This window comes from Prionailurus bengalensis, chromosome A2, assembly GCF_016509475.1.
Source record: "Prionailurus bengalensis isolate Pbe53 chromosome A2, Fcat_Pben_1.1_paternal_pri, whole genome shotgun sequence".
NCBI classification, from domain to species: domain Eukaryota; kingdom Metazoa; phylum Chordata; class Mammalia; order Carnivora; family Felidae; genus Prionailurus; species Prionailurus bengalensis.
This window is the reverse complement of record NC_057348.1, coordinates 140,568,916-140,633,206: the sequence shown is the minus strand read 5'-3', so window position 1 is coordinate 140,633,206 and position 64,291 is coordinate 140,568,916. Positions and strand designations below refer to the sequence as shown.

The 64,291-nt window shown below is 38.9% G+C and overlaps 2 protein-coding genes and 1 pseudogene across 2 annotated transcripts; 1 reads left to right on the top strand and 2 right to left on the bottom strand.

The window, feature by feature from the left end:
• Positions 1-13,839: 13,839 nt before the first annotated feature.
• On the bottom strand, positions 13,840-26,298 carry HYAL4 (hyaluronidase 4). Its single transcript, XM_043585860.1, has 3 exons — positions 25,217-26,298; positions 16,053-16,142; positions 13,840-14,457 (listed from the first exon to the last, which is right to left on the bottom strand). The coding sequence occupies exons 1-3, from the start codon at positions 26,168-26,170 to the stop codon at positions 14,047-14,049; spliced, it is 1,455 nt and encodes a 484-aa protein (XP_043441795.1). The 5' UTR covers positions 26,171-26,298; the 3' UTR covers positions 13,840-14,046.
• Positions 26,299-45,076: 18,778 nt separating this feature from the next.
• On the bottom strand, positions 45,077-53,042 carry LOC122486473 (hyaluronidase-4-like). The gene is made up of 4 exons (XM_043585859.1): positions 52,865-53,042; positions 51,228-52,179; positions 47,550-47,639; positions 45,077-45,611 (listed from the first exon to the last, which is right to left on the bottom strand). The coding sequence occupies exons 2-4, from the start codon at positions 52,146-52,148 to the stop codon at positions 45,165-45,167; spliced, it is 1,458 nt and encodes a 485-aa protein (XP_043441794.1). The 5' UTR covers positions 52,149-52,179; positions 52,865-53,042; the 3' UTR covers positions 45,077-45,164.
• Positions 53,043-61,456: 8,414 nt separating this feature from the next.
• Positions 61,457-61,661, top strand: LOC122488879 (annotated as a pseudogene).
• The last annotated feature ends 2,630 nt before the right edge of the window (positions 61,662-64,291 follow it).

The window sequence follows — 64,291 nt, the reverse complement described above, 5'->3', positions numbered from 1 at the left end:
AGGAGGGAAATGGAATATTTTAATTGTCTAGTACAGTATGTTGATATGGATATAGTTCCACTGGCATAATTAATCATTATACTTTGCTATTAGAATCGACCTCACTTGAGAAAAAGGAATTCAAGTCCAATCTAAGTATCCTTAAAGGTACACAGTTAGTTAGACCTCGTTGCAGTTAGACCTCGTTGCAGTCAGACCTCTGACTTCTAAACCACCAGCTTGCTTTGGTTTAGGGAAGTTTAACAGAATGGGTACTCTTTGATTAATATTTTTTGCACAGCTATTGTTTTTTGTTCACTTACTCCAGATGATTAGATAAATGTGGCAATTAGGTTCTATATTTTTACTTCATTTGCTCAGTTTTGAACAGGAAAATGGAAATGCTGTGTTCATAGTTATGAACTTTCCATATCGCAGGACCTAAGAAGTTAGAAGTCCTTTAGACTAAAAGACTGACACTTTCCCTAAATTAGAGGTAAATTTGAACTATTTATGGTGGTCTTTTACTTCCTGGTTAATGTATGTTACCTTCTAATTTTGCCAACAGTGATAAATTTAAGTATATCCTTGTCATGTAACTTTTCAGGAACAGACAGTGGAATGGGCGAATTATGGGCTCATCAGTACCAAGCCTACGCATTTTTGTCATTTAAAGTATGTTGAGGAAACAGAGGACAAAGGGCCAGTGGCTTGAGTCTAGCCTCAGTCTCAAATCTGAGAAGACAGTTAAATAAACACTACATTTTAATTTTCATCCTTTCCTTCCCACCCTCTCCCTTCTTCCCTTCTCTCTCTCAGACACGCTATATTTATTAACACATCTCTTCCTAATAATAACCCTAAGAGGTAGTAGGCACAAGTGTTGTCCCTGTTTTATAGATACTACTCACTTCCCCCTCCTCAGGCAAGCAAATTTCAGTTGAATCCCTTAGATTCTGATTTCAGAACCATATCTACTCTGTTGCCAAAGTCTTGGAGGGCCTTAGCTCAGCAGTTCAAAGGAGGAAGGTAAACCAGTTGCCGTGAGGCCAGGTGGGTTCTTCAGTTCAAGAGATTTGTTTCATCAAAAAGCTACCTGGGGTGATGTGTGAGATGTTTCTGGCTATCTTCAAAGATTTAGAATCAAATTTTAAAGTCTGAAGGAGAGAACTCTAGAAACAGCCCAAAGAGGTGTGGCTTGAACCAAGGTCCCAAACCAGAGGTTTGACTAAAACTAGACTGTGTCCAGAAACCCTCAGTCTCTAGTAGCATTGCTGTCTGTAGTCAAGATAGGGTACCAGCAGAAGGAATAGAATTGTTGCATACCTCAACCCTGGCCCCTTCTATATTCTTACTGATGACAAAACTAGGGAGTCTCCAATATTTTTGTCATAATTTGCCTAAATTGGCTGGCACTTCCAATGCCTCCCCTTCTTCACCCAGAAATAATGTCATGGGTTCCCCATAACTCCTCTGGACCTGCACTCACGGGCTGCCTGCTCTCTCTAGGCTTGGACTATAACCCACTGCTTCTCACTGCTTGATGTGTTCTGATGACTAAAGGATATTCCCCTATGCCCTGGTTTTCACTTCTGGTTTTCACTGTTTTTCACTTCTCTGCTTAGAACATTCTGGTGAACACTGTAATACTCTATCTGCTTTGGTTTCAATTCTGGTTTCTCCTCTGTACTTTATCTTAAATCTTCTCTTGGCTATCATCTCTACAACCTAAGTAAGGCTTTCCACACTGCTGCCAAAGTCTGCCATCCACTTGCTTGCAATTAATTAAGATCTACTTCATGATTCTGATCTTACCTGGCCCACAACCTCAGTTTCTTGCTCCAACTCCTTAGCTAATTTACTTCTTAGATTTTCATGATATAATAGTTTCATAGGCTCCCTTAGTGTCTTCATTATTTGCCCAAGTGAGAATTTTAGACATTGCAGAAGAATATTGAGATGTCCTAGAGTCCCTGGGGCATCTCAAGCTATACCACAGGGGCTGATTACTTAATTTATTGCTTAAACTATTTTATTTTATTTTATTTTATTTTATTTTATTTTATTTTATATTTTAGAGATCTTATTTTTAAGTAATCTCCACACCCAACATGAGGCTCGAACTTAGAACCCCAAGACCAAGAGTCACATGCTCTGCAGACTGAGCATTCAAAAGCCCCAATTCAGGGGCGCCTGGGTGGCTCAGTCGGTTAAGCGTCCGACTTCGGCTCAGGTCACGATCTCGCGGTCCGCGAGTTCGAGCCCCGCGTCCAGCTCTGGGCTGATGGCTCAGAGCCTGGAGCCTGCTTCCGATTCTGTGTTTCCCTCTCTCTCTGCCCCTCCCCCGTTCATGCTGTGTCTCTCTCTGTCTCAAAAATAAATAAACGTTAAAAAAAAAATTTAAAAAAAAAAAAAGCCCCAATTCAACTCTTTTAAATGGAGCATTTATTATATGTGAAGCACGGAATGGAGGACACCATGTAGGACTTAGGGAGGACAAGGGACAAGCTCTTTGGAGTTTGCACTTAGTGTGAGGAGACAATAAGCAAGTAAATAAAGAGACAATTTTAGAGCAATAAATACTGTTTTAATCCATTTGGGTTGCTCTAACAAAATACCACAGTGTAGCTTATGTACAACAACAATTTATTTCTTACGGTTCTTCTCAAGGCAGGAAGTCTAAGATCTAGATGCCAGCATAGTTGGGTGTGGGCTCTCTTCCAGATTGCAGACTTCTCTTTGTATCCTTACATGGTGGAAGAAGGTGAGCAGGCTCTGTGGGGTCTTTTCCCATTAGGGCATTAATAAGGGCATTAATCCCATTCATGAGAACTCATGACCTAATACATGTACCTCCTAATACAAGACCCACCTCCTAATACAATCACACTGGCTATTAGTATTTCAACATATGAATTTTTAAGGGACACAAATATTGAGACTAAAGCAAATGTTATTACAGAATTCAAAAAGAAGAATGAGAAAAATAATCAGGGTTGAAAAGGCAAGGTTTGTCCATTTTCAAGTTAATATATAATGTGGACTCTTAAAGATATTGTATCAGTTAACAGTTAACACTCCCTCCAAAAATTAAGAAGGCTGATTTCTCCATATCCAAGCTAACACTATGTTATTATGCTTTGCAAAGGCTTTGCCAATCTAAGTAATGCAAAAGTGGTATCTCATTGTCACTTGAATCGCTATTTCTTTTATTCTGAAAAACTGAGCCATTTCATAGTTTCTTTGCTGTGATTTTCTGTCTATGTCCTTTTCCCATGTTAGGTTTGGGTTGTTTTGAACTCATTTGCTTAAGTGTCCTTTAAATAGAGCACTTTTTTTAGGAAAGTTCAATTTTATTTATTTTTTATTATTTCAAATCTTTACTTATTTTCAGAGAGAGAGAGAGCATGCATATGCATGCACAAGCACATGTGTGTGTGTGAGAGGGGAGGGGCAGAGAGCAGAAGGGAAAGAGAATCCCAAGCAGGCTCCATGCTGTCAGTGCAGAGCTCAGCACAGGGCTCCATTCCAGGAACTATGAGATCATGATCCCAACCGAAATCAAGAGTCAGACACTTAACAAACTGAGCCACTCCAGGAGTCCCAGTCATGTGTTCTAAATGTGTTCTCAATTTGTATTTTAAACTTGTCTGTGATATTGTTTCCATGTAAAAGGCAAACTTCCTTTTTTTTATGCTTGACTCTAAATATTTGGAGAGTAAAAAGATTTCAGGTCAGGTTCCCTAGAAGCTAACCCAAGATAAGGTTTCTTGTGCAGTGATTTATTAAGGAAGTTTTCTCAGGAAAAGGCACTCAAGAGAATGAAAGAAACAGAAGAAAGGAGATGCAGACAAAAATGGTATCATTTCAATAAGCTCCTGAGGAGGGCAGTATAAGCCTGTTCACACAGAGGATCCAATGAAGGGCTGTGGGAAGCAAAACCACACTGAATGGGAAGGAGTGAGGATGCAAAGCACACTGAATATGGAAGGGGGGATGCACAACAAATTATGTAAGGGACCTTGGGGGATCTGTGTGGCATTGCCAGTGTCTATTAATAATATGTGGGTCAAGGGTCAACGAAAGGAAAGAATAGAGAAGTTTAAACCCAACATTTCAATGTGGAAATCTCTTATTATTTACTTGTGATTAATTATTAAACTAAGCAACACAAGAAATCCACCTAATCAGGACAATTTAGTCCAACCTGACCTAGTCACTAATGATTATTCATGGATAATTTGTTTTCTCCTTTCCCTCACCTCTTCCTGGATTTTCAGAATCAAACCTGATGGTGCCAAAGTTATGGGGAAAGTCAGTTTTCAATAAGTTGAAGGCCTTGGGAGTCTATGAAAAGAGGCAATGGATTGAAAAGAGGATGCTTAACCTTGGTTAAGGAACACAGAATTTAGCCTTGCTAAATTTAGCCTTGCTTTATTAGCATTGTTAATAAAGAACGTCTTTGCTGTATTTCTGGAGCAACTGGAAAATAGCCCCTGATATTGACTCTCATTAGCATCTCACACTATTTCTTCTTGGAAGATATAGGCTCCACTAAGGAAAGGTCTTGCTTTTATCTCTTGTGAAGTAAAATTTTATCTTGTAAGTATCAAGCGGAGAACATTTGAAAGACTCATGACTCTTTTAGTGACAAACACTTCTCTAGGACAGAGTATTACCCAATTTAGAGCTGCTTTCTTCCACCTGCCACTCTCAGGCACGTGCATGTATGTAGATTAGTGGTTCCCTGGGGTTGGAGGGGAGGGATTGGGGAAAAATGAATAGTGACTGCTAATGGGCTTGGGTTTTTTATGGGGTGATAAAAATGCTCTAAAATTTAATGGGGTGATTAATGCACAACTCTGTGACTACAGTAAAGACCATTGACATGGATGCTTTGAATTGATGATAACAAATAACAAATAACAAATTAAATTGATGAATTGTAGGGGCGCCTGGGTGGCTCAGTCAGTTGAGCGTCCGACTTCAGCTCAGGTCACGATCTCGCGGTCCGTGAGTTCGAGCCCCGCGTGGGGCTCTGGGCTGATGGCTCGGAGCCTGGAGCCTGCTTCCGGTTCTGTCTCCCTCTCTCTCTGCCCCTCCCCTGTTCATGCTCTGTCTCTCTCTGTCTCAAAAAAAAAAAAATTGATGAATTGTATAAGATGTGAATTATATCTCAAGTTGAATAATTAAAAAAATCTTTTCAGGGCGCCTGGGTGGCTCAGTCGGTTGGGCATCCGACTTCGGCTCAGGTCATGACCTCATGGTCCGTGAGTTCAAGCCCTGCATCAGGCTCTGTGCTGACAGCTTGGAGCCTGGAGCCTGCTTCAGATTCTGTGTCTCCCTCTCTCTCTGCCCCTCCCTGCTCATGCTCTGTCTCTCTCTGTCTCAAAAATAAAAAAATAAAAAATTTTTTAATTAAAAAAAAAATCTTCTCTTCTCTAGAGGAAAGCAACCCAAATTTTGACACTTAAAATTCTCACAGACTAAAATCAACAAAATATGGATTCATTCTCAAAACTTACCGAACACACAAATAGCAAGCTAATATTACTGAGGTTAGCAAGAATTAAAAAAAAAAAAAAACAGATATAGAATCTCTTAATGTTCAAGGAATTATAACTATCAAATATTAAGTACTAAATAAAGTAAAAATTAAATACTAAAAAGTAAAATTATGGAATCATAAAAATGATTAAGCAAAAAACTATCAAATGATAAACAGGATAAGCAGGAAACAAAAAAAAAAACTAAACAAAACTATAGAACTCCAAAACGAAACATAACATTGTAAAATGGGCCAGATTACTTACAAAGGAAGGCAATTGGATAGAAAGAAGTTTTTTATCCCCCAAAACAATAGAAAACTATGATAAAGATCTACAAAAATCTTGAGGGAAAATAACTATCCATTTATACTTTTATACCCACCAAGACTATCTTTCTACATTAAGAGTAAAATTAAGAAAGTAACAAATTAAAAACCCAGAGAGTTCTCCACCAGTCGACTTTCACTAATGGAACTATAAAAAATGATCCTTGGTAAAAAGGAAAGTAATCCTAGACAGAAGTTTGATATATAAAATAGTAAAATGAGGGAATAAAAGGTCAATATGTAAGTAAACCTAATCAAACTATGTCCATATATAATAAAAATAATAATGATGTTTAATTAGGGAAATTAAAATGAAAAGAACTAAAATACTGGACAGAAATGCCAATTTAACTAGAAGAAGAGAAGGTAAAAAGAAAGGAAAGGAGAAAAGAAAGAAGAAAGAGGGAGAAAGAAGAAGGAAGGAGGGACAGACAGGCATCCCAGCATCATGGCTCTCACAATCCCTAAGAACAATCTATTTTCTGTCTCTACCACTTAGGATGTGAAGCGGAATACCAATTAATGTTTTTGTTTTTTTTAAAGATTACATTACTTTTTCTTCTCTTATTATATATTTTAATGTTTTTCTCACTAGGAATACACATTATAGTTGATTGGGAAGCTTTTTCAGAATATGATGTCAGCTCAAGACTTCTGACTCCACAGGAGGTGGTAGGCCCAGGAATACTTGTTTTGGGATGGCTCCCCAAGTGATTTTAACATGCGTCTCTGGCTAGGAAAAACTGAATTATTATTCTCTGTTTTAACAAACATTTTTCAAGTACCTCCTATGTGCCTGGTCTGAGTTTGGCCTAGAGATACAATGGTGAACAAGATAGTCCCCACTGTTCAGGAAGATTTGGTGAATAGGGGGAAAAGAAAGTGGAATGAAAAAAGTGTCCATTGTACAGGATATAGGAGTGGCATAGACTGTCCGTTATTCTCCAATTTCCTGTTCTCTTTTTTAATAGTAATAGATTTTAAACTAGCCAAATGGCTGTCAGAAATAAGACCACATTTCTGTCTTCCTTGCGGTTAGACGGGGTCAACTGAACAAATTCTGCCAAAGGATATAAACAGGTATTCCCCAGACAGTTTCTGGGAAATATTCTAAAGGAGATTTATTGTGTTTGCTTTATTTCTTCTTTGGATTTTCTTCCGTTGGGCTGCCTGGAATTCAGATGTGATAGCTAGAATATCACCTACCGTCTTAAAATGATCAAGTAGTGAGTCTTATGATTCTTAGCCCCTGTGCTCTTTGTAGAGCAGAGTCTTGCACTATCTGCCTCCAAAGGGCAAAATAAATTAATACTTTTAAAAGGGGGGAAGGGCAGATTTCATATATCCCGGGGGAAATATAGATTATAAGAATACACACAAATTAAAATGAGTAAATGCTCCTAAGTGAGAGTATAGCATGCTCTTATACTTAGGAGTACAAACACATTCCAACATGTAGTACATTTATTTCTACTTTTCCTTGACAAAGGAATTATAAGTTATTTGGGGGTATCAATAAATTTGAATGCATAAAATTACTTCTCTTAGTATCTTAGTAGAACAAAATGGAGTAAGTGGTCTCAATGAAGACCTAAGACTTTTACTTTCCAGACACAAAGAACAGAGTTCTAAGTTTGCATAATAAAAGGGATATTTGAAGTGAAAAATTGATGGTTCCTGGCTCTGCAGAGAAGAACAAAGTATCAAGTTCGTAAATGAATGTTCAGCAACATTAAAAATTTTCCAAGTTCTTAAAATTAACATTAAAGACAAAGGAAGCGGGGCGCCTGGGTGGCGCAGTCGGTTAAGTGTCCGACTTCAGCCAGGTCACGATCTCGCGGTCCGTGAGTTCAAGCCCCGCGTCAGGCTCTGGGCTGATGGCTCAGAGCCTGGAGCCTGCTTCCGATTCTGTGTCTCCCTCTCTCTCTGCCCCTCCCCCGTTCATGTTCTGTCTCTCTCTGTCCCAAAAATAAATAAACGTTGAAAGACAAAGGAAGCAGCAAGTGTTTACATTTAGTTCTCTAGTAGAAACAAAAGGCACAATATTAACATTCACTTTGACACAGTATTTATTTTTCCTGTTATTAAATTTTATTCTATCATTTTAAAATATAATAGAGCTGCCACTCCAAATTTAGAATAATCAAATTTCTAAAAAATATTGATAGATATATATATTACTTTTATTTGAGGTACATGGCTTAATAATTGTTTATTCTGTTTCCCTTTTCTTGATGATATTATCATTTCCTTGAGTTTAGATGGTCAATCACTTATGGCCCTTGTGTTTGTATACCTCAGAGTACAATACCTACTAGACCTTAAGAAACTTTAGATTAGTTTAGCTGTCTCCAGGAAGTCTTCCTAAAATGTGGTTGGAAATACATTTCTAATGTATAAGATCATGAGTTTCCTCCAATGTGATTAGACAGAAGTCAAAATGAAGCCTAAACAAGACAACTGTATTTTAAACGTCTTTTGACATCAGCCTACAGAGAACTTCTTCATTCCCTTTTAAAGCTGAATGTTATCCCATTGTATAAATCTACTATAATTCATTTAACAAGCCCATGTTGATATACATATTGGCTCTTTCTCCTTTTTTTTTTCTTCACAATGTATTTGTTGATAAAACCGGATTATTTGTCCTACAAAGCTCCCTAGGATATGAATTTTGATCTTTATATCCCTGTCATGTTGTTCTGCATTTTCTTTGTTCCTTATGCTTCCTGTGAATTGGTAGAAGCCTGATCAGATTTCTGTTTGATTTCTGGAAGGATTTGTTCTTAGCTAGTGTTATATACTTCAGTTAGGTGGTAGGTAATGTCTGGCTTTATCTCTTTTCATGATATTAGCAGCCATTGATGATCTGTGCCTGAGCCAGTAATTCATTAGGAATCGCAAAATGGTTATATTCTAATTTTACCATGCCTTCTTCATTCGTTGGCTCGAAAAAGAAAATTTCCCTTTTCCACTATTTGGTTGCCCTGAGGTATATAGAGTTCCTATAGGAAATAGCTCAATAGATGGTTGATTCTTTCCTGTTATTTACCAGTTTTCAGAATAATAGGTTGGTTCCTTAACATTCTTCAAAGCAGTCAATGAAGGTTTTTCTTTAATATCACTTTGACCTCATGGATTTAAATACATTTCATGCATTTCAATCCATTGCAGTTATTTCTTTAGTGATTCTTGAATTTTCCCACCTTTGGCAGCGGGAAACTCTTTAAGTTGGCTAGTGAGTATTTATGATACAATTCTAGTGATCCTTGATAGCATCCTTGCTTAATGGTATAACAAGATGTTTCAGATTTTGTACATTTCCTGTCTTAGACCTAGAATCAGACATTCTCCTAAGAGACACTGGTTTCTTTTATAGGTAAATGGCATTTAGATATTTAGACTATGCAAGCTAAGGGTACGTTGCTAGTAGATTGGTTAATTTAACAGTTTTCCTACATGGGGTCAAAAAAAGCATGGATTATCTGAAAACAGAATCAGTATGCTTGTAATTTATGTATCCCCATAAGTTAGTAAAAATAAACTTGGTACAAATAAGTCTTCTGTATTCTGCTGAGATCTGATGAAAAGATAACTACTTTAAATTTCCTTAAAAAGGGTTCAGGCTTCGATACTTCTTTGTGATATTAAGTTAGTCATTTCAATACTCTAAATCATACATAACTCTACTTCAAAATAGAGATAATATTGCCTATCACAGCTTTTATGGGAAGCAATATTGAAAGTACTGGATAATAATAGCTAACATTTGCTAGGGATTTTTTATGTGCCAGGTTTTATGCTAAGTATTTTACCTACTTGATTTCATTAAATCTGTATAAAAAGACAAAAGATACCGTTATTATCTTCCTTTTATAAAAGAGAATATGGCAGATTAGAGAGGCTAAGTACTTTGTTGTTTCCGTAAAGGGAAGTTAGGACAATCTAAAGAAGCTGTGGTCATTAAAGCAGCTCAGGAGGTATATTTCCTTTCCAGAAGTGAGTCAAATTAAACAGAGGACCTAAAACTGGAATATCTGGAGTGTGATTGAACATAATTAGCAATAGTAGCCCAAATTAATTTTTTGAAATGTGTTAAATTCATAATCAAAGCTGAATGAATATATTTGGATTCCATTACAACCAGTTATGGTGAAAGAAAATTAGGCAACTCGAGTTCTGGATTGGGCATTTTTTTGTTTGTTACTGTTTTTTGCTGGGGGTGTGGGAAGTATTCTTTCTTTTTTTTTTTAAGTTTTTAATTTTAATTCCAGTGGAGTTAAAATACAGTGTTATATTAGCTTCAGGTATACAATATAGTGATCCAACAATTTTATACATTATTCAGTGCCCATCGTAATAAGTGTACTCTTTGATGCTTATCACCTATTTCACCCATCCCCTCACCCCCAGATTGGGTTCTTTTACAAACTCTTTGACTTTGCCAAGCGATTTATTCTCTTCAGGCCTGAGGTCTTCACAGTGGAGTTAAACTACAGATTTCAGAGGCTAATGTGCTAGGATTAGAATAGAACACTAATGCTTAAGTATGGCTTTGCAATAACTTACTATTAATGTGCAGAATTAAAAAAAAAACTACAAACATATTGCTTCCACTGGTTCAGATTTCTGAATCATTGATTGATTCATTAATTCTGGGGGGCACCTGGCTGGCTCACTTGGAAGAACATGTGACTCAGACTCAAGGTCATGACTTTGAGCCCCACATGAGGTGTAGGGAGTACTTCAATAAATTTAAGAAAAAAACTCAGAATACTTATTGGACATATACTGTGTGGTAGGCACTGTAGCAAGTAGTGTTCTAGCAAATACTGAACACAATGAAGTTCTCATTTTTCTAGTTTACATTCTAGTAAGGGAAGAAAGAAAGAGACAAATATGTCATATACACTATGTCAGATGGTGATAAATGCTACCAACCAAAAAATAAAAGGAAGTTAATGGTGAAGAGAAGATCCAGCCCTAGTGCCTTCTTTGCTCTTCCTTGAATACACCACACCTGCTATCAAATGTGTACCAGCTGATTCATTTGCCTGAAATACTGTTCCCCCAAATATCCTCATAGCTAACTCTCTCTCATTTACACAGCATCTGCTCAGTGAGGCTCAATACATGAAAAATCCCATCCTTCCCCACTCTGCTCTCTCTTTTATTCCCCATAGATTTCATATCTAATATAAATTTCCTAATGGGGCACACCCGGGTGGCTGAGTCGGCAAGCATCCAACTCTTGATTTCAGCTCAAGTCATGATCTCACAGTTCATGAGTTCAAGCCCACAATGGGCTCTGTGCTGACAGCATGGAGCCGGCTTGAGATTCTCTCTCCCCCCACCCCCACCACTTTCTCTCTCAAAAAAAAAAAAAAAATTTAAAAACTTAAAAAATATTTTAAATTGCTAATTGGTATGTTTAATGTCCATCTAGATGTAAGTTCTAAGAAGACAAAGTTCTTTGTTTTGTTCAAGGATATGTTTCAATAGTACCTGATAAGTAATGCTTAATAAATTAATTAATGTAAAAACTGAATATTAGGTGAATGAATGAATTAGGAGGGTAATCTGGAAAATATTCTCTGATTAGGTGGCTAAGTAGTAAAAGCTTGACATTTAAAACTTAAAACTTGGGGCGCCTGGGTGGCTCAGTCGGTTGAGCGTCCGACTTCAGCTCAGGTCGCGATCTCGCGGTCCGTGAGTTTGAGCCCCGCTTCGGGCTCTGGGCTGATGACTCAGCCTGGAGCCTGCTTCGGATTCTGTGTCTCCCTCTCTCTCTGCCCCTCCCCCGTTCATGCTCTGTCTCTCTCTGTCTCAAAAATAAATAAATGTTAAAAAAAAATTTTTTTTAACTTAAAACTTAAGGCAAATTGTTGATTAAATTTTTCCAGTCAGTTGACAGACTATTCTGTGGCTTTGAAGATGATACTCAAATAATATCGGTGAGGATTATGAAATAGCATGAAAACTACTTACAACGTGGTTAAGTGAAAAGCACAGGATGTAAAATTATGCATATGTCATTATTACAATCATGTAAAAAAAGTCTTTAGAAGAAATGCTAAAAAGAAATATACCAAAAGTTGCCAATATATGTTACAGTGATTATTGGTGACCTCCCTTATTTTTTCTATTTTCCAAATTTTCTATTATGTGATTATATCAACTTTGATTTGGAAAAAATCTTAATTTTTAAGAAGTTAATCTGTGTGGGGCACCTGGGTGGCTTAGTCGATTAAGCGACCGACTTCAGCTCAGGTCATGATCTCATGGTTCATGAGTTTGAGCCCCGTGTCAGGCTCTATGCTGACAATTCAGAGCCTGGAGCCTGCTTTGAGTTCTGTGTCTCCGTCTTTCTCTGCCCCCCCCCCCCCCCCCCCGCTCATGTTCGGTCTCTCTCTCCTTCAAAAATCAATAAACATTTTTAAAAAAAACTAAAAAAAGAAGTTAATCTGTGCAATGATATTTTTAATTCATAGTATTATAAAAGGTTTTTATGTTGTTTTGTTTGTATTTTACATTTAGAAATTCGACCCTAACCATGTCGGTAACTTTGACAAGCTGGACCTGGAATTCAAACAGCACACCTGGGCTGCAAATGTTTCTAGAAAGGGAGAAGAAGTGGAGCAGGAGGCTAAATCAATTCTCATGCCTCCAAAATAGCATCATACCTATCTTGGTTTTACCTTTGGAGGAGATTTTCTCCAGGGGAAGGAAATCCTACCAATTGTACATGCCTCTCAAGAGAACACAGTGCATAAGTGGTTATAAACAGAACGTAACATCAGAAAGAGGAAACTACCCAAGACCCTGTTTTATCATAAATGTTTCCATTACTTTGGTGATCAAGGGAGATACTTGAAGATTAGCAACATCTATTAAGAGCCAAAGTATGCATGGGACATGCTATTCCATTTACTCTGCAGAATAATTCACTGAGGTGAGAATTATATTATCAAATGTCAGCGAGAAAATGGGAAATATAAATAACTTGCCCAGAGTCACACGTCCAGATGGGTAATGAAACCATGATTCAAATTAAGTTCAAATTGACCTTATAACCACACTGCTCAAAACTTATATATGGGGTCAAAATATCAAATATTTATTGGTAGGACCCCTTCCCAATAGCACTTCTAGGTCCCTTAACTGTTTATTAAATATTTCTTTTAGTGATGACTTTTGCTCGCAAAGACACAAACCACCTTTTTATTAGCAAAACATCAATTTCTGGATCTAGAGCAATGTCAGCCTAGGCAAGTGTGGATACTATTCTGAAGCCTTTCACAGTATTTACATTGCCAGGGTCTGTAAGAGAAGGACTCATAGTGGGTGAGAGAAGCACCATATTAGAAGAGACGGCTTTGTAATGAATTGGGAACAGCTCCCCTTGCCTCAATCTCTGCACCCCTATGAGAAGTCACACCAGGACCTGGTTCTGTGCTCAATGAGCTCAGGTGGGGAAGAGAAGCCCGGTGTGAACCTAAGGCTAGAACAGACACTCTGCATTTGGTCCTCTTCAGTAGACTGAGTGACCAGTTCATACCCTGCAGTGTCCTCTTCTGTTGAATCAGATAATTAGTAATCTGTCCTTAATAAATTGCTAGCCAGAGGGGCGCCTGGGTGGCTCAGTCGGTTGAGCGTCCGACTTTGGCTCAGGTCATGAACTCACGTTTCATGAGTTCGAGCCCCGCACTGGGCTCTGTGCTGACAGCTTGGAGCCTGGAGCCTGCTTTGGATTCTGTGTCTCCCTCTCTCTGTGCCCCTCCCCTGCTCACACTCTGTCTCTCTCTTTCTCAAAAATAAAGATTAAAAAAAATTTTTTTAAATAAATTGCTAGCCAGAAAAAACAGTCTTTGAAACCAATAATTAAATATATGTGTGTACACACACACACACACACACACACACACACGTTCATATAAAGACTAAAATATACTAGCTCCGGTTTAAACACAACTTAAACATTCCAGTAATGAAGAAGAGTGCACTGATTTTATTCCTGGATCTGGTTTCTCAGCCAAATCGGAGTCAAATAAAGCAGTATGTTCCTGTTTATGTTAAGTGACATACATAATGTCTACTTACGATACTTCTCAATGGATTTCATAAGAGAAAAAAACTGTCCTAAGTTTCCTCTCTTCTCTAAGTGATTACAGGCCATCCAATTCCCTTTAAACTCAATTATCTCGCAACCAACTGCTTTGATAACCTGCTAAAACCAGCAGGCATAGTGTTATCAGTGAGCCAGAAAAAGAGAAAACCCCAGAGCAGCCATCCAGCGTCTTGGTTTCTCTGCAGTCAGCTCCTTCGTATCCCTGATAACAGTGACAGGAAAATTTCTCCTCCATCACTTCCAGGTCTGTATCAGATGCTTTTCCTTTCACGGTAAATTCTCCATCCTCGGAGGCTTCTATGTGGTAATTTGCAGGGTTCAAGTGAAGGTAATCCGGAGAGTTCCATATCTTCCTTATGCATCTCCCGTTACTCTGGCAGAGGTGAAGGCTGCATACCTCAGCAGCTCTGGTCACGTTGACTATGTAGCTCCCTAAGTCAGAGCTCACATACTGCTTCACCTTTGTACAGTTACCCTAGTAGAAACAAACGGGTTTAGTGTTCTTTCTGGCACCAGGAGGGTTAGAACATCTATACCCACGAGGCAGTTCTTTGGACTCGAGTGACACCTAACAAACATCTTGGCGCCAGTGGTTGATCTCTTAGGCTCAGGTGCTATAACACAGGGGATCTAGATCAGAAAAGATGAAAGGTCCAAGGGGCAGGAGATGGAACATTTGTTACACTAGGAGCTAAGAACTGAACTTGCAAATGGGCCCCAGGGTCAGCATATAATGACCTTGCCTGCTTCCAATTTACATCTTCTTTTTCTCCCTCTAGCTCCCAAGTTAATGCATGTGAAAAAAAAGAACAAACCTAAATTAGAAATCATGCCACAGCTGCTGTCCTCTGGCCACCTTTTGGGTGTTGTGGTACCTTTCATGGTTGTGAGGAACCTGAATCCTCATATTCTACAGATTTATTGTCAACCTGTAGCTTCCTGGATTTTCCTGTTAATTATGCTCAAATATCAACTGCCCTGGGTTCTAGACTTCTAGAATTTGTGTATACAATTCAAACACAAGAAAGCTTAGAAGGATGACTAGATCATTTTTTTGTGGTTCCGTTATGTGTTCTAAACGGAGACCACCTGGTTTATGCACTTCCTGCATTAAACTTCCTGATGAAGTGCTTCTCGTGAGTCACGTGGGCTGGAGGAGAACTATCACACCTGGAGAGTCAGGAATTCCTTCTCCCCATTTCTACCTAATTTTTCTATTGGACAGAGGAGACCTAACCTTATATTATCACAGCTTCATGAAAGATATCTAGGCAGCAACAAGCTGAGCCTTTGAAATTCTAAGAATAATATCAGATCATCATGAACTTGCAAAAAATTCAATTTAACAAAGTTTTGAGGATACAAGTATTACAATTCCAGGAAAATGTATCACACTATAGAGATATAAACAAACAACATCTGGAAATACAGAAGAGATTGTGACTAATGTGAATTGGGGAAAACTAGGAAGACTTCTTCGAGTAAGTAATATGTGAAGTGGGAGAAATTTGAAGAGACATATAAATCTCATTTTAAACGCTCTTAATTTTTAGCTAATTTCCCCATAGAGGACAAATACGTTCAATGTGGAGATTAAAAAGATACCATCTGTTCCTTCTTCTCAAAATAGGATATAGCACATTTAATAGTAGTTAAATGGAAGGGCTTCGGAGTCAAACTCTGGTTAATGCCAGCTTCACCATTAACTAGCCTAACTAGATGTTACTCTAGTTGGATTTCCTCTCTTGTGTCTTCCTCTATAAATGAGGATGGTAGGCCATACCTCATAAGGGTTATTATGACCAGTAAGTAACTAAGTCCAAAACAAAGAGCATTTAGCACAATCGTAGCCTATAATGAATGGTCAAAAAATGTCAGTATTCTGATTACTATCTTAACAAATGTTAATAATATTATTGAGCACCTTCTATGTGTTGGGCACCGATTTGGACTTCAATTCTAAAGCTGGTTTATTGTGGGAGCCAGGAGAGTTCCAACTGGAGTTAGCTCTAGAAGAAAAGAACAAATGCTTTAAATAATATTAACTATGCCTTTGAGGTACTGCCTTACCTCAGATGAAGTTAAGTTCATGTCTCCCCAGATAACAATGCCTGCAGCTCCCAAGGCAGCACTTTCTCCAATAGTACTGATTAGATCTTGCTAGATTGAAGAGAGTAGAGTTTATTATTCATTTGGATATAAAACAGCATGCCAGGGATTAGGGTTAGAGACTGAGTTCATTATAATAGGATGATTTTCCACTCTTTTTAAGACTTTATTTTTAAGTAATTTCTACACCCATGGGGCTCAAATTCACAGCCCTGAGATCAAGGGTTGCACACTTCACCAACTGAGCCAGCCAAGCATCCTTATTCTCCACTTTCTTAGAGTAACACACATATTGAATGAACCAAGGCTCAAAAATTACACTCCATAATCATATGGAAAAACATTAAATATTTTTGAAGAAGAACTTACATTTTGCCAAACAAGATATTATTTTGATGACAATCAGCCTGTAAATAGCCACCAGAAGCTGTTTAATCGAAGATAACTAGGGGCACATGTACACAAACCAGCCTTATGTACATGACCCAGAGTGTTACAAAAGTGTTTGCTTCTCTAAATGTGAAGAATACCTCACCTTCCTTTTGGCTAAATTCTCTTTCCAGTGTGCAACGCCCCCCCCCCCCCACCCCGTTCCTGAGAACTTCCCCCCTGCAGTGACTCAGAGGGGTTTTGTGTCACTTGGATCCCAAGGCCAGGCAAAGTAACACAGTGTTAAGGACCTGCAGGCTCTGATTTGGTCCAGCCCTTATATTTGGTCTCTGAAATTATTTGTGTATCATTTCAAAGTATCTGATTTAATGGGCCTTATTTGTGATTCATCTAGTCGTGGTAAAGTTGCCAGCCTTTTTCTCAATATGGTTAAGGTAAACAAAAATAGAATCTCACCAGGGGTATTTGGTTTTGTAGTCCTAAAAGATTATTGTTTTAGTGTTTAAAGATTAACATGAAGCAAGGCCATTTCAGAAGGCAATTAGGATTTAAAGGTATGAAGTTGTGTTACGGGAACTGGTCTGGATCACCCGGCAGAAGAACCAAGCGGCACTCAGAGATCTTGGAAGGCAGGAGGAGGTTTATTTTACACTGGTGGGCTCAGAGGAGATCATTCTCCAGACGTTGAGCCCAGAGCATCAACAGAGGGGACAATTTACCATGTTACTTCCGCATTCCTCATTAGTAGTAATTTGGTGCCTGAGGCAAACAGGGTGGGAACAAGAACCTGGAAGAGAAGTCTTCAGGCAGGGACTGAAATTTCCTCATCAGTCCTGTTGGCCATCATATAACAGATTTTCCCCTAACAGTTGTTTTTCTAATTTAAGTTCCTATGGTAGGCTTCCTAAATAAAGTTACTAAATTATAGTATACTCTCCCACTGTTTAAGATACTAAGCATTCAGGGGTGCCTGGGTGGCTCCGTCAGTTAGGCATCCAACTCTTGATTTTGGCATGGGTCATGATCTCACAGTTCGTGAGTTCAAGCCCCGTGTGGTCGAGCTCTGTGCTGAGAGTGCGGACCCTGTTGGCATTCTCTGCCTCTGTCTCAAAATAAATAAATAAACTTTAAAAAACAAAAAAAGATACTAAGCATTCACCTTTTACTCCAAGGATGAATTTCCACCAATTATACGCTGGAAAATGTAACTGGATGATTTGGTGGGAAATAAAACCAGAACATTATAATTGAATTTTACCTGGGGCATTTTATATTAATATCGACACTTGAGAGATAAATCTTATCTGACACTTTTATAGTCCACTCAAATTAAAGTCTTTACAATCTCATTTTTTTAAGTTTTTTTTTTTTTTTTTCCTGGAAATCTTCAAAAAAGGAAGAGATTTTGGTTTGAACTAATTTCTCTTTCAGGCTCACATCTGTTTCCATTTCTGTGACCACAGTGTCTGCTGAATAGGTCAGACCTGACATAACAAGAAAGGAAGGAGTTTCATGAGGCTCTAATGAGTTAGCGGAAGTGAAATGGTTTTGAAGATTATCTATGATATGATGAATATGGGGCAGAGCAGGAGCCAGCCATGTGGTGCCCAGAAGGAGTACTCTACTGGGTCCGTGTCCATTGCCTCCTTTGGCAAAGATATAATGGAGTAGGACTCCTCCCCCCACTCATTTTGAATGCAGTGAAGCCATATTCACACGATGTAATCAGAGGGGCCAAAATCTCCCAATGGCCTTCCATGAATTCCTGTTACATGTATGTTACACCCTTTCCAGGTGTCTTAGTTCTTGACTCTTCCGGTTTTTTTCAGTCTTTGTTCTCTTTGCTTTTAAGTTTTGGAGGTTTCTATTGAGATATCCTTTGGCTCAGAGAGTCTTTCCCCAGCCATGTGCAGTCTACTAAATAAACTCGTCAAAGACATTCTTCATTTCTATTACAGTGTTTTTGATCTCTAGCATTTCTTTTTGATTCTTCCTTAGAATTTCCATCTCTGTGCTTACATTGCCCACCTGTTTTTGCATGCTCTCTACCTTATCCATTAGAGCCCTTTGCATATTCATTACAGTTGATTTAAGTTTCCAGTCTGATAATTCCAACATCCCTGCCATAGCTGAGTCTGGTTCTGGTGCTTGCTCTATCTCTTCGAATTCTGTTTTTGCCTTTTAGAATGTCTTGTAGCTTTTTTTTTTTTTTTTTTTTTGATGGCTAGACATGATTTAATCTTTTCTTGATAGGCAAATAGCTCATAAAAGGAACTGCTATAAATAGGCACTTAGTAATGTGCTAGTAAGATGTAGGGGGAATGGAAGGGTTCTATAGTCCTATGATTAAGTCTCAGTCTTTTAGTGAGCCTTTGCCTCTGGACTGTGAAACTCACAAGCTGATCAGTTATGTTTCCCCCTTCTCAGGTAGGATGGGGTTAGAGCAGGGCATTTACCTTCTCCCTAGGTAGACTGGAAGACTAGAGCCAACTAGAGTTGAGTATTTCCTTTCCCCAAGTTCACTTAGTCTCTGGTAAGTCCCCAGGGGGTTTGGCTCTGGTTAAAATAGCTTCTCCTTAGGGCAGACCTTGTTAACAAGAATAAAAGGCTCTGGGGCAGCTGGGTGGCTCAGTCGGTTAAGCATCCGTCTCTTGATTTCAGCTCAGGTCATGATCTCACAGTTCCTGAGATCAAGCCCCATGTCAGCAAGGAGCCTACTTCGGATTCTCTCTCTGCCTGTCCCCTGCTCTCTGTCTCCCTCAAAATAAATTTGAAAAAAATTTTTTTCAACGTTTTTTATTTTTTTGGGACAGAGAGAGACAGAGCATGAATGGGGGAGGGGCAGAGAGAGAGGGAGACACAGAATCGGAAACAGGCTCCCGGCTCTGAGCCATCAGCCCAGAGCCTGGCGCGGGGCTCGAACTCATGGACCGCGAGATCGTGACCTGGTTGAAGTCGGACGCTTAACCGACTGCGCCACCCAGGCGCCCCTCAAAATAAATTTTAAAAAACTTACAGCAACAACAAAAAAGAACAAAAGGCTCTCAAGTATTCAAAATGGTTCTTTTCCTCCTCCTCCCTACCAGATGTATGAGATTTCACTGTGAGTACCTGATAAGCTTTTGGAGGTAGAACTCACAAAAGTATATCCCCCCTACCCATGACTGAGTCCCCTGGACTTCACACTGAGCCTCCAGCAATTCGTCAATTATAGTTCTGAAAGGGCGGGCCTACGTGGCCGACTCCATCTTGTTCTGTGTCCTTCACCTTGACCACACCTCCTCCCCTTGAGTAACCCCCCCCCCCACCTGCCTAACAGGACTCGGACCCTTCCCCAGCCAATCGGTTGAGGCCACAGCCATTACCTCACCAACTGCCCCTAGGCCCCAATAAAACCTTTGTCCTTTTGAAACTCGCTCTCTCTCCTTGGTATCTCACCGCTGTGTTCGTGCAGGTAGGGGATTGAGCTCGAGCTAGCTCGAATAAAGGCTCTTTTGCTTTTACATGGGACTCGGCTCCCTGGTGGTCTTTGGGGATCACGAATCTCTGGGCATAACACTTCAGGTTTCCCAACTCTGGCAGTGGTCCCCACAGAGGTTTCTGACCTAATAAGCTGTGATTCTCTATGCTCACCTACCTGCCTAACTTTGAGGGCAGCAATTGGCTCTTTGTCCTCACTTCTCTTTGAATCTAAGAGGGGTTGATTTTTCAGTTTGTTTTGCTTTTTACTTTTTAGGATGGAGTGACAATGTCCAAGCTTCTTACCATGCTGAGCTGGAAACCCCAAATCTCCTTTGAATTCCTTTTGGATGAATGAATTTGAATGAATTCCTTTGGGTTAAAGCATTGTTATCAGAGGAAAGAGGGAGACGCAGCATTTACATTTCGTAATGATAGTTATTGATCCATACTCAGCAAGTAAGGAAGCTGCAGGTGTTTGTGGTGAAACCCACACCTTCCCAAGTTGATTATCAGTTGGGAATGTTAGTTTCTTCCCAATGTGTCCTTTAGCATCATTATCAGAGTAGAGTTTATTGGAATGGATTCAAAATGGCAAGTCTTCATGCACATGTTGACTGGAGATGAGGAGTCAAGGGCAGATATTAATGCAAATTTGTCTACCAAATTAGCCCACTGTCACCTAGCTGAGAGCAGGGTGTTGAATGAATCACAGAGCAGCTATGTTTGGGGACCAAAAGAGCAAGGGCACTTTTCAGTGAGGGAAGTCACAGGTAAGGTGCCTCTGGGAATAGACAGGGAGCACATGAGAGCATGAGCCACATGAGGGATGTCATACAAAAGAAGAAATAAGACAATAGTGCATGATGTAACAGCGACAAATCTTCCAGGTCCTAGTGTTTTCTCCATACTCGGGTTTCACTGCCTGATGCTCAGCACGGTGCATGTAAGGAAGGTGCCCACTGTGGGGAACTGGAACATCACTAATGAGCTTCCCTTGGTGCACCAGCAGAGGGAAGGTTAATTAATTTTAGAGAATAACATCTTTAAATCTATTAGTCAAGAAAAGTCCTTTCATTATTTTTTAAAACATAGCATCAAGTTATATTTAGGTTGTGTAGATGTAAGTAGCATAGACAATCTTTCATGTGAAATAAGGTGTTAACTGCCCCTATGTCATCCCATCAAGCAATGGCTGCTGACTGAGATTCCATTCCTACACATTCCCTTTCCGAGTTTAAGGCTTCAGTATCTGTTCAAAAGTGACAGCTATACCACATATATTTTTGTAGTGCCTCACATTTTCATATACAATGTTCTCATTTGATTTTCATAATACTCCTGATAGGTAGGTAGGGCAGGTAATACTGTCCCATTTTATAGATTAAAACAATGAGGCACTGAAGTCTGACAGCTTAAGAAATTTGCTACTTATTGATAAATTATTTTTCTAATCCTAACCATAGTCAAACCTTGGTTTGCAAGCATAATTCTCTCCAGAAACATGCTTGTAATCCAAAGCACTTGTATATCAAACCCTCCAGAGAGACGAAGGTTATTGTGTAGGACGACTTGCACCATCCCTAATGGATGTTGACTATAGTTTAGTATTAATAAATTCTTGCCATATGTTCTATTTAATGTAACTGGAAATAAGGCAGCAGAGGAAATGGTCTCTATCTGCAGGTAGCCTGATCTAGAATGAAGCAAAGCATTCCTAAGCTTACTCTTGAACGGAAAAGCAAAGAACTGTCCATAGGTACATTGAACTGCCAAAAAATACACCAGTGCCAGTTGTGGGCACCTTCCAACGTTCTGAAAAATCACTGATTTCTGCCAAACAATGCAGCCTGAGACCGACCATCGGAGCATGGGAAATGACTGCCCACATCCCTGCAGAGAGAGAGAGAGACTGAGAGAGAGAGAGAGACCCATTGGCTCAGTTGTGATCATATGAAGTTGGGCATCATGTACTACTCATATGGCAAGACATCACTCGTTTATCAAGTTAAAATTCATTAGAAAAGTTTGCTTGTCTTGCGGAACACTCACAGAACAAGTTACTCACAATCCGAGGTTTTACTGTATATGTGTGTGTACACATGTACAAACACACACATACACACACACACTCTAAAGTGCAGATATCTAGGTGCCTGGCTGGTTCAGTCAGTGGAACATACAACTCTTGATCTCAGGGTTTTAAGTTCGAGCCCTACAGTGGGTATAAAGATTACTTAAAACTAAAATATCTTTGGGGTGCCTGGGTGGCTTGGTCTGTTAAGCGTCTGACTTCAGCTCAGGTCATAATCTCATGGTTCATGGTTTCGAGCCCCACATCAGGCTCTCTGTTGTCAGCATGGAGCCCACTTTGGGTCCTCTGCTCCCTCTCTCTCTGCCCCTTCCCCACTCATTCTCTCTCTCGCACTCTCTCAAAAATAAATAAATAATCTTAAAAAGAATACAGTGCAGATATCTTTGAGAGGATTGGACATGGAAGCCATTATTAGTCACTTATGATTTGGTATAAATGAATATCAGGTTTTTTAAAAATTTGTGGGCAGAATTTTTATGGAGAATACAGTAAAATGGTGGGTAAATTGAGGGTTTAAAACATTTGGAAATACCTTGCCATTCTGAAAGTTTTCAGAATGATACAGAATGAGTCCTGGGACTGACAAAGAGAACTGTTGCTAGATGAGACCCTAACTGTTGTTCCTTCTTTACCTAGAACAAGTATTTCTGAGGCTGTGGCTACTCAAGGAAACTTATCTAGGTTTACAGACTGTGCAGAATGTACTAATAGTCTAAACTAATCTTTTGAAATGAACACTTTGTCCCTTAAAGTTTGTTGTTTCTTCCAAAAGTGAATTTAGTATCACTAAACATAGAAACTTGTTTGAGCCAAATATAGAAAAGGAAACGAAGTTTCACAGAAGAAAGTAGTATTTAAGCTCCAGGGTCAAGACTATTTTGTAAAGATCTAGATAACTTTGTAAACCTACAAAGTTTTGTAAACCTACAAAACCAGGCAGTACTGATTTCCTATCATTCTTGATCATTTGTTGCTGACTTTTCTGGGAAGTACAAATATCAGTTCACAATAGAGACTTTTTTTCCCTTACTCGTCTCATTAATGGCATCCAAGGCATAGCATCTACCAAATCCTGATACATCACGTCTTTTCCTCCTCTGAGGATTAAGCTGTACTCTCTAAAGTCACCATACATGCCTAGTGGTCATGCTAAAGCCCTCACCTGGGTATGTCCTGAGCCTCTTCCTTTAGATGTCTCACACTCAGAACATCTTTATATCTTAATACACGCTGGTGAATTGAAACTTGTAATGGTGGGAACGGAAGAAGTGTGATAAACTCATAGTACCCAGTAGTATCTTAAAATACCCATGTGAAAGCCTGAACAAGTCTCCAGTTTTCTTATCATAGAAAGTTTACACATAATTGCCCAAGTCCAACCGTTAGAGTGGCATCCACTTTTAGATTTTTATCTCTAGAAGTTTCCATTTGAGTGACTACAGTAGCAAAGAGAGAAAAAGGGAGAGAAATTGGGCTGAAAATTCATCTATTTTAAAAGTTACCCTTATGGTTTGTGGGTAATGATGAGGTTTTTGGGGGGGTGGTGACAGTGGGGTCCGGAGCCGACGACCAAGAATGAATTCTTGAAGATGTCTTTGGTACGGAAAAGTGTTTTATTAAAGCACAGGGACAGGACCCATGGGCAGAAAGAGTTGCTGCCCCGGGGCCATGAGGAGAGACTGGTTATATACTATGGAATTGGGGGTGGGGGGAAGTCCTGGGGAAGTTTCCGGTGAGATTTTCATATGCTAAAGAAGATTCCCAAGATACTGGAGGCCTAGCTATTGTCAAGCTAAGGTTGTTTTTCCCTCTAGGAAAGCATTAGCATTAAGACAGCAGGGGGTTCCTGGAGAAAGTTTTACTCTGCCAGCCTCAAGTATTTGTCAATGGGCTGCAGATTATGAGGAAATTTAGTTCTATCTGCCATTTCCTCCTGCCTGTGTTTCCCACCACACTATGGAGGGGTGATGGAGACTTAGGTCCAGCAGACTATGAGCTCTATCAGTTAACCCCTTTCCTTTGTTCTTGGGCAGCCAGGAGTGCCTGAGGACTATCACACATCTCCCACCTGATTGGCGGGGGGGGGGGGGGGGGGGGGGGGGGGGGCTAAATCTGTAGAGCCACCTATTTTTGCAGATTCACCCTTAAGCCTCTTGAAAAAACTTTTTTTAGTTTAAAAAAATTATTAATTATGGTAAACAGACACATATAAAATTTATTACCCAAACCATTTCTAAGGGTACAATTCAGTAGTGTTACATATATTCGCATTGTTGTGCCTCACACCTTTTATGAAAACTGGTATTATACATAAAAAGAAAAACTTTTTTTTTTCTCTTGACATTAGATGGTGAGGCCAGAAGCAAGAATGCTTCCAATCACACTTCCACGTGTGTGAGCAAAGTATTCCATTTTATTTTTTAACGTTTATTCATTTTTTGAGAGACAGAGTGTGAGTGGGGGAAGGGGCAGAGAGAGCCGGAGACAGAGAATCTGAAGCAGGTTCCAGGCTCTGAGCTGTCAGCCCCACATGGGGCTCTGTGCTCGAACTCACGAACTGCAAGATCATGACCTGAGCCGAAGTTTGGACACTCAACCGACTGAGCCACCCAGGCACCCCTATTTATTTTTGAGAGAGAGAGAGACAGAGCGTGAGTGGGGGGAGGGGCAGAGAGAGTCAGAGACATAGAGAATCTGAAGCAGGCTCCAGGCTCCAAGATGTCAGCACAGAGCCTGAAGCCGGGCTCAAACTCACAAACCGGGAGATCATGACCTGAGCCAAAGTCGGACACTTAACCAACTGAGCCACCCAGGCGCCCCAAATTATTCCATTTTAAAACATCCTCTCTGATTTCCCAGCCTGTTTGCCACCAGCCGTTTCAATAAAGGCCAATAGCGAGGGATGGTCATCAAAGCTGGGGAGGAGGCAATAATAGTTGTTATCACCTTTAAACCTTCCCTCCATACTGTGTTCCTTAAAAGAATAATTCTAAATAAGATCATTAAAATTCAGTTTGCATAAGTAAAGAGTCTAAGAGGATGGCTAGTGAAAGAAAGAATTAGGCTCCTTTCTAAAAGACCACTAATTGGGAATTCTTCAATGAACATAATTAACAAAAGAAATGTTTCTTTTAGAGTTAGGGAGGAAATCCGCCCCCATCCTCAGCAAGGGGTGTCTTACCTTAGAAAGAAAAAATAAAGGTTCCTCCCTGTAGCCTAGCCTTGTGTAAACGAACACAGGCAGAGCGTAATCGTGGGATGTCATGGTGGAGATCCTCATGGATTCGTGCACCCGAAATTGCGAGAAGCGCAAAATGTTTTCGTTGTCTCCGAGAGATTTTCTGACACCAATAGAAGGATACAAAGCAGCACTGCTATTCCAGAGCCAAGAGAGCTCATTGTTTCTCAACACTTCCTCTTCCGGGCATGACCCAGTATAATTCGGGGCATAAACATTATAATTGTGGCAATCAGGATATAAATAATAACCCCATAGGCCCTTGGGTCTACTCTTCATTCCCAATTCGATGGTTTCCTTCATGAAAGCTTTTGCACTTTCTTCAAATGTCGCTTTGGCTAAATATTCAATATCAGTAGTTGATACATTCTCTTGCATATCAGAAATCAGCTTTCTTGACTTCTGTCTGTAGACGTCTTTTGTGTTCCAGTTACGGGCCCACTGGGGTCGCCAATATTCCCAGTCGATAACAGCAAGTCCACTGAAATCTTCAGCAGGTATGTAATAATTAATATCTTGGTCAGCTTTCTCTAGATGTACTTGCAAACTTATGTTCTGAGGGAGACCCCCATTAATGGGAACCCCCTGCGATGTATACCATGGATAGTATCCCAATCTGTTGACGTAAAATATGGTGACATTTTGTCCCCTGGCCTTGGCCAGTGGGCTTCCAATCACCTGAAACATTTTCAAATTTAGTCTTATATTGTATTTTATCAAACACTGATCCGTTGGAGCATTCCAAGCAGCTATAAAAGGTTTCCTTTGATAAATTGGAAGTCGGGCAGGTTTTAGAGAAGAGATAGACTTCAGAATAAAGAATATGAGCAGCCATGATGTGAGATGTATTGGTTGAACAACACAAAACCTTAATTGTCCTTCAGATAATACTTTCATGATAAGATAAAAACCTTATCTTCCGCCTTAAGGTACTGTGGAAGACCTGTAGGGAGAAGTAATTTTCTATTAGTGATAATTTTGAGGAAAAAGACTCAAATACTGGGTGGATATTATTAGATTTTAAAGAGGACTATACATAAATTGAGATACAGAAGCAAGGGTAGTGACTGAGTTTCCATTCAGGGGCAAGCAATGCAATTCAATAAAAACTCATGGAACTTCAGACCCTATGCCCAGAATACAAAGTGAATAAGATGTGGTTATTCACTTGTGGTTGCTCTTGAGAAAGCTTATGATCAAATAAAAATGTAAAATTATACCCATTATCATTTTTGAAAAGTCATCAAATCCTAGGCACTAAGCTTAAGTACTTTATAAAATATTCATCTCATTTAATCTTATAATAACTTTGTATTATCTCACTAAGCCAAAAATGTTGAGATGCTTTCCCAGCCTTGTGGCTAGGGTGCTGATATGCAATCGCAGTCAGGATCCATCCTACTCTGAACTTTGAATTGAGATCTTAGGAATCAAAGAGCCTGAAAGGTGGTGGGGCCAGAAATTCCGGCTTCCATAAATGGCAGGGCCTCTCAGGGGCATTCAGAACCTGATATCCATGGTGTTGGTGTTAAGTGGCAGGATTGTCCTTATGGGACAGCACTTCTCTGCTCAAGTCAGTGAGGTTTTGTTTTGGTTCGTTACAACCAGGAAGTCTGGCTGACGGAGGTTTTTTTCCATGGAATCTGTGGCTTTTGAGTATTTCCGTCCGCAAAGCGGTGTGCTGCATATTGTATGTAATTATCATTTTTAGCCGCTAGATGTCACCAGCTAAACCGTATAGCATTTGTGAGACCTAGGACACTGAGGCAAGCCAAAATTTAAAATAATTTATGAAAAATAGAAAACCTGAACAGACCAGTTACTAAAATAATGTGTAAAACTTTATTCAAAGACATTTAAGAAGTGCTAAGTAAATGGATATAAACAAAATATCAGTTTGGGGGCACCTAGGTATCTCAGTCAGTTGAGCTACCTGACTTTTGGCTCAGGGCAAGATCTCGAAGTTGGTGGGTTTGAGCCTCTCATCAGGATCCCTGTTGTCAGTGCAAAGCCCACTTCAGATCCTCTGACCCTCTCTTTCCATGCACCTCCCCCACTCACACTGTCTCTCTCAAAAATAAAAAATAAACATTAAAATATGTGTGTATATATATGTATATATATATATATATAAGTTTTTAAGAATTATGGAGGTATTTTCTTCATCTGTGAATTGAATAAATATGTGTTCCTCCACCACACGAAGATGGATAAGATTGCTTATCTTAGTAACTTGAAATATGTCACACTGAAGTATAAATTATTATTTGAAGAGAGCAGTATTTTCAAGAGGATATAATTTTATGCATACAACAAGAATCGCGGTCCTTTAAAATGTCCCTTTTCTTTGATTTTTTATTATATTCTGCCTTAGGATAAGAAAAATGGATTTACTTGCATAGGTGTTCATTAATAGGGGAGAAAAAAGCTTTTATTTAAAGGTAAAATTCAGCTTATGTTAGAGAAGGCTATAAATGTATACCAAAAAAAAGTATGTATGTATATATATATATATATATATATATATATATACACACACACACACAACCTATCAGAACACTCACTTTCTGCTTTGGGTTTTATTCAAAACATAGCTTTCCACTGATTATTGTTTCCCCTTTGGTCAGCCCCCTCATTACTGCCTGCAAATCTTCACCCATTCATTACAAAATTACCAAGTTATTCTTTTCTCCTTATCCTGGAACATTATTATTCCCCTTATTCTGGTTACTGGAAGGTACACACGCCATGGCAGGTGGCAGGCCAAACTCCTAATCGAATGTACGGATTACACAACAAATACGGGCAAGGTAAGTAAGGAAAGTTCAGTGCCTGTGTCTTCTGCTTGCTGTATGTGTCAGCTTTCTGCTTCCCACGCAGGCAGGTCACGGTGCTGGTACACCCTCTGTCACTCTCCTAATTAAACATGGCTTTCTGGGAGGAGATCCCTTCACTTGGCACCTCTGGAAAGTGTTTTGGTCCCCTGCCCCCATTATGCAGTCATTGGCTGCCTGCTTACCCACCCTTTCACCAGGGAACCTACGCACGCCTTCCCTCCCAAACATGCCCTTTGCTTCAGAGCTCCTCTGGACCCCCTTTAGTTCATCCTGCCCGTGCCACCCAAATCCCCACTGAGCTCTACCTGTATCTCGACCAGTCATGACAGCGTAACAGTCTGCAATTACCCACCCTTAACCATGAGTCACCAACAGCAACCTTCCTTTTCTTTCTTCCTCCCCCCCTCTTACAATCTACCCAGAAACGTCTGCTGCCTTAAGTACATCTCTAATTGCTGGAATTTTAGGAAGAGTTGGCAAGACACTTGGGGTGGGGATGAGTGAGGAGTGTCACTTGGACTTCTCCCCTAAATTTTATCACCAGTTTTCTCTTCATAGGAACAGGGTTTGTTCTGGGAACATGTATGAAGGACCAGTTCCCTTCCTTCCACAGGGAAACTTCTGCGAAGACATTTTGAAGGCCCTTGAACAAATGATTCCCAGCAAAGTGGCACATCCCTGAAAACTTGAGGATAATGGGAGGTGGTTTTCTCCTCAGACCCGTGCCCTGCTGGAGAGAAGAGCCATAGTGAGGAAGGTTTAGCTGAAACTACTCTGACTCGGCTTCACAGTTCTGCTCTTCTTAGCCCACTAAAGGAGAATGTGAAAAAATAACAGACAAGTGGGGACCGCCTCATATCAAGCAGGCCTCAACCCTTACCTCATTATGGTTCCCCCAGCCTGACAGTGAAGGATGGTGGAGAAGGGGGGGAGGGCTTGAGAGAGACAGGCGTGCCATGTGCAGATACAAGAGTCTGCAGAGAAGTTTCTATCCTTCGTTCACTATTTCCCCTCTCACTCCTTCCCCACAAAAGTTTAGTTGCTTGTGACACGTTTAAAAAAAAAAAAAAAAGGCAACATCCAGATTTCAGAAAGTGGAGGCACTTAGAACCATGCCGTGTTATTCTCCTATTAGACAAACAATTTCACAGAATACCGACCTCACACAAGTTTAATCTCAGACTGTAATAAAATGAGACAGAGCAAGGCCACTTTTTCATTTTGGCCAAGCACACATAAAAACAAGGTCACTGTGCAACCCATAAAATATCAAACATCCTTCTCTCCTGTTGCCAGAATGACTGCTATTCTTTACCCAAGTATGGATATGTGCTTGCTTTCTGACAACATCCAATATGGAGAAAATCTCCGTTTTCTTAGACCTTCTGCCAGGTCACTCAGCTAAATCCTGAGTTCTGTCATAGGCTCTTGCTGACAACCCTCTTACTGAGCAACCTCACAGTTTCTCATGCTGTGCATTTTCCCTTGCTGGAACCCGTAATAAACCCAACCCAGTTAACTGTAGGTGCGTTCCCAGTAGTCTTCGGGGCATTGACACCTGTGTAAAGACACTACTGAGCATTCGGGAAATTTTTATTGAGCACCTTCTATAAACCAGGTTCCCACCCTAAGTCCTAGGAATACTGGTCAAAGCAAACAAAAACCCCTGCCCTACAAGGCTTGAATCTTTGCAGGGGAGACAGACAATAAACAAGATGAGTAAATAAAGTAGATAGTAGCTTGGAAGGTGGTAACGGCAGAGAAAAAAATAAAGCAGGATTCATTTTAGATGGGAAGGCTTCACTGATCTGAAAGAGAAAAGGAGTAAGCCTGGAAGTTTGGGAAAGCATGGGAGGAACACAAATGCAAAGGCCCTGAAGCAGGAGGATCTCCGCCCTGTTTGAAAAACTTCAAACAACCCGGTGACTGGATAAAAGAGAGAGGTAAGAGACAGGGTCTTGTAGGGCCTTGTTGGGACTCTGGCTTTCACTCTACGTGTGATGGGAAAGAATTAGAAACTTTTGAGAGAAGAATGACCTGGTCTGAACTGGGCTTAACTGGATTCCTCTGGCTGCTGTGTTGAGGCCAGCCTGAAAGGGAAAGGGCACAAGAGAGAAGCAGCAGAAGCCGATAAGGAGACTCTTGGAATAATCCGGAACACAGATGAATGTCGTGGAATCCAGATATTCAAAGTTCACGATGTTTTTAACGATTGCCACAATGAAAACTAATAATATTATAAATCTATAAATTAATCCTGCTAGTTTGCACTTAATTGTGATTGCAACTCCAAATTCTAAATAGAGGGGAATACTCTGGGAGTGCTTTGAAAAACATACACACCCATCCAGTAATGTATTTGTGAAAGGAATTAATTTTCCAAATCAACTCTTCTTTTTTTCATGATGTTGAGATTTTTTTTTATCAAAACCTTTAAGGTGCCAAGTGTCTGCCTCTAAATCCATAAGGTTTAAAAAGGTATCCTCAAAGTCCTAATCCCTAAATGGGGATCCCAATGAACCCCGTTTTTTTTGGAAATTTAAAAATGCAATGTTTTATTTCCAAACCTTTGAGGAAAGGGTTGGCCAAAGTGATATTTTGCTAATAATAGAACTATAAGCATAAATATTTATCAGAATGGAAGCTACAGCACGGCCACTAAGTTCAAAGCTGTACCCTCAGCTCTGCAAAACTAACTAATTGTTAATCTGCTTTTAATAAAAGCTTATTAAAGCAAACGCCAATAGGCTTCTGTTTTTCCCTCTGAAGGATGTTCCTGCCTTAGTCTGATCGTCAACTGGTGTCTTATCCTGATGGTTCTTAAATTCTTCTCATGAAATATCAACATTGTGAAAATTGGCTGTTCCAGCAGGAGAAAAAATACACTTTGATGGGTAGAAGTTTCTCAATTAAGTTTTTCCCCTACATTTTTCTTAAAAACTCAGTGCCATTGATTTAAATAGAATCCACTCGGGGCGCCTGGGTGGCTCAGTCGGTTAAGGGGCCGACTTAGGCTCAGGTCATGATCTGGCGGTCTGTGAGCTCGAGCCCCGCGTCGGGCCCTGTGCTGACAGCTCAGAGCCTGGAGCCTGTTTCAGATTCTGTGTCTCCCTCTCTCTGACCCTCCCCCGTTCATGCTCTGCCTCTCTCTGTCTCAAAAATAAATAAACATTAAAAAAAAATAATAAAAAAATAAATAAACAGAATCCACTCTATGATGATATCCTTTAAGTCCCACAATTCATCATTAGGTACTGAGTTTTATTATAACTCTATTTTGTGTTCCATCGAAGAGCACTGATGTCCCTCCGTCTGAACAAAATTTAAAACTACTGGACTATCTTGATTGTATAAAACCCCTTCCTTCTCTTCCCTCATTTCCTAAAAGATAAACTTAAGTTTTGTGAGTATATAAAAATGACTATTTCAGTGTCACTCTTGCTCATGGAAAATCTGCTCTTCAGTGGGAAAGGCCACATTTTTTTATGAAGCAAGAACGATTTGCATTTTATGAAATGTTATCTGAAAGAGAGTATAATTGTCCTTATGCAAGAGTGTATATACTTAGTCTTTGTCAAAAAAGTATTACTTTCCTTTAGGACTTGAAATTTCTTGCAGCCAAGATCAACAGCTTTCTTGGAAAAGCACACAAAGTCTCAGGACCACGATTTGCATAAAATGTTCCCTCTGTCAACCTGTTTTTAACTAAGCTCCTTAAAATAACATTAGGTTAATTTGAATCTTCAGCTTTCTAATTAATGTTTGTGAACAGCAAATCAATCTAGTGGTCTGTGAAATTTTACATAAGTCCTTTCAATGTCCATAGTCAAGATGATAACTTACAACACCCCCTTCCTCCAAGATATGACCCAAGTCATTGACTGGAAGAACTGGGATATTAGGCAGGGTAAACAAACAGAAACTAGGGAAGGGGAACTGAGGCAGAACCCCGGGCCTGGGGACAGGAACCATACTTACACAGGAGAGTTTGACCTGGATTCTTCACATACTAGGTCTGAATGTCAGGGCACAAGATTGGAGTGGAAGCTGCAGGCATGTGAGACACCAAAGGTTGTAGTCAGATCACAATATTTTAATTTAATGTAATGGCTTAATTTTATATCCTGCCTGAGTTGTGACAGGAATGTCTTGGAAACTAAGGTTGGACTGGCTTTTTTACAAATGGCACCCATCTCTCTGTATAGCATACATATTTTAGCAAGGTAAAAATCTGAGCAAGGTAAAATGTGCAGGCACAGACTCCAAATGGTTTGTAATGAGGAAAGAGTAAATGACCATGGGGCATTCCCAAAGGAAACGGAACACTGGAAATTTCTTTTTTTTTTTTTTTAATTTTTTTTTCAACGTTTTTTATTTATTTTTGGGACAGAGAGAGACAGAGCATGAACGGGGGAGGGGCAGAGAGAGAGGGAGACACAGAATCGGAAACAGGCTCCAGGCTCCGAGCCATCAGCCCAGAGCCTGACGCAGGGCTCGAACTCACGGACCGCGAGATCGTGACCTGGCTGAAGTCGGACGCTTAACCGACTGCGCCACGCAGGCGCCCCCCCCTTTTTTTTTTTAAATTATGGAAATTTCTATCTGAATTACAAATGCACAAAACTGTTTACCTAGAAATTCTGCTTCCATGTTATTCATTGCAGCATTGCCCATAATCATCAAGTTTGGAATCGAATGTCCATTATTCAGAAGTTGTGAAACTGTGGACTTCTACCCAATGGAATATTATGCAACTATACAAAGAATGAGGTTGTTTCTACATATTGACATGGATATTCACCAGATGCCATAATTGTTCTTTAAGGTATATATTTGTTTTATATACATATTCATACATATATTTAATATTTTTAAGAAATAAGATGTGTATAGAATACTGCCATTATTTTTCTGAGAAAGGGATATACTTATATTTGTATTTATATTTATTTGTTCATGTATATGTATATAGTTTGAGTACTAAGAAATATATCTGGAGGGACACTCAAGGACTAATTATGTTGCTTGTCTCCAGAAAGGAGAGCTGGTGGCTGAGGGAAAAAAGTGGATGGAATTTCTTTGAGTGGCAACTTCTGAGATTTTTGTCCTATGTTGATGAAGAGTTATTCAAAACCATTATTTGAATCAAAAAATAATAGAGTTCTCTTGAAACAAACAAACAAAAAAAGAAGATATAAACTGATTCTGATTATAGGGAATCAGGCATGGCTTCCTGAAGAGTTAACATCTGAGTTGGATTTTATTACATAGATCATTTTTTTATCAAGTTATTTGAGAAAAGGTATGCTTTTCTGAAATCTGGCAAGAAAAGCCCTTTTTAAGAAAAAAGAAAGTCCCCTCCCCCCTTTATTTGTAGTTGAAGTAAACACCATCAGCCAACACTTTTAAGTTACCACTGTATACTGACATGTGGGTATTAAGAGCTAATTATAGCTTGGTTAATTATCTATGGTAAAGAAAAACTAATGGTGGCTAATCGTTTAGTAGATGTTCAGTAGAACACAGAAGATAGGCTTGAAGAAATTGATTAGTAGTATTACGCACCACAAAATGCTGTGCACAATATGAGTAGATTATTTCTTACAAGTGGAAAAAGATGCTATAGAGAAATAGGACTTCTCTGATTGTAAACAGTGCAAAACTCCAGTCGCAACCATATAAGTACTTGGAGGGACTGAATATGAAAAAGATAATTTGGTTCTTCTTTCCTTGACTATGTTGTAGTTTTGGAAAATTATCCAACCTAATTATAAATAACTCAGGAGGGTGGATTTTACCTATTCAACTTCAGATCACTTTTCCTTGGATTTCTTAAGCACTTTAATTCCATTGTATTTTACCCAGTTATACCTTTCTGACAAAGCTTAAATTCTGACAGTTTTTTTTTCTAATTCTTCAAATGTTCCTGGCATTATTTTTATTCCTTTTTATTCTTCCTCACACTTCTTTCTAATAAATACTTTCTCAAATCTTACTGCTTTTACAAAATTTTGTCCAACTATCCTTTTGGGCTATTTTACAACACAAAATAAGGACATTTCAGAGGTCGTATAACAGAAGCCAGTATGAAGCAGAGCTCAAAATCTTAGACTCCAGGGCTAGTTACCATTATCAACACACTAGAACAAGTTTCATTGTCTGTCATATTCAGTTTTGACTATTGTTGTTTCAATTAGTCTTTCCAATGTGTCACAATGCTGTCTTTTGGGGGGATGATGATGATGAATAATGATTGTATATTATAAATCCAAACAGTATAGATGTCTGTTTTCTGCTTATGAGCTACATAAAGTGTTGGCTGTTGAAAATTAAAATTATGAACTTAAATTCTAATCTTTAAAATTTATGAATATGGGATGGAATCTTGCCCACCACCCCTCCCCTCATGCCTCCTGCAACTCTGTAACCCTCTTGCTGACATTGTCACACAGGACAGATTTTCTGCCCAAGATCTCTCTGAATTGAATTGCTCTCTGGACTTCTCACCACTGTGGTCTGATCTCCTGATACTCAACTGAATCACACCTGAGTTTGTAGTGCCCACTGGCATGGCAACTAATGTTTCCTACCTGAAACATCTCCATCAACCTTTGGTAAACCTGAACACAAACTGTCAAACTCATCAAAATTAAGCTATCTAAAAAGATTGTGGCACATGAGGGAAGCAGGAGCTTGTGAAATCATGTTTGCATGTATTTTTCTTTACTCTTTAGGTTTGGATCTTGTATGATCAGCTATGTAGCTATCTCCTATCTTCTTCTAAGGCACTAGGCTTTCACTACAGATACACCTGCTGGATGATGATGAAACTCTTGATGTTGCAATGGACTGTGCCAGTTAGGCTAATCTCCATCAGGTTTAAGTAGCAGATAGTATGTAGTAATTATTGTGCAACCAAATGGATTATGCTTTGTTTCCTAAAAAAATAATAACAAACTGTTGAAATACCAAATACAGTATCTAACTAATCAATAATTTGCATGCATTTTAAACAGGTCATTAGAGAATGTGTCCTCTACTTTGGTTATCCATTCACATGATATGAGAACTGTGTTACATTTGGATATTGGTAAAGAAAGTTGGGTTTCTGCATTAATGGTAGTTAACGATAAATATGGCATCGATACTTTTTCATACAAAGATTTTTTAATTTTTTAAAAATAAGTTTATTTAATGAAGGCCATCAATTGCTATCTAATTTTGCAAACCATATAACTTGAAAATGTTTGGAAATAGATTTTAATTTCCAAATGTAACCTTGAAAGGGTCTCCTGTTACAATGAGGAAATTCAGAAATGTTCCAATTGCAGGTTCTGGGTTGGACCAAGGATCAAGTGAAGTTGTTCTGGAATGCCTATGACAGAGGTAGAGCAATTCCAACCAATTCTTGAGCCACCCAGTATAATAGGTCTAAGAAATAGAGCTCCTTGAAGAGTGAGATGTGTTGTTTTCAAATATTCTTGATAAGAGGGAACATGGAACTCATTTATTTGGACCAATTATGGGCACTGGGCCTGTGCTCACTTAAAAGACTTCATTCTGTGAAAAAAAGACAACTGGAAACTGTTCCTGTCAGAAATTCGCAGCATCTACACTTCTATTATATGTTGAAAAATTCAAGGAATGTGCTACCCTAAGGAGACTAACAGTTCAACAAACAAGTAATTATAGATGATGATGTAAGTATAACTTTACTGAACTTGATGAAGCTTTTTCTGAGAAAGAACCAGGTTCACAAAGTTTATTGCTAAGAAAATATGGTAGGTATCATAACTCTCAAAAAATCGTAAAGAATATGAACTCTGAATCTCTGCACATGAATTTTTTATAACTTGTTATTTTCTAAAGTTTTTTTTTAACTTTTTCCATTTAGCATCTTTTCAAGCCTTTTCTCATGACTCCACTTAAATGTTAAAAATCTGTGAACACTTCAACATGATATCTTCCCTCCATCATCAAACTGGATTCTGATTTACAAACTAGGCTGAAATAAATCAACATCAGTATCTAGATTCAGGAACTGGCAAAGAGGTTAGAGATACCAAATTTTATTACACTATGTTATTCAGCTCATAATTCTTCAAATCTTTTATCTTACCTTTGATATATGAAGCCAATGAAGTAGACAATTTTTTTCTTCATCATTAGGAAATTTCTCGACTTTAAAGCTTTCTCTCTCTACATTAAATGGTTTATGATTTATCTTTCTTATATTGTTTTGGTACTTGTTCTTTCTTTTCTGGAAAATCTAAATCTATCTATCTATGTGTATATCCTTTGCCCAATTACTAAGAGATTTCCTTATTGGAAATATCTTTTGATTATCATCTCCAAGTATTCATTCTCTTTATCAGTATTTGGAAAGAAAAGACCTATTTATATGAAAAATCCATTTTCTGAACCCTTTTAAATGTCATATATTTCCTTAAAACTGAATTCTTTTTCCAAATAAGTTCTCTAATACTGCCCATCAGTGTAGATACGATAACAATGGAACAGATCTTTAAAAAGATCCTTCACTAAACACTATGCAAAAATTAAATCTTTAAAAAATAAAATAAAATAAAATCTTCATCCAATAAAGAAATGCTCTTATAGTCTAAATAAAACCATTTAGGTATATAAAGTTAGCTTGAGGAATCCTTCACAGCTATCAGTTATAAAAAATATTAAAATTGTAGCTCAGTCATAAAGCCATACATTCCTATGCCTTATTTACAGTTAGTTTTCTAATCTACTCTGAGGAACACATTCTGATGCTATTGTGAGTTAAGTATTAGGTTCTGATAACCCAACATATTGCAAAAAGGTGCTTTTCAAAGAAATTATGCATGTAGAGGAGAAATGAAGCAAGCCTTGAATAGTCATTAACATGACAATCATTTTCAAAAACAAATGTATAATAAAAAACTAACTAAATTTAACTTATAACTGTCAGTGACAAATGTATTTTGTACAGTGTTAGGTTCATAAAAGCAAGCTCACATTTTGAAAGGTACAATATTTGAAAAGTAAATAAAGTTAGGCCAGAAAAGAAATTGGGGTATTCCAAGAAATAAAACAAAATTAGTTTTCTTCTAAGTCCCCTAAGAAAGCATATTTTTAAAAACAGTCCTTAAATTTTTTCCAACAGAACAAAAAGTATATTTTACCTTTGCTTTTGTTTGCTGCTGGCCCTTTAGTCACCTGATGCCAAGCAGAGGTTGAGTGGCAAAGGATGCCTGTGGTGGCTCAGAGAAACATGTCATTACAGGAGTGACTCAGTCCTCCAAGTTAAACTGGAGGGTTGCATTAAATCTCTTTATAACCAAACTCAGACTGTCTTAAAAGCATATTGGTATAAATGACCATTGCTTTCTGAAAATACCCAACTTAAATTCACTGACTTAAGAAGGAAGAAAAGAACCTTTGATTGAAACTTTAGTTGGAAAATAGAGAGGTAAAGAAAACTATACTTAAAAGATTTCCAGATTACAGAGAAAATAGGAGATCAAGTGCTTTGTGTACTACAATGTATATTATTTAAAAAATAGATTCTAATGGGCTGTCTTTGATCATAATGGAATAATTAACTCTTGGTAAGTCATTAACTATCATCCTGAGTAAATATAACATGAATTTACTAAAACAAAGGGTTCAAGATGATGCACTAAGCACATATATTTACTGCATCATTTTCAGCATACGTCCTTAGAAAAAAAATATTATATGGGGCATATATATTATATGGCTCAGTCAGTTAAGCGTCTGACTTTAGCTCACGTCATGATCTCACAGTTTGTGAGTTCAAGCCCCACATCAGGATCTGTGCTGACAGCCCAGAGCCTAGAGCCTGCCTCGGATTCTGTGTCTCCCTCTCTCTCTGCCCCTCCCCTACTCCTGCTCTCTCTCTCTCTCAAAATTAAATAAACATTAAAATAAGAAGAAGAAGAAGAAAGAAAGAAAAAAATATCACATAAAGCTGAAAACAAGAAGTGGTGACATGACCCAAAGGCTGAAAACAGATTGAATTGAATCAGAAATTTAAATTAAAAAAAAAAATAGTAGAAAGTTATTGCAGAGGTATGAGCTGTTCCTTCCATTGAAGAGAGAAACCCTAAGTACAGTGACAACAGATCCAAAAAAAGAAGCATGTTGAGGACTAATTATCAGAGCAATCAATAAAATATTTCTTCCAGTATAGCAGAACTGGTGAGGACACTCAACTTCCCAGACTATGTAGACTTTATTTTTTTAGGTTTGTTTGAGTGATCTCTACACCCAATGTGGGGCTTGAACTCACAATCTTGAGATCAAGAGTCACATGCTCTTCCAAAGGAACTAGCCAGGCACCCCTTGACCCCAGGACATTTAAAATCAAAGAAAGATCTTCCTAGGAAGATTTCAGAGTTTGGCAATTGGACCAAATACAAAAGCAGAGTTGAACTGGTCTCCGCAGTGGGCATGGAGGGGATAAAAAAAAAAAAGGAAAGGCTGCTCAACCCAAGAAGAATTACATTCCTCTTTCATATTAAGTTTCTCCTTACTTTGATCATTGTGAGGGTCCTACCAACCTGCCTGTCTTCTTTTCACATGCTCCAGATGGCATCTGACTTGTCAACATGCCTTAGCCCCTTTAACTGTCTGCATACAGTCCACCCTCCCATTCAACCTAAGAACCCTGTTGAGTAAATATGTCCAAACACACACGGAGAGGGGAAATCCCTATGACAGTCTTTCAGTTGCTCTGGTCCTTCATGAATATAAATAGATGATCAAAGACCACCAAATATTTGATACACATGAACAATATGAAATTAATAAAAGGAACAATTGATCTTAGGGAAAGTAGAACAGAATAAAGTGTATAAGAAGAGCAACAATTAAAAAAAATCTAATTGGGGCGCCTGGGTGGCTCAGTTTGTTGAGCGTCCGACTTCAGCTCAGGTCATGATCTCCCGGTTTGTGAGTTCAAGCCCCGCATTGGGCTCTGTGCTGACAGCTCAGAGCCTGGAGCCTGCTCCATATTCTGTGTTTCCCTCTCTCTCTGCCCCTCCCCCACTTACACTTTGTCTCTCTCTCTCCTTCAAAAATAAACATTAAAAAAAATTTTTTTAAATCTAATTGACATTCTCAGAGAGATCCAGGAAGCTACCAAATACACAAACCAAAACAAGGCTGCTATGAAAAAGGAGCAATTTCATTACAGACACACAAAAAAGAGTTCTTTGGAATTAAAAATTTGAGTGTCAAAATATGATGAAGATTAAACTAGTATTCTAGAAGAAAAGGTGAGTGAATCTATAATACAAAGAAAAAAGACAAAGACTTAGAATACATGAAAGGAAAACAACATTGAGTACAGATCTAGAACTAAGATCCATCTAATAGTAATTTCATAAGTGGATAGAAGAGTATGGAAGAAAGGAAGCCACTGAAAAATAATGAAAGAAAATTATCCTGAGCTGAAGGTGAAACTCTAAAAGAGAAAGCTAAAAATCAAAAATATATCCAATTTAAAATAAAGATAATGGGGCACCTGGGTGGCTCAATCGGTTAAGCAGCCGACTTCGGCTCAGGGCATGATCTTGCGGTCCGTGAATTCAAGCCCCTCGTCGGGCTCTGTGCTGACAGCTCAGAGCCTGGAGCCTGTTTCAGATTCTGTGTCTCCCTCTCTCTGAGTCTCCCCCATTCATGCTCTGTCTCTCTCTGTCTCAATAAACATTAAAAAAAATTTTTTTTAAATAAAGATAATGACAAAAATTTATTAAGACCCAGTGTAATTATGACATTCTGCTTCTGATTGTGAGGTGAAACAATTGAGAAAGTGGGGGGAAAACAAGTGTCTGATCAAAAAATTGTGTCCAAATAAAAGGTACTGTGATTTTTTAACAATTAATGGGAGGTAAGACATAACACTGCTCTAATCAGACAAAGGGTCATTGTTTAGGCATTTCAGTAGAGGGATGGTCACTTTCAGGGTTTCTAACAGTGACTACTAACCATCTTGGAAAACATATTTCATTTACTAATGTGATTTATAGAATTTATACGCTGTTTTGCTCACAGATGTATCCTTTATTAATGTCTCTTAGAGCATTATAGCACAGGAATAGAGTTTAAGTTTTGATCTTTTTTTTTTTAATTTTTTTTTCAACATTTATTTATTTTTGGGACAGAGAGAGACAGAGCATGAACAGGGGAGGGGCAGAGAGAGAGGGAGACATAGAATCGGAAACAGGCTCCAGGCTCCGAGCCATCAGCCCAGAGCCCGACGCGGGGCTCGAACTCACGGACTGCGAGATCGTGACCTGGCTGAAGTCGGACGCTTAACCGACTGCGCCACCCAGGCGCCCCAGTTTTGATCTTTTATAAGAAAAATAGATGGGGCACCTGGGTGGCTCCGTCAGTTGAGTGACCGACTTCGGCTCAGGTCATGATCTCATGGTTTGTGAATTCAAGCCCTGCGTTGGGCTCTGTGCTGACAGCTCAGAGCCTGGAGCCTGCTTCTAATTCTGTGTCTCCCTCTCTCTCTGTCCTTCCCCTGCTCATGCTCTGTCTCTGTCTCAGAAATAAATAAATATAAAAAAAAATTAAGACCTAAATGTAAGACAAGAACCCATCAAAATCCTACAGTAGTAAATGGGCAGCAATATCTTCAACCTAGGCTGCAGCAACTTCTTATTTGACATGTCTCTAGAGGCAAGGGAAATAAAAAGAAAAATGAGCTATTGGAATCTCATCATGATAAAGAGCCTCCGCACAGCAAAGGAAACAACAAAACTAAAAGGCAACTGATGGAATGGAAAAAGATATTTGCAAATGACATATCAGATGAAGAATTTACCAAACTCAACACCCCCCAAAACAAATAATCCAGTGAAGAAATGGGCAGAAGATATGAACAGACACTTTTCCAAAGAAGACATCCAGATGGCTAACAGGCACATGAAAAGATGCTCAACATCACTCATCATCAGGGAAATACAAACCAAAACCACAATGAGATACCACCTCACACCCATCAGAATGGCTAAAATTAACAGCTTGGGAAACAACAGATGTTGGCAAGGATGCAGAAAAGGGAGAACCCTCTTCTCAGCGTTTGTGGGAATGCAAACGCTGATACTCTGTGCAGATACTCTGGAAAACAGTATGGAGGTGATCAAAAAATTAAAAATAGAACTACCTTAGACCCAGCAATTGCATTACTAGGAATTTATCCCAAGGATACAAAAGTGCTGATTCAAGGGGCACAGGCACCCCAATGTTTATAGCGGTACTATCAACAATAGCCAAATTATGGAAAGGGCCCAATGTCCATCGACCGATGAATGGATAAAGAAGATAAGGTATACACACACACACACACACACACACACACACACACACAATGGAATACCGATGAATGGATAAAGAAGATATAGATAGATAGATACACACACACACAACACACACACACACACACACACACATATATATATATATATATATACACACACACACACACACAATGGAATACCACTCGGTGATAAAAAAAGAATGAAATGCTGTCATTGGCAACAACGTGGATAGAAATAGAGGGTATTATGCTAAGTGAAATAAGTCAGTCAGAGACATTTTATTTCACTCATATTTGGAATTTGAGAAACTCAACAGATGAGCATAGGAGAAGGGAAGGAAAAATAAGATAAAAACAGAGAGGGAAGCAAACCAAAAGAAACTCTTTTTAAATTATTTTTTTTATTTAAATCCAAGTTAGTTAACATATAGTGTAATCATGATTTCAAGAATAGAATCTAGTGATTCACCACTTACATATAACACCCAGTGCTCATCCCAACAAGTGCCCGCCTTAATGCCCCTCACCCATTTAGCCCATCCCCCCTACCCAACACCCTGGCAGCGACCCTCAGTTTGTTCTCTGTATTTAAGCATAAGCGACTCTTTCTTAAATATGGAGAACAAACTGAAGGCTGCTGGAGGGGAAGTGGGGGGGGGGAGGGATGGGTTAAATGGGTGATGGGCATTTACTAGGGCACTTTTCAGGAAGAGCACGGGGTGTCTTATGTAATAGATGAATCATTGGGTTCTACTCCTGAAGCCAAGACAACACGGTATGTCAACTAACTTGAATTTAAATTTAAAAAAAAGAAGAAGAAAAATAGAGGTGTGCCTATTTGTCTTTGGATCAGACATAATTGATGACTTCCCATTTTTATGAGACAGTTTACAAAGTGTTATAGTCTGGAAAACCCAAATTATGCAAGCCAAAATAAATTACAACAAAATTAAATGTTTTTCCTAATCTGTTTTAACTTGTGCCGTTTTTTGTTTTTTTTTTTACAAAATAAAGTTTTGAAGAATCGGCTATTAGAAATGTGGTAGTTTCTTGAGTTTTAGTTTCTTTTGCTATTAAATTTAAGTGACAAAAAGTGTAATGTTTTTTATTAAGAATAAAATGATTATCTGTGGGTTATAGGATTGGGATGTTTCCTATTTTCTTCCAGGTATTTTCTATATGTTTTCCCTTTTTATCTCATCTACCTTAATTCTTCTTCTTACGCCCTATTATTTTGGAGGCACTGCAAATTTAAACAATAGAGACCAGTGATGTGTGTCCCATACTTGAAGCAGTCACTGGTTAGTGGGTAAAATTGGCTATACCTCTGATTCTCTCCGTATCTTATTTTCTTCATTTTCAAATGGTGATATTTATTAATGTATGCCTTTTCCTTCTTTAATGGAATTCATTGCCTATCAAAACCCTGATATCATAAAGATGAAAAACGTATCACTAAAGGATAAGAGCCATTCCTTTTCCTTATCAGGGCTTAGTGCCAACTTGAATAGTTGTAAAAATAATTTCTTGTTCAGGCACAAGAATTCAATTACTGTAATGTCAGCCTTGGTGCAGCAGGACACCAACAAAATAGAGGAATTTAGCAAATAGCCCTAAATTTAACTTACTCTATTCCACTGCCTCTTTAACTTTTACTTCTCCTGAAAATGAATGAATAAATGCACAAACAAGTGAAGTCTGAATCTGAGTGTGATCTATCCATCCACACTCTTTTTTTTTTTTATTTAAAAAAAAATTTTTTTTAACGTTTATTTATTTTTGAGACAGAGAGAGACAGAGCATGAATGGGGGAGGGTCAGAGAGAGGGAGACACAGAATCTGAAACAGGCTCCAGGCTCTGAGCTGTCAGCACAGAGCCCGACGCGGGGCTCGAACTCACGGACCATGAGATCGTGACCTGAGCTGAAGTCAGACGCTTAACTGACTGAGCCACCCAGGCGCCCCCATCCACACTCTTTATGTACACCAAGATGAAGTGCATGTGAAAATGCAATATTTGGAAAGTGTCAGACAGAAAAATATTTTCTCTAAGCTAAGGGAAATAGTACTTGGGATACTATAATCCATTTTGTTTATGAAAGAAATTGGTCTGGATTGTAACGAGGTCAGCCCAAGTAACCACATAAATTTTTCTTTTTTCAAAAAAAATTTTTTTGAACATTTATTTGTTTTGAGAGAGAGAGAGTGAGCACAAGCAGGGGAGGGGCAGAGAGAGAGAGGGAGAGAGAGAATCTGCACTGTGAGCATAGAGCCCGACGTGGGGTTTGATCTCAAGAACTATGAGATCATGACCTGAGCCTAAACCAAGAGCTGGACACTTAGCCAACTGAACCACCCAGACACCCTGACCACATGAATTTTTCAAATGACTTGCCATGCATTGAGAACTGAAGGGAAATGAGTTGCTTAGATACAGTATACTTTACTAAACCAACAAATAGCAAATCAAAGAATTTCCTATATGAATTCCATTTTATGGGAATCTAACAGGGCTTACCTTCTGATAAGGATGATTGCCAAATCAATTACTAAGAGCCCTAGTGATATTTCTCATAAAATTGAACCCTACAGCACTCAGTATAGATTCCCTTTTGCCCTATGACTTAATATCCTGGGTTCACTTGAATTTTTTAGAAATTCCCAATCCATGGAACACAAAAGCTAGAACATAATGGTTGCTTCCTTAGCTCCCATGTTATTGTCTGTTCCATATCCCATATGATCTTACTACAAATTTTCCAATTTGTTATACATTACTGGAGTTCTCAATAACATTGTAGCAATATCGATCTAATCCTAATAGATACTCTTATTTCTATCCAATTTAAGTGTGTATTTATTTTTTTTAATGTAGATATTATATCTTATTTGACTGGCTTTCCTCCAGAAGTTTCTCATTAATTATTAATTTAAAAAAAGGAAGTACCTTCGCTCAGACTCTTAGTTCAAATAAAGTTAACCACCTGTCTCTCCATTCCATTTGCTTTTCTTCCTGCATCAGTCACACTGGCCTTCCTGATGTCCTGAAACACTCCAGATCTGCTCCCATTTACAGGTTTTGTTGTTGTTGTTTTAATGTTTATTTATTTTTGAGAGAAGAGAGAGCACTCAAGCAGGGAAGGGGCAGGGAGAGAGAGAAAGACAAAGGATCCCAAGCGGGCTCTGTGTTGGCAGCAGAGAGCCCAACGGGGCGTGAGATCTTGACCTGAACCAAAGTCAGACGCTTAACTGACTGAGCCACCAAAGTGCCCTGAAAGGTTTTTGTCTTTACTCTTTCCTATTCCGCATTCCAAGGTCGCTCTTCTCAGATGTATTTGCCAACTCCTTCTTCTGCCTTCAGGCCATCTCATCAAGGGGCTTATTTGTCTACTCTATAATTGTCCATGCTCCCTGACACCCCCTAATCCATTCACCCTGCTTTACTCTTTTCCATAGCACTTATCACCATTTGATATATACGTATTTATTTATTGTTCAATTTCTTACAAGAATCTAAGCTCCCCAAGGTCAGGGACTTTTGTGTGTTCACTTCCTTATCACAAGTGCCCAGCATGAACGAAGCACCCAATAAACAATCACTCGATCCAGGAATGGAACCAATGATCACTTAAAAAATAATTTTTTTTTTACTTTAAAGCCAATAAATATTTAGCAGTAGATTAAAGGGGAAAAAAGCAGCATTTTCTACTCTTCAGTATTGCAAGGAAAAATTGGCATTGCAATAGGGGGTAACAAAATTCAACAGAATGATAAATAAGGTCATGCTGAGAAACACTGAAAATTTAAAGTTAGTCATAGGAGCCTTATTCTTCTCTCTCAAGAGATCTGAAGAGTGTTGCCGGCAGGATTCCCCATGCCAGCCGTAATAACAGTGACACACAAACCCGTTCTTCATGACCTTTACTGTCTTCAGTTTATCGGCTGGAGAAACGACGAATCTGAAACTCTTATTTAGGATGTATTTCTTAGCGCTGCTTTCAGGCATATGCAGATAGGCGGAGGACTCGGGTGCTTTTCGGACACACCTTCCATTATTGTTACATAGGCTTTGACTGCAGAATTTGGCTGCAGATGTCACATTAACTGCATAATGGCCCAATGGCCCTTGGATAGACTTTTGCACGGTTAAGCAGGCCTTCTGTAATAAAACAGAGATGCATTTAGATCACTCTTGAAGTGTGGTTCTTTTATACAGGTGGTATTAATACCTGGAGTTTTGTATTTGGTAAGGCTGAGGAGGAAGATCATCAGCATTAATATGGTATGGTTATTTTAAATTTAACTTTAATTGTGAAATACCTTCAACACTGATAACTTAATATGCAGAAACATTGTAGGTCAGACTTTGCTAAGACTGCATATAGCTATACCCTCTCTGGAAGCATTCACCCCATCTCCTTGCTTTAAATAGAACTCCAGATGTGTATCTCCCAGGCTTTATCCCTGAACCAATTGCATAGCCACCTACTGATGTGACGTCTCCACCTGCAAGTCTCACAAGCATCTCAAACTTAACACATTCCAATCTGATCTCCTGATCCTCTTCCCAGACTGCAACTCTGGCGGCCTTCCCCATCTGAGCATATGCCAGCCTCCGCTTTCCAATGCCTGAGGAGCAGAGCCCTGGGGGTGCAAGTTGCGTGCAAGGTGGGAGGGTGTCTCTAACCAAACACCAGCGACCCCTTATGCAAGAAAGAGCCAGTACCTATGTGGCAGTTGTTTGGGAAGAACTTCAAAAGACAAAAATCATCATAAATGCCCCAAATCAATAAAAATTACATTGCCCACTTTGTCTCCTTTCTGACCCAGTCTCCCACACCTATCTTTAAAGCAAATGAACAGAGAACTTGCCCCATACTTCTCTTCCCCATACCTAAGACCTAAGCTTGTGGTGTGGGGAGGAGGTGCAGGAAATGTTTACCCACATAATGATAGCAAACATGTACTTGGCACGTACCGTGTGAGACATATACTATTATTTCCCCCATTTTACAGATAAAGAAATTGTAAAGTCGATGACTTGCTCAAGTTCACATGGCTAGCAAGTGACAAAACATGAGCCCTGGGCCCCAAACGACCCGACTTCACGCCTCCTGCTCTTAACAGCCCCATTGTCCTAACTCATTCCATGCCAAATGATGTTTGGCTTTTATATGTTGGAGACTAGATGTTTTAATAACCGAAAATGAGACTATCTGTTAATACCTGGAAGTGAGGAAAAGCTACGGTTCAGAATTTTCACTTAGGCAATGTGACAGGTGAACAATAGATCATGCGAAAAGTTGGTTGTGAAAAATAATAGTTATTTTGTGTATGCATTACTAACAAGAGCAGATTGTTAATATAATACATATATTTTTCCTCCCACGAGCGTTTCTATCATGGATAATCAGGCAATAAAATACCATTTTTAGAAAAATCTATCCTCTTTAGTATGGATGAAAAATACTTATTTTTTAAATTTATTATTTATATCTTTCTCACATATAGATTATATCATTGCATCTACTGATCCCTGCAGAGTAGGCTTTATTTCAGTATCTTTTTTTTTAATGTTTATTTATTTTTGAGAGAGAGACAGAGACAGAGTGTGAGCAGGGGAGGAGCAGACAGACAGGGAGACACAGAATCCAAAGCAGGCTCCAGGCTCTGAGCTGTCAGCACAGAGCCCCATGTGGGGCTCAAATCTACCAGCGGTGAGATCATGACCTGAGCTAAAGTCGGACGCCCAACCGACTGAGCCGCCCAGGTGCCCCTCTTTTTTTTTTTTTCTTTTTAAGATGGAGAAACTGAGACTCAGAGAGGTGAATTAACTTGCCTAAGATTATACTTCTAGAATGTAAAAATAGAATTCTCCTTTAGGGCTGTCTGATTCAAAAACGTATGCTCTTTCCACACTACGACTTAACCACGGTGGCTGCCACAGAGTAGGTGTTCAAACAATGTTCGTCCCCATACTCTTTGAACTTCATTAGAGTCATCTGAGCAAATAATCATTCGGATCTAATGTGAAAAATCAAAACAAAAACAATATCTAGAAAATGTTCAAGATGCTGACGGAGAAATCACTGCTTACCTTTGAATCAGAGTATTCGTATCCTCCCCACAGTATTATTCCTGCCGCTCCCAACGCGGCACTCTCACCAATTGTATGTACTAAGTCTTCCTAAAAAAGAGAAGTATCACAAGTAGTTTCTGCCAAACTTAGTCATTGACATTTCAGTGATAAGACTTAACTCATCGATTGTGGTAAAAAACACATCGATAATGTTATCCTTGTTTCTGAAACAAAGCACTGTAGAGAATTATTAGAAAAGGCGATTCTGCCTTGGTGACTTTCTTTTATTTGATAAATATTTATGATGTTCCAGACAATATACTAGACACTGAGAATGTAAAAATGGAATGGATTCTAGTTCCTGTCCTCAAGGAAGCACTTTAGTGTGATGGTTGAGACAGACATAAAGACAACTAATTATAATTTGCTGGAACTCTCAACTCTGATGTTATACTACCTCTAACCACTGAACAATAGTAATTTAAAAAAAAAAAAAGAACAAAGTTTGCTGTGATAAAAAAAATGAAGTATAGTATAACAAATTAAGTTCTATACTGGCCTATTAGACATATAGATTAGAGGTACTGCTTAATGCTACATAGAAGAGTCTGGAAAAGCTTTCTTCAGGAGGTGAGATTTCAGATATGTCTTTTGAAATGAGTACAAATTTCATAAGATAGATTAGAGAGAGCAGAATTTGGTGTACAGTAGAAGAATAAGGGCAGAGGTTCACATGTAGAAAAGAAACATAGTCCACCCAGAGAACTGCTGTAACTCCTGTGGTAAAGCACAGGGGACTGGGGAAGAAGGGAAGGCATCTGAATCTTTGTATATAAATAGGATCTAAATACAAAGTCTTTTAGGCTATTTTAAATTATTAGGACTTGACTACAAAAAAAGTTTTAGTACTGGAAAGCCACCAATTTGCAACTTTGATAGATGCTTTTGGCTGTCACATAACACATGTATTGGAAGGGGAAGCCAAGAAGATAGCAAGGGGCATCCATTAGGAGATGATGGACACTGCTCAATGAGAAATGATGAGGGTCTCAACAAAGGCCATGTCGGTCCTTGCAAAGCAGAGGGGCAGACTGAAGAGTGATTTGGATGGATACCTATTAGATAATGAAAAGAGAAAGGAGCTTGACTCTCAAGCTGGGTGACGAAGTAGATTATAATTCACCAAGACAAGAAACGGAGGAGGTTATGTTCACGTTTATAGACCAAGAGCAAAGGAACGGGGAATAAAGGAGGATGAAACAGAGAGATGATAGATGAAGGAACCTGCATTCTTCCCTTCCCTCCGAGGTGTGGAGAGCCAGAGATCCAGTGCAAAGACACAGTATTCAAAAACAAGGTTGAGAAGATGACCACGCCACAGCAAAACTTCCCTGCATTACGAAAACCTCCAGTAACACTAGTGCTTGTGGTCTGCAATTTATCTAGGTAATACCAATAGAAAGGAAATCATCCTTCTATTATATTGCACTGTTATACTAATATCACATTCCTTAAATATAAATCAAGTCACTCACTTAAATTGAGACACCTCTGAAAGAATATATCAAGCAAAGCTGACATTTTAAATTATTTCATTGAAAAGTTATGTTATGTAGACAATCGGTAAGAAAGACCCATCTCATTTTTTGATATGTGAAGGCAACAGGATAGGATTAAAATGCTTCAATATAGGGGGACCTGTGTGGCTCAGTCGGCTGAGTGTCCAACTCTTGAGTTTGGCTCAGATCACAATCCCAGGGTGGTGGGATAGAGCCCTGCTTAAGATTCTCTCTCTCTCCCCATCTGCCCCCCTCTATAGCTTTTGATGAGTCGAGTATGTGGTCTATTGATTTCCAAAGTAGAGCTCAGAGATGATACGTAGCCCATAATTTATGGCAGATGTCTAATAGTACAAAAATGGGACAGTTATGAAAAAGACTTTTATTAAAATGTGGTTCATCTCATTCTCTCATTTTCTATCAAAAGAAACTATCTCACTGGACTATTATCAGTTTCTACTGTTATTATTATTAGTAACATATCATGTCTGACACATTGTAGTCACTCAATAAATAATTTTGGAATGAATAAATGTAACCTAGTCTTTTCCCAAAAGGATTTGAGAAAGTGACATGATTCGAAAGATCTGTTACTTGAGGAATATCTTATCAAGAAGACTGCTAGGTATGACTGACGTCTTCAAATACCTGAAGAACTGACTTTTCAAAGAAGGATTTGATTTATTCTAGGTTACACCAGAAGGTAGAATTAGACTTAATGATGTGAATTATCCAGGGGCAGAGTAGACTCAACATACTCAAGAACTTTCTGGGAATTAACATCGTCCCAAAATGGCAATTTTTCTTCTGGAATAGGGAGAGCCCATCAAAAAGTGTTGAAGCAGAGGCCAGATAAGAAAGAATCCATGTTTGGGTCAGAGGTGGATTAGATAACTCTGAAATCTTCCAACTTTTTGTCAAGACGCTAATACTCTTTTCCTCCTAAACATATTGAATAAACAACCCATTACTGAGTAATCCTCAACGATATAAATGTCAAGTCTAATCAATAGCGTTTGGGTCAATAGATTTTATTCTAAAATATTTGAGGAATAATTGATACTGCTTTTAAATGCCCTTGTCTCAAACATAAGTGGTCTAATAAGATAAGCTGTGTATTGTCTATCCAATGGCCCTGTGTCTGTGTTGGGCATTGGAATCACAGAAATGTGAGCCACAGGTATGGATGGAGATTTAAGGGTTTTCTTATCTAGTCATCTACCCAGTGATTGAATCCCTACAATAATGTCCTATCTAAATGACAATCTAGCTAAAGCTTGAACACTTCCAAGTGTCTGCAAACTCATTATCTTCCAAACAAGCTCATTCCCACCTCTTTGTTCTTCCTACTTTGTATTATTTCTAAGGCAATGTCTGTTTGCATAAACCACTTTTAATGCCTTGATATTAGCCACTAGATCACATTGTAGTCTCTTAAATATAAAATTAATAGAATCTATGTTATTTTCAGTGAACTTAATTAAAACATAAAAATGAAATATAACAAAAACTATAATTGATTAATACTTTACCCAAGCTTTATTCTATACCTTTTAGATTTGCAAAATTGGTGCTACTCTTTTATATTAAAAAGCTGATTCTGAAATTGCTCCAGGGTTAAAATTAATCTGTTACATCATTTAACTCAAGCTTGACAACTATTCTACAGGAAAACCCTGAAAATGCTAAGCTGAAAAGAGTCATCATCCAAAAAACTAGGTAAACATCATGGGGCACCTGGGTAGCTCAGTTGGTTAAGTGTCAGACTTCAGATCATGATCTCACAGTTAGTGAGCCTGAGCCCCACATCGGCTCTCTGCTATCAGCATAGAGCCTTCTTTGGATCCTCTCTCTGCCCCCTGCCTCCCTCTCCCTGCCCCCTGCCTCCCTCAAAAATAAATAAACATTTGAAAATACATACATACATACATACACACATAAAAACTAAATAAACATCTAATTGTCAGTGATATTGTTTCAGAACTGGATTGACATTTGAAGAAATATGTACCTTTAATAATAAAATAGTGTTCTATTATTAAGGGTAAATAATTACCCTAAAACATTTTTTTCACAGATTTTGTATACTCATTGTACCAAATTTCCATTTTTTAGGTGAGTGACTACTTTTTCTTACCTGTGACAAAGCTTCAAGACTATGCAAATAAAATGGTCTGGAAAAAATAAAAACTGGCAAAATATAGTCATGTCTAGCCATCTCAGCGATCCTTATGGCTTCCCTAACTCGATAATGAACAAATTTCAAAGCATTTAAACTTGACTTCAATATTTTATCCAAATATATTGACGTATAAAGTGCTGTACTTTTTTCCCATAGCCACTGGAGTTGGTCATTGCGGGAAATTTCATCATTTGGGCATTTACCTGTGTAGATCTGTGGGTTTGTCCTATAATCATAATTGTAGCAGTCTGGGTAGAGATAAAAGCCCCATAAACACTTTGGTCTCATTTCTAAAGCCAATGTGAGAGTGGTGTTCATAAAACTCCTTCCAGCACTTTCGAATTCCTGTTGGGCAATTGTTTTCACTTTCATTTCTGACCAATCAGGATGGTGGTTTCTAGTGAAGGCTAAGGAGTGGTTTTTATATATTATTCTCTTGCCCCAATTTCTATCCCATTGGGGTTTCCAGCTTTCCCAGTCGATGACAACAAGACCTTCCGATCTCCACCAAGAGACAACTTTTGCAATGTCATCAGCTGTCTTCCTGAGGTGTTTAGAAAGACTCATATTCTGTGGTATCCCTCCATTAAAGGATTTTCCATCTTGAGAGAAATAAGGATAATACCCTAATTCATTTGGATAAAATATGGCAATTGTTGACCCCCTCTGAGTCTCTACAGGATTTGCTATAATATTAAATAATGGGAGATTCAAATCCACGTTGAAGAAATGTTGACACTGCATCGTTGGGGCTGCCCAGAACATGTTGAAAGGTTGGTTCTTGATCACTGGGGGCAGTACTGGTTTGAGGACTGAATGAGTGAACTTGATCAAGGGCAACAGCACTCCCGACCATGCCATCCACAGGTTATACATGGCTTGTAGTTTTCACCATTACAGCAGTCTCCTTAAAAACAAGAAGAGGAAAAAAATCAGACACAATGGAGTCAAATGTCCCTTTAGTTTTACACTACGCAGGGAGTAGCAAATGAAGTAAACTCACAATGGTGTTCAAGCTGTTCTTTAAATGGTAGAACAATTTCTTTTTAAGACTTATAAGGTTTATTGCTCTCTAGGATTAATTTATAGTTTCATTTGAACCAAGGGAAGAAAAATGAGGCTTTTTAAAAAAAAAACACTGAAAACATGAAAACAAAATCCAGTGAATAAAAACTAAAGTAAAAGTTTTCACACATATTCTCAGCTATGCCAACTGTACATGCTAGATGTTCTGGCTTTAATTTCTTACTATTCTGACTACATTGATCTACACCATCCTGTACAGACATAACTTTGGTTGTAAGGGGAACTAGGAATGGATTGCCCTATCTCCTTATTGATTACTGGCAAAGTGACCAAGGGCATGCCCTGTTGAAAATTAACAAATGTTGATATTTTAACAAATATTAACTAGAATAAAAGAAATAACAAATGATACCACCAGTAAGCAATACCTTGCTTGCTATTGGAAATTCACTGGCCTCAAAGATGTGTTTGTCCATTGGTTTTGCTTCATTTTGTCTATTTGTAAAAGATAGCAATCACCTTTGGAATTAGCATAGGCTAAAATAGAAAACATACATGGCATTTACCTGCTGTTGATTATGGATTCGGTGCTATCTTCTCTCAGGTATATAAAGAAGCCTAAAAACCTATTAGTTCTTTAACTTCATGGTTTTCTCTTGAAGAAATTGGGCTGTATTTTCACCAGTTATATCTCAAATGAAACCTGGCTCTCCAAACCCCTTCTAAATAGTCAGTTGACCAAAAACTGCCAAAGAATCTTCCCAGAATACAAGGACTGCCTAATAAATGATGCATTCCAGCCAATGAGATCTCATTCTGCAAGCAGCAGAGTTGAAGTTATATATCCAAATTATTTTATCATGTACATATTTTTTTATATAAAGGAATCACAAATTTTTCTCTGATGTAATTAAACTCAGTATCTTTTTGAGAGTCATATGTTACTTCTTGTGTAGTTCTTGCTGTCTTTATTTAATATATTAAACTCAAGAAATGTTACCAACCAAAATCATGTGTTAACTCATAAAATCGCACCCTAAGATTGTAAAGACTTTGGCATTATCTTGGTCCCTAGTATGCATTTTATAATGAACTTATACTACAGTAACAAAATTATGCATTATTAAACAGTGTGAATTTTTAAATATAATTGTTTCCTCGTGATGCTTACTGAGATTTTATTCCATTTTCTAGCCATTTTTATTATTCAGAATATAAATCTGATCTAAATTTATTTATTTATTTATTTATTTATACATACATACATACATACATACACACGCATACACACACTTTGGGTTTTGTTCATTGAATTTGTAGGAGCGCTGACAACACAGACTCCATCTTTGGCCCGCCATCTTGTTCATGCCTATGCAATGACCTCCCTTGGGGCTACGTGTTCCAGGCCCCATGGATGCTAATGTAAGCCCTGACTGGAATGTGGGAAGACTTGCTCTGATCTCCCCTTAAATGGTGCACAGAAGGCTCCTCGTTAGAGAATCAGTAGAAAGCCTATCATGCACAGGTGGTGCCACTTTAGATAACTACCTTTTGATCTCACCACCATGCCCCTCACTCTATAAAAGCCGTGGGTTAAGGTCTGGACTAGGTGGAGGATAGCTCGGATCCCAGGCTGCTCGGGTCATTTTATGATCTAGGGGATTTTCTTGATTACAGATTTGAAGTGACAAAGGACATAACGGGCAAGTTGGCCAGGTTCAGGGAGTGATGTGAATTTGGCTCTATGTGAAGGTACAGAGAGAAAAGTACAAGTGATAAAAATAACCTGGGAGTTGGGGTTTTATGCATCAAAGGTGTGGTGGAGTGAGTTCTGATGGACTCTTAAAGGGAAGTAAATAATCTGTTTTAATGGTAACCTACTTGTCATTGGTATCTTAGATTTTTGCAGTGAGAAGTATTAGGGGGCAGGGCATCATTTGCCAATAGCATTCAGAGTTCTGTGAGCCTCTTTTTCAATTCTGCCAAGAACTGTGTCAAAGGTGAGAAAGATGTGGTTTTATCATGCTTTTGTTATACATTTTCTTCCACTGAAATGTAAACTTATTAAGATGGTTCTAAATATAGGTGTGTGTGTGTGTGTGTGTGTGTGTGTGTGTGTACTTAAAGTCCAAATTCATGTGTGATTGGGGATTTCATTCTTTGCACTCAATGACAGAAAATCTTGTGGTTTTTTTAACATACGATAAAATCACCAGTCACTCTTTATTATGACAATGCATTATTAGGATCCAGTAAAAAAAATCTCTTTGGGGTTTACAACTTCAACAAGTTTAGGGGTGCCTGGCTGGCTTAGTTGGAAGAGTATGTGACTCTTGATCTCCAGGTTGTGAGTTTGAGCCCCACGTTGAGTGTAGAGATTACTTTAAATAAATAGATAGATAGATAAATAGGTAAATAAATAAATGAACTAAAAACAACAAGGTTTTATAGCTATACTATAGAGCCTCTTAAAATATATTGTGGGGGATGCCAAGCAAAGATGAAATTTACTCTCAAGCCAAGGTCTTGTTTGCCTGATAATTGGAGCCCTGTTGAAGGCATTCAAATTGGTTTTGTGTTTTTGCTTTTGTTTTACCTGCAGGTTATTTATGGTTTTTATTTTCTCAGAGAAATAGTAATAGTTTTCCAAAAAAGAAAGAAGATGATTAAATCAGATTAGACTCACTAGAGTGTTTTGCTCACATTCACCTGTATTTCCAATTTTGAATAAAACGACAAGCTAGGTCAATTTCAAATTATTTAAATGTCTGTACCCAAAGAAAAGGAAGTAACAAAATTTCTCTAAAAAGCTTATGGGGTTTTATAATTTTTCCAGAAATAAGTAGGGAAATTGCTTTTTATCATATAGGCTTTAAATTTGGGGAAAAGAAATTATATGAACTGTTAAGAGGTAAACTGAGGCATATTAAATAGTTTGAGTTTATTTGAGCAAAAGCCAATTTGAATGGGGCAGCACCAAGCCAGAAGTGCTTAGGGAGAACTCTACTGACAGGAGCTCTGGTAGAGACTTTTATAGGGAAAAGGTGAAAGCAAAGCGAGACAATTATTTTTTTTAATGTTTATTTATTTTTGAGAGAGAGAGAGAGCCAGAGCATGAGAGGGAGTTGGCGCGGGGGGCGGGCAAAGAGAGAGGGAGACACGGAATCATGAAGCAGGCTCCAGGCTCTGAGCTGTCAGCACAGAGCCCGATGTGGGGCTGGAACTCACAGACCTTGAGATCATGACCTGAGCCAAAGTCGGATGTTTAATGGACTGAGCTACCCAGGAGCCCCAGAGCAGGGCAATTATTGATTGGCTATAGCTTAAAGGTCTAGCTGGCTGTAACGTGTTTGTCTTTAGGTCTCAATTTTGTTATCTTGAGACGTTAGATTTTGGTTTGCTTGGCCTGTAGGCCACCACAGCTTTAGAGCCACTTTAGAACAACACTAATATTATTCTCCCACCAAAATGTCCAGGGGCAGAGGTACGTATAGAACAGCCATAGGACCACCAACTAAAGGAGTGCCTATGGAATAGCTGGACCAACTTTGTCCCTTCCCATTTCTTAAACACAAGGAGCACTTGGCTGAGGCTTTTAAACCAAACTGAAGCCTCGAGAACTGGTCTCTAAAAAACGCTGGGTGGAAAGCTCCAGCCCTCTGAGCACAGTGGCTGGTTCCCAGGTCACCAGCCCCTTTCCAGAGGTGCGTCTGAGGTCACCTCATTGACATAACAAGAGACACCTTTATCCCTCTGGGAGGGGGGGGGTACTTCAAGGGTTTTACTTATTTATTTTTTGAGAGAGTGAGTACACCAGCAGGAGTGGGGGAGGGGCTGAGAGGAAGAGGAAGAGAAAGGACACCAGCTGGCTCCTCTATGTCAGTTGTGGGACCCTTAACCGGCTGAGCCACCCAGGCACCCCAAGAAATTGCAAGGGTTTTAGGAGCTCTGTAACAAAAACAGGATGAAGATCAAACATATTTCTTATTATAAATCATAACATCATAGGTGGGTGCATATTTTGGATTGGGGCTGAGTCTTCCCGGTTTTTGTTCTTTTTATATAACAACCCTCTTTATCTTTTTTAATACTCTTTGTCAGGAAGCCTAGTTTCATATTAATATGGCTAGTCCAGCTTTCTTCTGCTTACTGTTCTCAAAGTACTATATCTTCTCCCTTCCTCTTACTTCCAGCCTTTCTGCGTCTTTTTACTTAAAAGGTTTCTCCCGGGGGTGTCTGGGTGACTCAGTCAGTTCAGCATCTAAGTCTGGATTTCAGCTCAGGTCATGATGTCATGGTCGTGACGGAGCCGCGCATCTGGCTCATGCTGAGTGTGGAGCCTGCTTAAGATTTTCTCCTCGCCCTCTGCCCTCTCCTGCTCTGGTGCACACTCCTGCTTGCGCCCCCCCCCCCCGCCCCCCCACCGCCCGTCTCTCCCTCTCTCTCAAATTAATTAATTAATTTAATTAAATGTTTCTCCTGCAGGCAGCATGCAGTTGAGACTTGTTTTAACCCAGTCTGACAACATCTGCCTTTTAACTGGTGTGTTTAGTGAGGAGGGAGCCTGAGGCAAGCTGACAGGCCGCAAACGCCCCCACCCCCAGGTGGGAGATGTGTTGATATTCCTCGGGCACTCCTGGCTGCCCGAGAACAAAGGAAAAGGGGGAAAACAAACCTTTAACTGATAGAGATCTCAGTCTGCAGGACCTGTTTCCACCACCCCTCCATAATGATGTGGGAAACAAAGGCAGGAGGAAATGTTAGAATTAAATCTCCTTAGAACCTGCGGCCCATTGACAAATACTTGAGGCTGGCAGAGTAAAAGGTTTCTCCAAGAACTCCCTGCTGTCTTAATGGTAATGCTTTGCTAGAGGGAAAAACAACCTTAGCTTGACAATAGCTAGGCCTCCAGTACCTTGGGAATCTTCCTTAGCATATTAAAATCTCACTGGAAACTTCTGAACTTTTCCTCCCCCAACCCCATAGTATACAACCAGTCTCTCCTCGTGGTCCCAGGACAGCTCTTTCTGCCCACGGATCCTGTCCTTGTGCTTCCATAAAATCACCCTTTTGCACCAAAGACCTCTTCGAGAATTCTTTCTCGGTCATCGGCTCCAGACCCCACAAACCCCATTATCACCCCAAAACCTCATCATTTAGCCCATTTGCACAAAATGTGATTATCAATATAGTTGATTTAAGCCTCTGATATTGCTACTTGCTTTCCTTTTATATCTTATCTTTTTTATCTGTTATGACTTTCTTGCCTTCTTTTGGGTTTCTTTAATATTTTTTGTCGTTCCATTTCATCTACTGGCCTCTTAACTGTATTTCTTTTTATTATATTGCTAATGTTTTGATATGCCCCAATTCGAGAGACCCCCCCCCCCCCCCCGAAAACAAACCACCAGAGTCCAGAGTCAAAGCCAAGCGGCAAGGGTCGTTTATTGCAGGTTCAAACCTGGTCCTCGGCGCACTCGTTGCCAGTGACGCTAAGAGGCCCGAGCGAGGATCTTACAGCTTCTTTTATAGACAGGCACAAACAAGTTAGGGATTTTTCGCGGTTACAGAGCTGTTATTGGTTGACATTTAAATTTGAACGCTCAGCAGAACTTGATTGGTTCCCTCCTTTAGGTCAGACCACAACTGGGCACGCCCTGGCTGGTTTTGGGAATGGCGGCGGCGGGGGGGGGGGGGGGGGGGGGGGGGGGGGGGGGGGGGGGGGGGGGGGGGGGGGGGGGGGGGGGGTTCTTTGCAGTTGTGAGTACACCTGGTAGTTTTTCTCTTAGTCTCTCATTTTGTTCTAAGACTAACATTAGGATCACTTACCTCATCAGTGTCTATTTACTATCGATACTGTCGCTATTCACACTTTACATTTTATACCCAACAGTTTGTTTCCCATTTTTCAATTATCACTTTCCACTTGACATTTTACATTCCCCGCTTCACAAATGTAATAACCTTACAACAGTGTAATTCCATTTACTCCCCTGCTTTTACAGGCCTAATAATTGGAAAGGAGAAAGTGAAACCGCCACACTCAGACATTATTGCTTATGCAGAAAACTCAAAAGGGTATATAAATTATTGAAAAAATAGAGCTTATCAGGTAGCTGGATATAAGATTAATATAGAAGTCAGAGGTATTTCTATCCACCAGCAAGAAACAGCTAGAAAACATAATTAAAGAGAAGATTCAAAACTTGTGCAAGACTGCTATGAAGGAAAGTTATATATCTTCACTAAAATATATTATAGGAGACCCAAATAAATGGACTTATGATTTCTCTACTCTTGCCCCTTTCCATAGGTGCATCCAAAGTCCTTGTGTGATCCTGGGCTCTCATTGACTCCTGCCTTCAGGAGCCTGCATGTTCTGGATACAAGAGCTGTGAGGTAAGAGGAAGCACTGTTTCCTCCCGCTGTAGGACCTACAATTCTCCTGTGGAATTCAGGCAAGCTTCTCAGCTACCTGGGGAGAGATAAAAGGAACAGTATTTAGTGGTCTGGAGTAGACTGCTGGCCACACAGAAAAGAGCAGGGGCAAAAAACCTTGAGCAAACTGACACAATAAGCCATAAAGTAAAAGCAGATGACCTTGAACAGAAGGAGTGCAGAGTGCTGATTATATGAGAATCTTGTCCCTTCCTCTAGGAAACCACAGGTAAAAATTGGAGAGGGCAATCAGTGTGAAATGTTGATCATCTACATGAGAGATCGGAGCATTGGCATTTTTCTGTATTATTTCACATGTGAAACATTCATCCTCAGTGGTGGATGAAGTCAGGAAAAATATGCATATAACCCTACTCATGCATTTCTTTAGAGAAACAATGTCATGTCATATATGCCATTTATTTCTGTGCTTTATTCATGCCAGGTAGGTGGTGGCTTGTGAGGATAATCAGCTAGTTACAGAGAAGGAAAAGCTATATTGTCTTAACATGTGTATAGTATAGTAGGAGTAAATTATGACCTATAGTATGAGGATAAGATGATTATATAAATAACCTACAAATTATGTGGAAGAAAATCAGTTTTGAATTGAGTCATACCCGGAATGCCATGTGAGTTCAAAACATGAAGACATCAAATGTGGTTTAAAAAATCTGAATAAGCTTGGAGCTGGAGGTGATATTTAAGGCTTAACTTACCAGAAGAATTTAGCAGGCTGAAATTGTAAAGGGAGTCCGGATGGAGGGGATGGCAAAAAGAAAGACAGTGGAAGAGAGACAAAAGGTATATATAAATGGTAACAGACATTGCGTTTTGAACTATAGATATCTCAGGTTGGTGACATCTAGCAAGCAGTTGGGAATTTTTCTATTGGTGTAGAATTGGGAATCTTCTGTGTTGAGGTGGTAGCGAGGAGAGAAATCTCTACAGGAAAGAGAGGAGACCTGAAGATAGGATTTTGAGGATCAGCTCAAAATCGAAGGAGAGAAAATATCCAACAACAGAAAGAAAAAATAAAAAGGACGATACCGCAGACCTAAAGATGAGGGGCCAGAAGCATTTAAGGAAGGTGATGAGCTGTGGAAGATGAATACCAAGAAAAGGCAACTTGCTGGGGGAGTTAGATGCTGACTAGTTTCAAACTATGCAGGGGCTTCTGACTAAATCAATTGAGTGGAGGCATATTGTTCCTTAGACTCAAGGTCAGTCTCTCTGTGCCCTCTTGGTACCTCTTGCTCAAGCTCCATCAGCTGGAGTGGAGGGAGGATTCCTTCTCAAGAAGGAAAGCTCGAATGGTACCAACCTCTCAACTTCGGGCTGCTCAAATGAATTTACTCCTGAAGAGCTAAAGGAAGAGACTGACACTCGATTCAGAGTCCTAGTACTTGATGTCTTCTAGTCCTGAAATAAGAGCAAGGTCGGTTTTGACAGATTTAAGAGAGAGGCGTAATATAGCAATAAACAATTGTAGACATTTCTTAATCCAAAAGATCTATATATTTGGAATAGCACTGAATCTTTCATGATTATTTATGAAGCCATCTCGCTTTTTCAAGCAGTTGAAAAACAGGTATTTGTTAATATTTAGTGTTGCCTTTAGTGTGTCTTTTGATTCTGTCTTTAACATTAAAGGTTCAGTATCAGAGAAAGATCTATAGGGTACTCAAAAGTAACACACTTAAGCTCTACTCTTTTACAGGGAAGTCTTTAAAAAAAGAAAAAAACAAAACAATCTTCCCAACCTAGGCTCCACAATCTGGGTTACATTTTAAATTTTAGATTAATAAGATGGGGTGCCCAGCTAGCACAGTCCATGGAACGTGCAACCCTTGATCTCGGAGTTGTAAGTCTGAGCCCCATGTTGGGCACAGAGATTGCTTAAAAAAATAAAATCTTTTTCAAAATGTAGATTAATAATAAATGTAGCTCAAGAATACACAAAATAAAGTAGATGAAACTTGATGTGTTGCTTAAATCAAAAAGGTAGTGGACGCAAAAAGTAAGAGTTCAATTTAAATTTAATTAAACAGAGGATTCTCCGAAACAGAGAAGGTGTTTGGTGATGTGTAAAAATAGGAAAGCTGTCCTTTAAAAAGAACATATTACCTGAACATATGAAAAGGTTTACAGTAGAGGGAGTTGTGGTGAAGAGAGGGATATGCTTAAATTTAGTTTTTCCAAAAGTCCATATGGACATTTAAAATTAGAATTATCAAGCAAAATATATATATATTATTTTATATAATGTCAGAAACTTCTGCAACAAGCATCTGGAGAAATCTTTATTTTTAGAAGTTTCAAGCATTACACTGGTTGCTTTGGCAGTAGTCATACTTGGAAATTACATGCTCAGTTTTCCTCTCCCAAACTCATCAATCAGCAAAATCATTCCCCATCCCCTGGGGAGGGATAAGAGAAGAGGCAGAAAGAGAGAAAAGTGTTTCTCCCATACTATTCTGGAAATTCCTTCCCCTCAAGGATACAAAATGCTGGGGGGAAAAAAGTGCTCCCCTAACACCTTGTCTATAGGGTGACCTGTTTGTTGGGGACAGTCACAGTTTATACCCACTGTCCTCAGGCGATCATTAGTAGTGACACCTTTTAATTCTCAAAATGGCCCAATTTAGACAATAAATTATATGGACACTCTACATATATAGCAATTACCCAGTGTAAATTCAAGAGACCCATAAATTTCCAAGACTATACTTTCAAGGATCATCTCTACAGTTTGTTACTAGAGAAGTTTCTCTGAAAGTATAGAGCTCCGGAAACCACCAGCAGGAGACACAGCAATCTCTCCTGAGCCTAGAGCCGATTCTCGGTGTTTCTGCAACTGCCATTCACCATTGATACTGGTTCTTTTCTTCTTTGGGAGAGCAAGAGGGAGAGGATGCAGTCTGAAGAAAGAAAGAGACAGGGAGAGAGGAAGGAAGGAAGAAGTTTTATAATACTTTCTGCTCAGCCTACAAAATGGAGAAATATGAAATCACAAAAAAATATAAAATCAAACATGTAATAAAATTGACGAAATCAATTAGATTTGATAGTATGATTAACTTTATATATGAGTTAGTTTAAACTGCTTAGAAATAAGCAGTTTTTGTATATTTTTAAATTTTAATTGTAGAATTGTTAGCCATCTTCATTCAACCGATTTGTACTTTATTCATTCTTCCCGTGAGAGAAAGGCCTCACACAATCATGAGTTCAAGCTAATGAGTGCACTGGAATACTTCATCTATTTTTGAGAGAATATTAAGGTCCACAGATAGAAAATAGACCAAAATCCCTTTTCTGGGTTAATAATTCCCAATGCTATTTCCATCCCTCCTCAGTTCCACTTAACTTTGAGAAGGTTTTAAAAATTTAGTTTTAAAAAATGTTCATTGGTTTTATGAAATTTTTTCAAGTGCAGGGGCACCCAGCTGACTCAGTCAGTAGTGCTAATGATTCCTGATCTCAGGGTTGCAAGTTCTAGCCCCACATTGGGCATAGAGATTACTTAAATTTTTTTTTCAAGTGCCTCAGTATGGAAGCCAGAAATGAATGAGAAATAATATGAATAAATATCATAATTGATTATATTCTTATGAGTCAACAAGGGATAAGGAAATAAGGGTGTGTAAAGGAAGATTAGTGAAGCCCATTTTTCAAGGAGTTTATAATCTAGTGGATGAAATAGGCATAGAGAACAATGTGGCATAATAAATTATATTTCAAAATAACATTGAGGGACAATTGGGTGGCTCAGTCAGCTGAGCATCTGACTTCAGCTCAGGTCATGATCTCATGATCTCATGGTTCATGAGTTCAAGTCCAGCACCAGTCTCGCTACAGTCAGTGCAGAGCCTGCTTCAGATCCTCTGTCCCCTCTCTCTATGCCCTCCCCTCTTAAATAAAATAAACATTTACTTATTTATTTATTTTAATGTTTGTTTATTTTTGAGAGAGAGAGAGAGGTAGAGAGAGGGAGACACAGAATCTGAACCAGGCTCCAGGCTCTGAGCTGTCAGCACAGAGCCTGATGTGGGGCTTAAACTCATGAATCATGAGATCATGACCTGAACTGAAGTCGGACCCTTAACCAGCTAAGCCACCCAGAAGCCCCAATAAACATTAAAAAAAAAGTAACATTGAGATTTAAAGTGGGTGAATATTACACTAGAAAGAATTTTTTAAATGCAGAGAACTGGAGTGACTACAGTCTAATTAAATCATAACAGATAAGACTTATTTGATTTTTTAAAAGCTTTTTTTTTTAATTTTTTTAACGTTTATTTATATTTGAGACAGACAGAGACAGAGCATGAACAGGGGAGGGGCAGAGAGAGAGAGAGGGAGACACAGAATCTGAAACGGGCTCCAGGCTCTGAGCTGTCAGCACAGAGCCCAAAGCGGGGCTCCAACTCACAGACCGTGAGATCATGACCTGAGCTGAAGTTGGACGCTTAACCAACTGAGCCACCCAGGTGCCCCATTATTTGATTTTTTAAGTACCAGAAGAAAGGAAACTTTTATTTTTATTTTATAATGAATTCACATACCAAAAAATGAATTGAGAAAAAAAAAATTTCGTATTAGAATTGAAGTCAAAGACAGACCTAGTTTAAAATGCCAGACATTCATTTGTAGAAAAATATGTCTGACAAAAAGAACAAAAAGCATGGAGCCAAATGAATAAATGAAATGATTAACAAAAATGTTAACAAAAGGGTTCATAATTGCCTTGCAAAGTATTATATTTTTTTAAAGATCTAGAAAAATGAGCCTGCTGATACAACGGTAGGGGTTGAAAATATTGGCTAACAAGGAGCTGTAAAAATAAATATTTTTGTTTTGTTTTGCTTTTTAACAAGAAAATGAAAGGAAATGTGTGATTAAAGAATAACAATGTCAAGGCACCTGGGTGGCTCACTGGTTGTGTTCAACTCGGTTTTGGCTTAGGTCTTGATCTCGTGGTTTGTGAGTTTGAGCCATGTCGGGCTCCAAGCGACAATGCATAGCCTGGTTGGGATTTTTCCTCTCCCTCTCTCTCTCAAAATAAATAAATAAACTTGAAAAACAAACAAACAAAAATACGGAAAAGGAATAACAATGTCTTTACGTAAGGCTATGAGGGAAAGGAAGAGAATAGGACCTTGAATGTGAACCAGTTAGAGGGATAATAGTACTGAAGGAGCCTGTGATCGGTTTATTGATGCATTTAGAGCTAACTGTCAAATGTAGATGCCCTCACCTGATCACCATAGTAGCCTCTTCTCACAAGTCTCTCATCTTGTCCTTTTGCTTCTTCCCATCTAGTTGCAAGACAGCAGCCCCAATGTCCTTTTAAAAGCTTGTCAGATCATGCCGCTCTTCTGCTCCAAGTTCTTAAATGATCCCCATGTCCCTCTGGGTACAGATTTAGGTTTTACAGTATCCTGGAAGAGCCTATGTGATTTGATCACAGTCACCTCTCTGACCTCCTCTCCTGTCTCTGTCCCTTAGACTTCTCTCTGGTCACACTGGCATCCTCAAGGTCCCTGCAACAG

Excerpts from the sequence above, each read along its gene's own strand:
- HYAL4 (XM_043585860.1), bottom strand. The coding sequence starts at position 26,170 with ATGAAAGTATTATCTGAAGGACAATTAAGGTTTTGTGTTGTTCAACCA. Across the intron at positions 16,143-25,216 it reads CTTTATTTTTTCTTTCTAAG|CAAGATCTAATCAGTACTAT; the intron begins GTAAGACACCCC and ends TCTTCAATCTAG. Across the intron at positions 14,458-16,052 it reads TGAACTTAACTTCATCTGAG|GGTAACTGTACAAAGGTGAA; the intron begins GTAAGGCAGTAC and ends TGTTTCTACTAG.
- LOC122486473 (XM_043585859.1), bottom strand. The coding sequence starts at position 52,148 with ATGTATAACCTGTGGATGGCATGGTCGGGAGTGCTGTTGCCCTTGATC. Across the intron at positions 47,640-51,227 it reads GTCTTGAAGCTTTGTCACAG|GAAGACTTAGTACATACAAT; the intron begins GTAAGAAAAAGT and ends TCTCTTTTTTAG. Across the intron at positions 45,612-47,549 it reads ACGAATACTCTGATTCAAAG|AAGGCCTGCTTAACCGTGCA; the intron begins GTAAGCAGTGAT and ends GTTTTATTACAG.